The sequence below is a fragment of the Salmo trutta genome, chromosome 28, assembly GCF_901001165.1.
Source record: "Salmo trutta chromosome 28, fSalTru1.1, whole genome shotgun sequence".
Classification (NCBI taxonomy): domain Eukaryota; kingdom Metazoa; phylum Chordata; class Actinopteri; order Salmoniformes; family Salmonidae; genus Salmo; species Salmo trutta.
In genome coordinates, this window is record NC_042984.1 from 32,204,567 (window position 1) to 32,257,345 (window position 52,779).

The 52,779-nt window shown below is 43.0% G+C and overlaps 1 protein-coding gene across 4 annotated transcripts; it reads right to left on the reverse strand.

Annotated features, from left to right (window-relative positions):
- Nucleotides 1–5,477: 5,477 nt before the first annotated feature.
- LOC115166030 (perlwapin) lies at nt 5,478–42,794 on the reverse strand. Of its 4 annotated transcripts, XM_029719653.1 has the most exons (7): nt 42,713–42,794; nt 41,710–41,847; nt 40,950–41,093; nt 19,121–19,258; nt 7,602–7,748; nt 7,176–7,312; nt 5,478–5,824 (listed from the first exon to the last, which is right to left on the reverse strand). In XM_029719653.1, exons 1-7 carry the CDS (start codon nt 42,792–42,794, stop codon nt 5,822–5,824), a joined length of 789 nt encoding a protein of 262 aa, XP_029575513.1. In that variant the 3' UTR covers nt 5,478–5,821. The 4 variants fall into 4 exon arrangements, with proteins under 4 accessions (XP_029575513.1, XP_029575516.1, XP_029575515.1 ...); XM_029719656.1 differs by lacking the exons at nt 40,950–41,093; nt 41,710–41,847; nt 42,713–42,794 and adding exons at nt 19,875–20,012; nt 21,260–21,387; XM_029719655.1 differs by lacking the exons at nt 5,478–5,824; nt 7,176–7,312; nt 7,602–7,748; nt 19,121–19,258 and adding exons at nt 15,496–16,146; nt 29,089–29,225; nt 29,515–29,661.
- Between the last annotated feature and the right edge of the window lie 9,985 nt (nt 42,795–52,779).

The window sequence follows — 52,779 nt, forward strand, 5'->3', positions numbered from 1 at the left end:
AACTAATCTCAGTCTTCAACTGAGTTTATAGTTCAATGACTGAATGCATTTCTGTTAAACTGCAGGTGAAAATCCACAATGTATAATGATTCATAACGAAATGTTTCAAAGTACAGTATGTGGAGAGCTATAACACTGTTGATGGGTTGATTTTTCGACAACGGTTGGGCTCTGTTTACATGGTATATGATATTTACTTGTAATTCATCTTAAGAAATAGGCCTATACATGTCCCAAAATAACTTTTTTAATTTCTATCAAAGCTTTTCTCTCTCATCTGTCAAGTTCATGATGGGCAGACCTATACGCGTTTATCATTTTACTACGCTGATATCTTGTGGCGGACTAAATAAATGCTCAACATTGGATTTTCTTACATTGTTCTCTCACAATAACTTTGTAGGACTATACACATTACATTCTATATGACTGACTGTTAACCTGTCTCCTACCCTTCATCTACACTGATTAAAGTGGTTTTAACAGGTGAAATGAATAAGGGATCGCAGCTTTCACCTGGTCAGTCTATATCAGTCTATGTTCATAATGTTTTGTACAGTCAGTCTACAACACGTTGTGGTTGACAAAGTGATTAGCCATTTGATTCGCTGTTCAGAAGTCTTATGGCTTGGGGAAGAAGCTATTTAGGAGCCTCTTGGACCTAGACTTGGCGCTCCGGTACTGCTTGCCGTGCGGTAGCAGAGAGAACAGTCTATGACTAGGGTGGCTGGAGTCTTTGACAATTTTTAGGGCCTTCCTCTGACACCGCCTGGTATAGAGGTCCTGGATGGCAGGAAGCTTGGCCCCGGTGATGTACTGGGCTGTACGCCGTACGCACTACCCTCTGTAGTGCCTTGCGGTCAGAGGCCAAGCAGTTGCCATACCAGGCAGTGAACCAACCCGTCATGATGCTCTCGATGGTGCAGATGTAAAACCTTTGAGGATCTGAGGACCCATGCAAAATCTTTTCAGTCTACTGAGGAGGAATAGGTTTTGTTGTGCCCTCTTCACAACTGTCTTGGTGTGCTTTGACCATGTTAGTTTGTTGGTGATGTGGACGCCAAGGAACTTGAAGCTCTCATCCTGCTCCACTACAGCCCCATCAATGAGAATGGGGGCGTGCTCGGTCCTCCTTTTCCTGCAGTCCACAATCATCTCCTTTGTCTTGTTCACGTTGAGGGGGGATGTTGTCCTTGCACCACACGGTCAGGTCTCTGACCTCCTCCCTATAGGCTGTCTCATCGTTGTGTCATCAGCAAACTTAATGATGGTGTTGGAGTCGTGCCTGGCCGTGCAGTCATGAGTGAACAGGGACTACAGGAGGGGGCTGAGCAAGCACCCCTACCCTTACCGCCCATCATGAAGTCCAGGATCCAGTTACAGAGGGATGTGTTTAGTCCCAGGGTCCTTAGCTTAGTGATGAGCTTTGAGGGCACTATGGTTTTGAACACTGAGCTGTAGTCAATGAAGAGCATTCTCACATAGGTGTTCCTTTTGTCCAGGTGTGACAAGGCAGTGTGGAATGCAATAGAGATTGCATCATCTGTGGATCTTTTGGTGTGGTATGCAAATTGGAGTGGGTCTAGAGTTTCTGGGATAATTGTGTTGATGTGAGCCATGACCAGCCTTTCAAAGCTTTTCATGGCTACAGACGTGAGTGCTACGGGTCGGTAGTCATTTAGGCAGGTTATCTTAGTTTTTCTTGGGCACAATGGTGGTGGGAATATGGTGGTCTGCTTGAAACATGTTGGTATTACAGACTTGAAAATGTCAGTGAAGACACTTGCCAGTTGGTCAGCGTATGCTCGGAGTACACGTCCTGGTAATCCGTCTGTCCCTGCGGCCTTGTGAATGTTGACCTGTTCGAAGGTCTTACTCACATCGGCTGCGGAGAGCATGATCACTCAGTCGTCTGGAACAGCTGAGGGTCTCATGCATGTTTCAGTGTTACCTGCCTCGAAGCGAGCATAGAAGTTATATAGCTCATCTGGAAGAATCGTGTCACTGGGCAGCTCGTGGCTGTGCTTCCCTTTGTAGTCTGTAATAGTTTGCAGGCCCTGCCACATCTGACGAGCGTCGGAGCCGGTGTAGGACGATTTAATGTTAGTCCTGTATTGGCACTTTGCCTGTTGGATGGTTCGTCGGAGGGCATAGTGGCATTAATTATAAGATCTCTGGCGCTCTAGGTCGACAGTCTCCCGCTCCTTAGCAGAGGTGACCGGTCCGCTCCTGATCCCCGGGCTCGTCATCTTGGTTGCGGCTGGAGCCGTGCGTCAGGGAGGGGGTACTGTCACTTGTGCTCCTTCTCCGGCCTCTAGGTCACCAGGCTGCTCGTTATGGCGCACACCTGTCACCATCGTTATGGTCATCAGCGTGTTATGACACTCACCTGGACTCCATCACCTCCTTGATTACCTGCCCTATATATGTCACCCGCTTTGGTTCCTTCCTCAGGCGTCATTGTTTCTGTTTCAGTTTTGTCTGTGTGGTGTTTGTGTTTCTTGTTTTCTATTATATTTTGTTTATTGATTAAATCACTCACTCCCTGAACTTGCTTCCCAACTCTCAGGGCACATCATTACACAAATATTTATCAGACCATTACATAGTATATGTAATATAGGTCTGTATAAACTACTTTACTAATCATCAGTTAAGTCTTTTTGCGTGGCCTCATCAAAGTGTGGGCGATTTATACTTAAATACTGAATACTTTCTAAACAATAAGCACACAGTATTCCAAAAACGTTCACGCAGTTGTAATAATGTGATGTGTAACTTCAGACAACCTCTGTTGAGTAACATTATGTTTTTAGTCCACAAATGATTTTCTTAATTACATAAATGCTTCAAAATTCCCAAAAAGTGACATTAGCTGATGAAGATTATCTCATAGAACAAAATGTATAAGATCTCCTAAACCTGTCTTCACCACAAAACTTATTTTCCGTTTTTATCCAAAAACCCTACAAAACTCCATACAATTTTCCAGAAGCTTTGTTCAAAGAACCATGGCGGAGTTGGTCCCTACAAAGAGACATCATTACTATTGCTCTCTATACATGTTAGCAATTGGGAGTCTCCAACCCTTGCTAAAGTAACCTCACAGCCCAATCCCCCCACCCCCCCTTCGCTAATTTCACCACCAGCAAACCATTAAAAAATAATCTCACCCATCTACACACAATATCTCATAATGACAGTGAAAACATGATTTTAGAAATGTTTGCTAATTTATTGAAAGTGAAGTACAGAAATATCTCATTTACATACAGGACCAGTGAAACGTTTGGACACACCTACTCATTCCAGGATTTTTAATTTTTTTTTTTTACTATTTTCTACATTGTGTAATAATAGTGAAGACTATGAAATAACACATATGGAATCATGTAGTAACCAAGAAAGTGTTAAACAAATACAAATATATTTTAAATTCTTCTTAGTCGCCACACTTTGCCTTGATGACAGCTTTGCGCACTCTCGGCATTCTCTCAACCAGCTTCACCTGAAATGCTTTTCCAGCAGTCTTGAAGGAGTTCCCCACATATGCTGAGCACTTGTTGGCCCTTCCTCCCCAATTAAGGTGCCACCAACCTCCTGTGCAAGACAACCATTTTCAAAAGGGGTCTCTTTGCTGTTAAACAGATTAAAACCATCAATTTCTGGTGGATTGACAATGGAATTCTGTTTAAAGTATCATTTTTAAATGAAGCCAAACAGAGTAGGTTACTATTTAAATGTTATCCTCCAGAAGAAGGCAGAACATAGGCTATATTACAGCAAATAATATGTCTAATCTCGAAAGTACTGAGAGAGGAAAAAACATTTTCTTGTAGAGAATGTATAAGGAAGGTATAATGTTAATGAATGACAGTGTAAACAACAAAGTTAAAATTATGTCACAAAAGCAATTAATCATGGTGTAAGGATATGTATGCTCAATACAAAATTATAACCAGTTTATCACAGCTCTGCCACAAAAATGGAAGAGGCAGTTCCTTAAAAGAGAAAGGAATGAATTCATCGTAAATGGCTTAAAATGACCAATATAAATCGTAACATGTATCAGTTTCACTTATGGTCAAGAGGGTTGACAACTATACCGCATTAAATTCAACATAGTTGGGAACAGATTTTCGATATCCCAATACCATGGCATCAGATTTATGAAGTAATATACAAAGTAACAATTGAAGCATCAATCCTTAATTTTCAATTTAAGCTATTATATTAAATTCTCGCTACATAAAGAATGCTCAGTATATGGGGCATTGAACCGAATCAATAGAGTATCTATTTTGGTTCTGTCCGTCGGTGGCTTGTTTTTAGAGTCAGGTTCAGGAATGGTTGTTGCCATGGGTACCACTGGGCGCACATTTGGGGTTTTTGCCCTAGCACTACACTGCTGATTCAAATAACCAACTCATCATCAAGCTTTGATTATTTTCATCAGCTGTGTAGCGCTAGAGCAAAAACCAAAATGTGTACCCAGGAGGAGCCCCAGGACCGAGTTTGGGAAACCATGCCCTATAGTACTGCCCAGGGAAACAGTGATTTAATGCAAAGTGTTGGATTGTGGGCATGCGCCTGCCACGGAGGAGCATCCAAATCTTCCACTGTTTGATGTCAGAGTTGCTCACCATTGTCCCAGGGAGCAATCGGACTACCTCCAAATCAGCTCGCATCTGACGCACCAGGGCTGTCCCCTTTGTGTGTCCCAAGTTGTTTCCACCGAGATGGATGACTGTATTCACGGTCACAACTCGTCTCAGCGAGAGAGAATATTTCAGAACCCTTCCACTGAGAACTGCTCGGCCATATTTCTGGCTTGTGTAGTCATCTATCTAGCCAGCTACATTGTGTAATCGCATAGTAAATATTTGCTTCAGTCTTTGTTTCCTTGCTCTCGCCAATTTTCTATGAGCAATGATCAGTAGGATTATGAGCAGGGATCTTATCAATAAATAAAACGTACAACATTGTGAAGATTCACAAGGAGGGCATGTTAAACTGTATTATAAAGTGGGTGGTTCGTGCCCCGAATGCTGATAGGCTGACAGCCATGATGTATCAGAACGTATACCACTTGTATGACAAATCATTTATTTTTACTCCTTTAATTACGTTGGCAACCTATTTATAATAGCAATAAGGCTCCTCGGGGGTTTGTGGTGTATGGCCAATATACCACGGCTAAGGGCTGTATCTCCAGGCACTCCGTTTTGCATCGTGCTAAGAACAGTCCTTAGCATGGTATATTGGCCATATACCACACATCCTCGTGCCTTATTGCTTCATTATAATGTTGTATAATAAGGTTGCATGATCACCTTCCGGTGTAAAACACATGGAAATTAAAAACAAAAAACTATGTTTTAAGTGAAAATAGGCACTGGTCTGAAGCCGGAAAATGAAGGATATTCACATGACCACCACACGAGTCTCAAATAAACCCCTAAAAAACCAAGCACAGGTGTTCAAAATCTTGTTTTATTCAAATTCAGCAGTCCACGTGAGTTTGTCAATTCACATACCGTCCATGAAGTTTGTCCAGATTCCATAAAAGCTATGATTATTTTTCATTTTTATTATTGCATAAAGTCATCAGTTTTCATAGACATAATTGTACATGTAATAATTTGAATTTTCCAGTTATTTCTTATAACTAATAAGAATTTCCAATAAAGCTTCAATGGCTCACTGCAGGCGTAGAATCAACATATCCGGAAACACTGCTGTTCCTCGGGGCACTGGCCATCTTTGTAACAGTACTCGGCACACATGTAGGTCCGCTTGGGCAGGACACAGCGACCGGGCTTCACTATGGTAACAGAGAAAAAGCGGTCAGTTATACAGTAGAAACATAGGTGTTATAGGAATTTCCAGGTTAACAATCGAGAAAAGCAGTCGCAGGTAAAGTCAATCAAATCTATCCATAACAAATCTATCCATATAAAATGTATATGTAAAATGTATATATATGTATATGCAGCAGAAAAGCTGTAAAACCCCCAAAATGTTTGTGTCCTCCAAAGAGGTGGATGGGTTAATAGTAATTATTTTTTATTTAGAAAAAAATTATATCCAGTTTATTACAAGTTTCAACAGGGAAACACTTCCAGCACAGAAGCAGAGAAAATGTCTAACTGGCATCTTGGAGACATGCCCTTTCTACTCTAATCAGACAGCACCAAATGTTCTGTAAACACCAGCTCTAGAGGCTTGTAGGAAGTCAAAACAAACAGGCAGTGACTTTGTCAGCTGCTACAGAATCATACAGTGTTCACAGAATGTCATCAATACAATATGACAGTGAATAATCAGTGTGACCTCGACCCTTGTACCTCAAGTCTGGCGGCAACCTCTATCAACAGATATGAGAACAATCCATAACATTCAGCATCAAGTCCAGTGACCATCAACTCACACCTTGAGTGTCACAAGTAGAACACTGGAAATCATCTGTATACTGATTCTTTCCATTAAGGTATTACTATTACAATGAGTTGGAATTCTGTTGGTGGCCCTTGACACATTGTCAGCTTAATGTTCTGTGAATTGCTGTATCGTAAGAAACGTATGTTGCTACTCCTCTGAAGTCTCAGCCTGATATTCCCAAAATCCTGTTCCCTGAAATATGCATTTGTATCACTTTATCAACAACAGCATATTATACACTGACTGAACAAAACATTATGAACACCTGCTCATTCCATGACAGAGACTGACCACTAGGCAACCCTGCCGCCAACGGTCCACCAACCAAAGGACATCCAGCCGACATGACACAACTGTGAGAAGCACTGGAGTCAACATGGGCCAGCATCCCTATGGACTGCTTTCAACACCTTGTAGAGTACATGCCCTGATGAATTGAGGCTTTTCTGAGGGCAAACGGGGGTGCAACTCAAAAAAAGGAAAGTGTTCCTAATGTTTGGTATACTCAGAGTGTATAGATGTTGCACAACATTGGTATATACTCTAAAGGCCTGCATGGATCTTGGAAATCTTCTTAATTTAGTGTCTCAGCTCTAAAGAGAGTGTACGTGAACAATATATATCTATGTGTATGAAATGTACATTACAAGCTCCATCATTCTTGTTTCCAGAGTAATGCAGCAGTAATGAATGCAATAGATGGGTGTATCTGTCACTCTGGGACCATATCCTACCTGTGTAGGTGCAAAGCAGTCATGCCCACATCCATTGTGGCAGCATTTTTCATCATTGGGGCAGTCACTGTCATTGGAACATAACTCCGCACATATCCCTGCTCCCCATCGTCTACGAGGGCACACTCCAGGCTTTGCTTTGGGACAAAACAATTTGAGCAGATATGTCAGGGAACCCGACTTACCACAAAGAGACATGAACATAGACAAAATTGGACTGAACCATTTTCTGAAAATCTGTCATATTTGTGTGGAGATGGTTACGATAAATAGGAATTTGTATTTGTGAAAAGATTGCAGAGTATAGCCCTAATATTTGTGTGTCGAATTAGTTTTGGCGACATTTGGCCACCATCATCCTCATAACACCCATGGAAACGCATGGCAGCCTTCTGAACACTGTTAATAAACCAGTCAGGTTCTTACTGAAGTCAGGTGGGACACACAAAGCGTCAGAGTCAAAGACACAGCATTTGTCATCTTTAGGACAGTCCTCATCGCGGACACATCCCTTGTGTGACGGCACGACTTTCAGAAGCAGCGGGCACTGACCTGCCTTCGTGAGGATCGGCACTGTGAGAGAGCAGGAGGAATAGGAAACAATTGGACTGAACCACTTTCTGAAATCTGTCATATTTGTGAGGAGATGGTTATGATAAATAGGCATTTGCATTTGTAGGAAGTCAAAACAGAAAGGTGGTGACATGTTCAGCTGCTATAGAATCACACCGTGTTCCACAATGTCATCAATTCAACACAACAGTGAATAATCAGTGTGTCCTCGGTCCTTCTACTGGGGCCTCCATTCTGACGTCAATCACTATCAACAGATATGAGACCAATCCATAACATTCAACATCAAGTCTAGTGACCATCAACCCTCACCTTGAATGTCACAAGTAGAAAATGGAAATCATGTGTATTACAGAAACTCTATGCTAAACATTGTGTTGATCACTCTAAATTAAATATGAACTTTACTGGTCTTAAATGTCCCCATTACAAAATGTTTGTCAGCCTACACTGACTCTTTCCATTGAAGTCTTACTATTACAATGACATGGAATATTTCGAATTCTATGGCTGGAATGCTCAGGCTCATATATCAACAAGCTCTCAGTCTCCCTGCAGAATTAGACGGTTTTATACTTTTCTGCAAACGTCAAATTTAAAAGTGTTTTTGACACCCTGGGTTGCTCCTGCTGCTCAGCATACTGTAGTTCCATTTCTTCAAAAGTCACATTTCTGAGTTACCCCAAATGCCAAATTTCGAAATTAAGAGTTAAGTTTTAGGATAGGGTAAAAAAAAAATCATAATAATAAAATATGTATACAACAGAGATTGAACATGAGACCTTTGGGTCTGGAGTAATGGGATGATGCCTATCCACCACCACCTCCACCCTCAACTGCATAGCGAAACCAAAGCCTACTCGATGGTAATAGCACTCACAAGTGCCCCTAGTGGCTGGTTTTTGAAGGCACTTCCTGACATACTCAGGACATGTCCAATTTGGAACATAACATAACATTACAAGCTCCATCTTTCTTGTTTCCAGAGTAATGCAGCAGTAATGAATGCAATAGATGGGTGTATCTGTCACTCTGGGACCATATCCTACCTGTGTAGGTGCAAAGCAGACATGCCCACATCCATTGTGGCAGCATTTTTCATCATTGGGGCAGTCACTGTCATTGGAACATAACTCTGCACATATCCCTATGCCCCATCGCCTACGAGGGCACACTCCAGGCTTGCCTTTGGGAACACAATTTGAGCAGATGTCAGGGAACCCAACTTACCACAAAGAGACATGAACATGAACACAATTAGACTGAACCATTTTCTGAAAATCTGTCATATTTGTGTGGAGATGCTTACGACAAATAGTGCTTTTATGATGCCGAAATAAAAAATTTGAGTTAAATGAACATATGAGACAAGTTGACAAACACATCATTATATGTTGACTTAATTTTTGCATATGTTTTGTCAAGTTGGAGCTAAGTTTGGGCCAACTAAAAATGTTAAGTTCAGGTCACACCTTTATCTAGAAGTTGAATAAACTGAAAAAGGCTTTGGAACCACTTACTTCATAATAATTAGTTGAAACAACTAGAATTGTTTTTTCAGTGTATGCGTAAAATGGCCAAGGGTAGGCTGGATTGTTTCAAAGTCATAATGACTGGCTTGTATTTTTAGTAAGGTAGCAACAAATTAGTTTTCAAAGGGGCTGTACACTTAGGTAGGCTATAACACCTAAGTCAAGAGTAGCAGGCTTCTTCAAAAAACTCATCAAATTGTCACAGTTTGTTTCATGACAAATAATGACAAATAATGCAAAGTAGGCTAATTAGAAGAACTCACCTGTAGCAGAGACTATTTTCAAATCTAAAAATGCCAACAGAAAAAGAACCAAAGCACAACGCGCTGACAAATTCATGTCCATGCTGACTTCAAGACTGTTAGAGCAAATGCAGTCCAAATCAATTTCATAGAAGAGGAAGAGACCATAATATATATTAACCTTAGATGACTGACAGGGGGCGCTGCTAAGAAGCCACCGCACAGCCATTTTGGTACTCCTCCTTCATTGTAAAAAAAAGCTATAGAAATGCATTTATTAATGTCTACATTTGTTTTTTGACAAATATATTCTATTACAGACACCTTAATGTATACATGAAAATTATATTAATTGAACTGAACATGAACATTTAAATTTTGAGAGTGTTAATGTTACTGCCCCACCACAACAAAGAATTACTTAAATACATGAAATTGTGTCCTTGAAACATTTTATTGAAATATTGTAGAATTCCATTCATTCCTATGGAGTTCTGCTCATTCTGGGGTGTGCCAATGTGGCCGTTACAAAGCATCAGCAATCCAGGGTTTATACACATCATTGGGGAGAGACCATAGAAAAGATGAATGCACAAAAAACAATGCACCTGCAGGGTCCCTATGCCCATCAATTTACATTCCGAGTTCGGATCCAAACACTTCCTTAGGTCACATGTAATCAGAATAATTAAAGAGGATATATGGAACTTGTGCCTCTGGGGGTGCTCTTGATCCAAAAGTGGTCCCCCAAACGGAGAGTAATATTGTCCAGATATTAAGCCAAAATTTGATGTAAACAATTAACAACTAATCTCAGTCTTCAACTGAGTTTATAGTTCAATGACTGAATGCATTTCTGTTAAACTGCAGGTGAAAATCCACAATGTATAATGATTAATAACAAAATGTTTCAAAGTACAGTATGTGGAGAGCTATAACACTGTTGATGGGTTGATTTTTCGACAACAGTTGGGCTCTGTTTACATGGTATATGATATTTACTTGTAATTCATCTTAAGAAATAGGCCTAGACATGTCCCAAAATTACTTTTTTAATTTCTATCAAAGCTTTTCTCTCTCATCTGTCAAGTTCATGATGGGCAGACCTATACGCGTTTATCATTTAACTACGCTGATATCTTGTGGCGGACTAAATAAATGCTCAACATTGGATTTTCTTACATTATTCTCTCACAATAACTTTGTAGGACTATACACATTACATTCTATATGACTGACTGTTAACCTGTCTCCTACCCTTCATCTACACTGATTAAAGTGGTTTTAACAGGTGAAAGTAATAAGGGTTCGCAGCTTTCACCTGGTCAGTCTATATCAGTCTATGTTCATAATGTTTTGTACAGTCAGTCTACAACACGTTGTGGTTGACAAAGTGATTAGCCATTTGATTCGCTGTTCAGAAGTCTTATGGCATGGGGAAGAAGCTATTTAGGAGCCTCTTGGACCTAGACTTGGCGCTCCGGTACTGCTTGCCGTGCGGTAGCAGAGAGAACAGTCTGTGACTAGGGTGGCCGGAGTCTTTGAAATTTTTTAGGGCATTCCTCTGACACCGTCTGGTATAGAGGTCCTGGATGGCAGGAAGCTTGGCCCCGGTGATGTACTGGGCTGTACGCCGTACGCACTACCCTCTGTAGTGCCTTGCGGTCATAGGCCAAGCAGTTGCCATACCAGGCAGTGAACCAACCCGTCAGGATGCTCTCGATGGTGCAGATGTAAAACCTTTGAGGATCTGAGGACCCATGCCAAATCTTTTCAGTCTACTGAGGAGGAATAGGTTTTGTTGTGCCCTCTTCACAACTGTCTTGGTGTGCTTTGACCATGTTAGTTTGTTGGTGATGTGGACGCCAAGGAACTTGAAGCTCTCATCCTGCTCCACTACAGCCCCATCAATGAGAATGGGGGCGTGCTCGGTCCTCCTTTTCCTGCAGTCCACAATCATCTCCTTTGTCTTGTTCACGTTGAGGGGGGATGTTGTCCTTGCACCACACGGTCAGGTCTCTGACCTCCTCCCTATAGGCTGTCTCATCGTTGTGTCATCAGCAAACTTAATGATGGTGTTGGAGTCGTGCCTGGCCGTGCAGTCATGAGTGAACAGGGACTACAGGAGGGGGCTGAGCAAGCACCCCTACCCTTACCGCCCATCATGAAGTCCAGGATCCAGTTACAGAGGGATGTGTTTAGTCCCAGGGTCCTTAGCTTAGTGATGAGCTTTGAGGGCACTATGGTTTTGAACACTGAGCTGTAGTCAATGAAGAGCATTCTCACATAGGTGTTCCTTTTGTCCAGGTGTGACAAGGCAGTGTGGAATGCAATAGAGATTGCATCATCTGTGGATCTTTTGGTGTGGTATGCAAATTGGAGTGGGTCTAGAGTTTCTGGGATAATTGTGTTGATGTGAGCCATGACCAGCCTTTCAAAGCTTTTCATGGCTACAGACGTGAGTGCTACGGGTCGGTAGTCATTTAGGCAGGTTATCTTAGTTTTTCTTGGGCACAATGGTGGTGGGACTATGGTGGTCTGCTTGAAACATGTTGGTATTACAGACTTGAAAATGTCAGTGAAGACACTTGCCAGTTGGTCAGCGTATGCTCGGAGTACACGTCCTGGTAATCCGTCTGTCCCTGCGGCCTTGTGAATGTTGACCTGTTCGAAGGTCTTACTCACATCGGCTGCGGAGAGCATGATCACTCAGTCGTCTGGAACAGCTGAGGGTCTCATGCATGTTTCAGTGTTACCTGCCTCGAAGCGAGCATAGAAGTTATATAGCTCATCTGGAAGAATCGTGTCACTGGGCAGCTCGTGGCTGTGCTTCCCTTTGTAGTCTGTAATAGTTTGCAGGCCCTGCCACATCTGACGAGCGTCGGAGCCGGTGTAGGACGATTTAATGTTAGTCCTGTATTGGCACTTAACCTGTTGGATGGTTCGTCGGAGGGCATAGTGGCATTAATTATAAGATCTCTGGCGCTCTAGGTCGACAGTCTCCCGCTCCTTAGCAGAGGTGACCGGTCCGCTCCTGATCCCCGGGCTCGTCATCTTGGTTGCGGCTGGAGCCGTGCGTCAGGGAGGGGGTACTGTCACTTGTGCTCCTTCTCCGGCCTCTAGGTCACCAGGCTGCTCGTTATGGCGCACACCTGTCACCATCGTTATGGTCATCAGCGTGTTATGACACTCACCTGGACTCCATCACCTCCTTGATTACCTGCCCTATATATGTCACCCGCTTTGGTTCCTTCCTCAGGCGTCATTGTTTCTGTTTCAGTTTTGTCTGTGTGGTGTTTGTGTTTCTTGTTTTCTATTATATTTTGTTTATTGATTAAATCACTCACTCCCTGAACTTGCTTCCCAACTCTCAGGGCACATCATTACACAAATATTTATCAGACCATTACATAGTATATGTAATATAGGTCTGTATAAACTACTTTACTAATCATCAGTTAAGTCTTTTTGCGTGGCCTCATCAAAAGTGTGGGCGATTTATACTTAAATACTGAATACTTTCTAAACAATAAGCACACAGTATTCCAAAACGTTCACGCAGTTGTAATACTGTGATGTGTAACTTCAGACAACCTCTGTTGAGTAACATTATGTTTTTAGTCCACAAATGCTTTTCTTAATTACATAAATGCTTCAAAATTCCCAAAAAGTGACATTAGCTGATGAAGATTATCTCATAGAACAAAATGTATAAGATATCCTAAACCTGTCTTCACCACAAAACTTATTTTCCGTGTTTATCCAAAAACCCTACAAAACTCCATACAATTTTCCAGAAGCTTTGTTCAAAGAACCATGGCGGAGTTGGTCCCTACAAAGAGACATCATTACTATTGCTCTCTATACATGTTAGCAATTGGGAGTCTCCAACCCTTGCTAAAGTAACCTCACAGCCCAATCCCCCCACCCCCCCTTCGCTAATTTCACCACCAGCAAACCATTAAAAAAGAATCTCACCCATCTACACACAATATCTCATAATGACAGTGAAAACATGATTTTAGAAATGTTTACTAATTTATTGAAAGTGAAGTACAGAAATATCTCATTTACATACAGGACCAGTCAAACGTTTGGACACACCTACTCATTCCAGGATTATAATTTTTTTTAAACTATTTTCTACATTGTGTAATAATAGTGAAGACTATGAAATAACACATATGGAATCATGTAGTAACCAAGAAAGTGTTAAACAAATAAAAATATATTTTAAATTCTTCTTAGTCGCCACACTTTGCCTTGATGACAGCTTTGCGCACTCTCGGCATTCTCTCAACCAGCTTCACCTGAAATGCTTTTCCAGCAGTCTTGAAGGAGTTCCCCACATATGCTGAGCACTTGTTGGCCCTTCCTCCCCAATTAAGGTGCCACCAACCTCCTGTGCTAGACAACCATTTTCAAAAGGGGTCTCTTTGCTGTTAAACAGATTAAAACCATCAATTTCTGGTGGATTGACAATGGAACTCTGTTTAAAGTATCATTTTTAAATGAAGCCAAACAGAGTAGGTTACTATTTAAATGTTATCCTCCAGAAGAAGGCAGAACATAGGCTATATTACAGCAAATAATATGTCTAATCTCGAAAGTACTCATAGAGGAAAAAACATTTTCTTGTAGAGAATGTATAAGGAAGGTATAATGTTAATGAATGACAGTGTAAACAACAAAGGTAAAATGATGTCACAAAAGCAATTAATCATGGTGTAAGGAAATGTATGCTCAATACAAAATTATAACCAGTTCATCACAGCTCTGCCACAAAAATGGAAGAGGCAATTACTTAAAAGAGAAAGGAATGAATTAATCGTAAATGGCTTAAAATGACCAATATAAATCGTAACATGTATCAGTTTCACTTATGGTCAAGAGGGTTGACAACTATACCGCATTAAATTCAACATAGTTGGGAACAGATTTTCGATATCCCAATACCATGGCATCAGATTTATGAAGTAATATACAAAGTAACAATTGAAGCATCAATCCTTAATTTTCAATTTAAGCTATTATATTAAATTCTCGCTGCATAAAGAATGCTCAGTATATGGGGCATTGAACAGAATCAATAGAGTATCTATTTTGGTACTGTCCATCGGTGGCTTGTTTTTAGAGTCAGGTTCAGGAATGGTTGTTGCCATGGGTACCACTGGGCGCACATTTGGGGTTTTTGCCCTAGCACTACACTGCTGATTCAAATAACCAACTCATCATCAAGCTTTGATTATTTTCATCAGCTGTGTAGCGCTAGAGCAAAAACCAAAACGTGTACCCAGGAGGAGCCCCAGGACCGAGTTTGGGAAACCATGCCCTATAGTACTGCCCAGGTACACAGTGATTTAATGCAAAGTGTTGGATTGTGGGCATGCGCCTGCCACGGAGGAACATCCAAATCTTCCACTGTTTGATGTCACAGTAGCTCACCATTGTCCCAGGGAGCATTCGGACTACCTCCAAATCAGCTCGCATCTGTCGCACCAGGGCTGTCCCCTTTGTGTGTCCCAAGTTGTTTCCACCGAGATGAATGACTGTATTCACGGTCACAACTCGTCTCAGCGAGAGAGAATATTTCAGAACCCTTCCACTGAGAACTGCTCGGCCATATTTCTGGCTTGTGTAGTCATCTATCTAGCCAGCTACATTGTGTAATCGCATAGTAAATATTTGCTTCAGTCTTTGTTTCCTTGCTCTCGCCAATTTTCTATGAGCAATGATCAGTAGGATTATGAGCAGGGATCTTATCAATAAATAAAACGTACAACATTGTGAAGATTCACAAGGAGGAGATGTTAAACTGTATTATAAAGTGGGTGGTTCGTGCCCCGAATGCTGATAGGCTGACAGCCATGATGTATCAGAACGTATACCACTGGTATAACAAATCATTTATTTTTACTCCTTTAATTACGTTGGTAACCTATTTATAATAGCAATAAGGCTCATCGGGGGTTTGTGGTGTATGGCCAATATACCACGGCTAAGGGCTGTATCTCCAGGCACTCCATTTTGCATCGTGCTAAGAACAGTCCTTAGCATGGTATATTGGCCATATACCACACATCCTCGTGCCTTATTGCTTAATTATAATGTTGTATAATAAGGTTGCATGATCACCTTCTGGTGTAAAACATGGAAATTAAAAACAAAAAACTATGTTTTAAGTGAAAATAGGCACTGGTCTGAAGCAGGAAAATTAAGGATATTCACATGAGCACCACATGAGTCTCAAACAAACCCCTAAAAAACTAAGCACAGGTGTTCAAAATCTTCTTTTATTCAAATTCAGCAGTCCACGTGAGTTTGTCAATTCACATACGGTCCATGAAGTTTGTCCAGTTTCCATAAAAGCTATGATTATTTTTCATATTTATTATTGCATAAAGTCATCAGTTTTCATAGACATAATTGTACATGTAATAATTTGTATTTTCTACTTATTTCTTATAACTAATAAGATTTTCCAATAAAGCTTCAATGGCTCACTGCAGGCGTAGAATCAACATATCCGGAAACACTGCTGTTCCTCGGGGCACTGGCCATCTTTGTAACAGTACTCGGCACACATGTAGGTCCCCTTGGGCAGGGCACAGCGACCGGGCTTCACTATGGTAACAGAGAAAAAGCGGTCAGTTATACAGTAGAAACATAGGTGTTATAGGAATTTCCAGGATAACAATCGAGAAAAGCAGTCGCAGGTAAAGTCAATCAAATCTATCAATAACAAATCTATCCATATAAAATGTATATGTAAAATGTATATATATGTATATGCAGCAGAAAAGCTGTAAAACCCCCAAAATATGTGTGTCCTCCAAAGAGGTGGATGGGCTAATAGTAATTCTTTTTTATTTAGAAAAACATTCTATCCAGTTTATTCCAAGTTGCAACAGGGAAACACTTCCAGCACAGAAGCAGAGAACATGTCTAACTGGCATGTTGGAGTCATGCCCTTTCTACTCTAATCAGACAGCACCAAATGTTCTGTAAACACCAGCTCTAGAGGCTTGTAGGAAGTCAAAACAAACAGGCAGTGACTTTGTCAGCTGCTACAGAATCACACAGTGTTCACAGAATGTCATCAATACAATATAACAGTGAATAATCAGTGTGTCCTCGACCCTTGTAGCTCAAGTCTGGCGTCAATCTCTATCAACAGATATGAGAACAATCCATAACATTCAGCATCAAGTCCAGTGACCATCAACTCACACCTTGAGTGTCACAAGTAGAACACTGGAAATCATCTGTACACTGATTCTTTCCATTAAGGTATTACTATTACAATGAGTTGGAATTCTGTTGGTGACCCTTGACACATTGTCAGCTTAATGTTCTGTGAATTGCTGTATCGTAAGAAAAGTATGTTGCTACTCCTCTGAAGTCTCAGCCTGATATTCCCAAAATCCTGTTCCCTGAAATATGCATTTGTATCACTTTATCAACAACAGCATATTATACACTGACTGAACAAAACATTATGAACAACTGCTCATTCCATGACAGAGACTGACCAGGTGAATCCAGGTGAAAGCTATGATCCCATATTGATGTAACTTGTTAAATCCATTTCAATCAGTGTAGATGAAGGGGAGGAGACAGGTTAAAGAAGGATAAAGGATTTTTAAGTGTTTAGACAATAGACGGATTATGTATGTGTGCCATTCAGGAGGGTGAATGGGCAAGACAACAGACGTAAGTGCCTTTGAACAGGGTAGTGTAGTAGGTGCCAGGCGCACCAGTTTGACTGTGTCAAGAACTGCAACAGTGCTGGGTTTTTCAATCTCAACAATTTCCTGCGGGTATCAAAGATTTATTACATTTTTTATTTATTTTACTTTTTTTTAGCTAGGCAAGTCAGTTAAGAACAAATTCTTATTTTCAATGACTGCCTAGGAACAGTGGGTTAACTGCCTTGTTCTTAACAACAGATTTGAACCTTGTCAGCTCGGGGATTTTCTCTTGCAACCTTTCGGTTACTAGCCCAACGCTCTAACCACTAGTCTACCCTGCCACCAACAGTCCACCAACCAAAAGACATCCAGCCAACATGACACAGCTGTGAGAAGCATTGGAGTCAACATGGGCCAGCATCCCAATGGACTGCTTTCAACACCTTGTAGAGTCCATGCCCTGATGAATTGAGGCTTTTCTGAGGGCAAAAGGGGGTGCAACTCAAAAAAAGGAAAGTGTCCCTAATGTTTGGTATACTCAGAGTGTATAGATGTTGCACAACATTGGTATATACTCTAAAGGCCTGCATGGATCTTGGAAATCTTATTAATTTAGTGCCTCAGCTCGAAAGAGAGTGTATGTGAAAAATATATATCTATGTGTATGTGTGAAATGTACATTACAAGCTCCAGCATTCTTGTTTCCAGAGTAATGCAGCAGTAATGAATGCAATAGATGGGTGTATCTGTCACTCTGGGACCATATCCTACCTGTGTAGGTGCAATGCAGTCATGCCCACATCCATTGTAGCAGCATTTTTCATCCTTGTGGCAGTCACTGTCATTGGAACATAACTCTGCACAATTCCCCATGCCCCATCGTCTACGAGGGCACACTCCAGGCTTGTCTTTGGGAACACAATTTGAGCAGATGTCAGGGAACCCAATTTACCACAAAGAGACATGAACATGGACACAATTGGACTGAACCATTTTCTGAAAATATGTCATATTTGTGTGGAGATGCTTACGATAAATGTTAGCTGCTACAGAATCAAACAGTGGTCACAGAATGTCATCAGTACAATACAACAGTGAATAATCAGTGTGTCCTCGGTCCTTGTACTTGGACATCCAGTCTGGTGTCAATCACTATCAACAGATATGAGAACAATCCATAACATTCAGCATCAAGTCTAGTGACCGTCAACCCACACCTTGAGTGTCACAACTAGGATACTGGAAATATTGTGTATTACATAAACTGTATACACTAAATGTTTTGTTGATCACTCTAAACTAAATATGATCTTTAGCGATCTTACATTTCCCCATTACAAATAGGTTTATGGTAGCAACTTGTCAGCCTACTGTCACGCCTTGACCAGAGAGAGCCTTTTTATGTCTCTATTTAGGTTTGGTCAGGGTGTGATTTGGGTGGGCATTCTATGTCCGTGTTTCTATGTTTGGGATTTCTTTGTTTCGGCCGGGTGTGACTCGCAATCAGGAACAGCTGTATATCGTTGTTGCTGATTGGGAGTCATACTTAGGCAGCCTGTTTTTCCATTGGGGTTTGTGGGTAGATATTTTCTGTTTAGTGTTTTGCACCTGCATGAACTGTTCGGTTGTTCTTTTGTTTTGCTTGTTGCTTTAGTGTTCAGTTATACAGTAAAATGACGAACACTTACCATGCTGCATTTTGGTATGATTTCTCTTCCCCTTCATCCGAGGACAACGAAGACCGTTACACCTACACTGACACTTCCCATTGAAGTCGTTCTATTATGTGACTTCTTAATTGAGTGTCTTAGCTCTAAAGAGAGGTCCAGCATTCTTGTTTCCAGAGTAATGCAGCAGTAATGAATGCAATAGATGGGTGTATCTGTCACTCTGGGACCATATCCTACCTGTGTAAGGTGCAATGCAGACATGCCCACATCCATTGTAGCAGCATTTTTCATCATTGGGGCAGTCACTGTCATTGGAACATAACTCTGCACATATCCCTATGCCCCATCGTCTACGAGGGCACACTCCAGGCTTGCCTTTGGGAACACAATTTGAGCAGATGTCAAGGAACCCAACTTACCACAAAGAGACATGAACATGGACACAATTGGACTGAACCATTTTCTGAAAATCTGTCATATTTGTGTGGAGATGCTTACGATAAATGTTAGCTGCTACAGAATCAAACAGTGGTCACAGAATGTCATCAGTACAATACAACAGTGAATAATCAGTGTGTCCTTGGTCCTTGTACTTGGACATCCAGTCTGGTGTCAATCACTATCAACAGATATGAGAACAATCCATAACATTCAGCATCAAGTCTAGTGACCGTCAACCCACACCTTGAGTGTCACAACTAGGATACTGGAAATATTGTGTATTACATAAACTGTATACACTAAATGTTTTGTTGATCACTCTAAACTAAATATGATCTTTAGCGATCTTACATTTCCCCATTACAAATAGGTTTATGGTAGCAACTTGTCAGCCTACACTGACTCTTCCCATTGAAGTCTTACTATTATGTGACTTCTTAATTGAGTGTCTTAGCTCTAAAGAGAGCTCCAGCTTTCTTGTTTCCAGAGTAATGCAGCAGTAATGAATGCAATTGATGGGTGTATCTGTCACTCTGGGACCATATCCTACCTGTGTAAGGTGCAATGCAGACATGCCCACATCCATTGTGGCAGCATTTTTCATCATTGGGGCAGTCACTGTCATTGGAACATAAATCTGCACATATCCCTACGCCCCATCGTCTACGAGGGCACACTCCAGGCTTGTCTTTGGGAACACAATTTGAGCAGATGTCAACTGTTCTGCCTGCGGCTACGGAACCCTGACCTGTTTCACCGGACGTGCTTGTTGCACCCTCGACAATTACTATGATTATTATTATTTGACCATGCTGGTCATTTACGAACATTTTAACATCTTGACCATGTTCTGTTATAATATCCACCCGGCACAGCCAGAAGAGGACTGGCCACCCCTCATAGCCTGGTTCCTCTCTAGGTTTCTTCCTAGGTTTTTGGCCTTTCTCAGGAGTTTTTCCTAGGGAGTTTTTCCCAGCCACCGTGCTTCTTTCACATGCATTGCTTGCTGTTTGGGGTTTTAGGCTGGGTTTCTGTACAGCACTTTGAGATTTCAGCTGATGTACGAAGGGCTATATAAATAAATTTGATTTGATTTGATTTGATGTCAGGGAACCCAACTTACCACAAAGAGACATGAACATGGACACAATTAGACTGAACCAATTTCTGAAAATCTATCATGTTTGTGTCGAGATTGATTTGACAAATAGGAATTTGCATCTCTGGAACGTTTGTAGGCCATGCTCCAAGTAATTTAGTGTTTAATTAATAGTTTTAGAGACATTTGTCCCCAATCATCAATGTTTCCCCCATAACACCCATGAAAATGCATGACAGCCTTCTGAACACTCACAATCTATTGGTTCAAATATGTAGGTTGAAAACATTGTATGTTAACTAAAAAGGGCTGTGCAACTGGTTACACACAGACACACAAATAGTGCTTTTCTGATGCCCAAATAAACATTTCTAGATAAATTAACATATGAGACAAGTTGACAAACACATCATTATATGTTGACTGAATTGTTGCATATGTTTTGTCAAGTTGGAGCTAAGTTTGGGCCAATTAAAAATGTTAAGTTCAGGTCACACTTTTATCTAGAAGTTGAATAAACTGAAAAAGGCTTTGGAACCACTTACTTCATAATAATTAGTTGAAACAACTAGAATTGTTTTTACAGTGTATGCGTAAAATGGCCAAGGGTAGGCTGGATTGTTTCAAAGTCATAATGACTGGCTTGTATTTTTAGTAAGGTAGCAACAAAATAGTTTGCAAAGGGGCTATGCACAATTATAGGCTATTGTTTATAACCACTTAGGTAGGCTATAACACCTAAGTCAAGTGTAGCAGGCTTCTTCTAAAAACTCATCAAATTGTCACAGTTGGTTTCATGACAAATAATGCAAAGTAGGCAAATTAGAAGAACTCACCTGTAGCAGAGACTATTTTCAAATCTACAAATGCCAACAGAAAAAGAACCAAAGCACAACGCGCTGACAAATTCATGTCCATGCTGACTTCAAGACTGTTAGAGCAAATGCAGTCCAAATCAATTTCATAGAAGAGGAGGAGACCATAATATATATTAACCTTAGATGACTGACAGGGGGCGCTGCTAAGAAGCCACCGCACAGCCATTTTGGTACTCCTCCTTCATTGTTAAAAAAAGCTATAGAAATGCATTTATTAATATCTACATTTGTTTTTTGACAAATATATTCTATTACAGACACCTTAATGTATACATGAAAATGATATTAATTGAACCGAACATGAACATTTTATATTTTGAGAATGTTAATGTTACTGCCCCACCACAACAAAGAACGACTTAAATACATGACATTGTGTCCTTGAAACATTTTATTGAAATATTGGAGAATTCCATTCATTCCTTTGGAGTTCTGCTCATTCTGGGGTGTGCCAATGTGGCGGCCTGAGGCTTCAAAGCCTCTCATTGGCCATTACAAAGCATCAGCAATCCAGGGTTTATACACATCATTGGGTAGAGACCATAGAAAAGATGAATGCACAATGAACAATGCACCTGCAGGGTCCCTTTACCCATCAATTTACATTGCGAGATCCGAACACTTGCTTAGGTCACATGTAATCAGAATAATTAAAGAGGATATATGGAACTTGTGCCTCTGGGGGTGCTCTTGATCCAAAAGTGGTCCCCCAAACGGAGAGTAATATTGTCCAGAAATTAAGCCAAAATTTGATGTAAACAATTAACAACTAAACGTCCATAGTGTGTCTTCAACTGAGTTTATAGTTCAATGACTGAATGCATTTCTGTTAAACTGCAGGTGAAAATCCACAATGTTGATGGGTTGATTCCTTGACAACGGTTGGGCTCTGTTTACATGGTATATGATATTTACCTGTAATTCATCTTAAGAAATAGGCCTATGCATGTCCCAAAATAACTTTTTTAATTTCTATCAAAGCTTTTCTCTCTAATCTGTCAAGTTCATGATCGGCAGACCTATACGCGTTCATCATTTTACTACGCTGATATCTTGTGGCGGACTAAATAAATGCTCAACATTGGATTTTCTTACATTATTCTCTCACAATAACGTTGTAGGAATATACACATCACATTCTTTATGATTGACTGTTAACCTGTCTCCTACCCTTCATCTACACTGATTAAAGTGGTTTTAACAGGTGAAATGAATAAGGGATCGCAGCTTTCACCTGGTCAGTCTATATCAGTCTATGTTCATAATGTTTTGTACAGTCAGTCTACAACACGTTGTGGTTGACAAAGTGATTAGCCATTTGATTCGCTGTTCAGGAGTCTTATGACTTTTGGTAGAAGCTATTTAGGAGCCTCTTGGACCTAGACTTGGTGCTCAGGTACCGCTTGCCGTGCGGTAGCAGAGAGAACAGTCTATGACTAGGGTGGCTGGAGTCTTTGACAATTTTTAGGGCCTTCCTCTGATACCGCCTTGTATAGAGGTCCTGGTTGGCAGGAAGCTTGGCCTCGGTGATGTACTGGGCCGTCAGCACTACCATCTGTAGTGCCTTGTGGTCGGAGGCCAAGCCGTTGCCATACCAGGCAGTGAACCAACCCGTCAGGATGCTCTCGATGGTGCAGCTGTAAAACCTTTGAGGATCTGAGGACCCATGCCAAATCTTTTCAGTCTACTGAGAGGGGAATAGGTTTTGTTGTGCCCTCTTCACAACTGTCTTGGTGTGCTTTGACCATGTTAGTTTGTTGGTGATGTGGACGCCAAGGAACTTGAAGCTCTCATCCTGCTCCACTACAGCCCCGTCAATGAGAATGGGGACGTGCTCGGTCCTCCTTTTCCTGCAGTCCACAATCATCTCCTTTGTCTTGTTCACGTTGAGGGGGGGATGTTGTCCTTGCACCACATGGTCAGGTCTCTGACCTCCTCTCTATAGGCTGTCTCATCGTTGTGTCATCAGCAAACTTAATGATGGTGTTGGAGTCGTGCCTGGCCGTGCAGTCATGAGTGAACAGGGAGTACAGGAGGGGGCTGAGCAAGCACCCCTACCCTTACCGCCCATCATGAAGTCCAGGATCCAGTTACAGAGGGAGGTGTTTAGTCCCAGGATCCTTAGCTTAGTGATGAGCTTTGAGGGCACTATGGTTTTGAACACTGAGCTGTAGTCAATGAAGAGCATTCTCACATAGGTGTTCCTTTTGTCCAGGTGTGACAAGGCAGTGTGGAGTGCAATAGAGATTGCATCATCTGTGGATCTTTTGGTGTGGTATGCAAATTGGAGTGGGTCTAGAGTTTCTGGGATAATGGTGTTGATGTGAGCCATGACCAGCCTTTCAAAGCTTTTCATGGCTACAGACGTGAGTGCTACGGGTCGGTAGTCATTTAGGCAGGTTATCTTAGTTTTTCTTGGGCACAATGGTGGTGGGACTATGGTGGTCTGCTTGAAACATGTTGGTATTACAGACTCAGACAGGGAGAGGTTGAAAATGTCAGTGAAGACACTTGCCAGTTGGTCAGCGCATGCTTGGAGTACACATCCTGGTAATCCGTCTGGCCCTGCGGCCTTGTGAATGTTGACCTGTTCGAAGGTCTTACTCACATCGGCTGCGGAGAGCATGATCACTCAGTCGTCCGGAACAGCTGAGGGTCTCATGCATGTTTCAGTGTTACCTGCCTCGAAGCGAGCATAGAAGTTATTTAGCTCATCTGGAAGGCTCGTGTCACTGGGCAGCTCGCGGCTGTGCTTCCCTTTGTAGTCTGTAATAGTTTGCAGGCCCTGCCACATCTGACGAGCGTCGGAGCCGGTGTAGTACGATTTAATGTTAGTCCTGTATTGGCACTTTGCCTGTTGGATGGTTCGTCGGAGGGCATAGTGGGATTAATTATAAGATCTCTGGCGCTCTAGGTCGACAGGCTCCCGCTCCTTAGCAGAGGTGACCGGTCCGCTCCTGATCCCCGGGCTCGTCATCTTGGTTGCGGCTGGAGCCGTGCGTCAGGGAGGGGGTACTGTCACTTGTGCTCCTTCTCCGGCCTCTAGGTCACCAGGCTGCTCGTTATGGCGCACACCTGTCACCATCGTTATGGTCATCAGCGTGTTATGACACTCACCTGGACTCCATCACCTCCTTGATTACCTGCCCTATATATGTCACCCGCTTTGGTTCTTTCCTCAGGCGTCATTGTTTCTGTTTCAGTTTTGTCTGTGTGGTGTTTGTGTTTCTTGTTTTCTATTATATTTTGTTTATTGATTAAATCACTCACTCCCTGACCTTGCTTCGCAACTCTCAGGGCACATCATTACACAAATATTTATAAGACCATTACATAGTATATGTAATATAGGTCTGTATAAACTACTTTACTAATCATCAGTTAAGTCTTTTTGCGTGGCCTCATCAAAAGTGTGGGCGATTTATACTTAAATACTGAATACTTTCTAAACAATAAGCACACAGTATTCCAAAACGTTCACGCAGTTGTAATACTGTGATGTGTAACTTCAGACAACCTCTGTTGAGTAACATTATGTTTTTAGTCCACAAATGCTTTTCTTAATTACATAAATGCTTCAAAATTCCCAAAAAGTGACATTAGCTGATGAAGATTATCTCATAGAACAAAATGTATAAGATCTCCTAAACCTGTCTTCACCACAAAACTTATTTTCCGTTTTTATCCAAAAACCCTACAAAACTCCATACAATTTTCCAGAAGCTTTGTTCAAAGAACCATGGCGGAGTTGGTCCCTACAAAGAGACATCATTACTATTGCTCTCTATACATGTCAGCAATTGGGAGTCTCCAACCCTTGCTAAAGTAACCTCACAGCCCAATCCCCCCACCCCCCCTTCGCTAATTTCACCACCAGCAAACCATTAAAAAAGAATCTCACCCATCTACACACAATATCTCATAATGACAGTGAAAACATGATTTTAGAAATGTTTGCTAATTTATTGAAAGTGAAGTACAGAAATATCTCATTTACATACAGGACCAGTCAAACGTTTGGACACACCTACTCATTCCAGGATTTTTTTTTTTTTTTTTTTACTATTTTCTACATTGTGTAATAATAGTGAAGACTATGAAATAACACATATGGAATCATGTAGTAACCAAGAAAGTGTTAAACAAATACAAATATATTTTAAATTCTTCTTATTCGCCACACTTTGCCTTGATGACAGCTTTGCGCACTGTCGGCATTCTCTCAACCAGCTTCACCTGAAATGATTTTCCAGCAGTCTTGAAGGAGTTCCCCACATATGCTGAGCACTTGTTGGCCCTTCCTCCCCAATTAAGGTGCCACCAACCTCCTGTGCAAGACAACCATTTTCAAAAGGGGTCTCTTTGCTGTTAAACAGATTAAAACCATCAATTTCTGGTGGATTGACAATGGAACTCTGTTTAAAGTATCATTTTTAAATGAAGCCAAACAGAGTAGGTTACTATTTAAATGTTATCCTCCAGAAGAAGGCAGAACATAGGCTATATTACAGCAAATAATATGTTGAATCTCGAAAGTACTGAGAGAGGAAAAAACATACAAAATTATAACCAGTTTATCACAGCTCTGCCACAAAAATGGAAGAGGCAGTTCCTTAAAAGAGAAAGGAATGAATTCATCGTAAATGGCTTAAAATGACCAATATAAATCGTAACATGTATCAGTTTCACTTATGGTCAAGAGGGTTGACAACTATACCGCATTAAATTCAACATAGTTGGGAACAGATTTTCGATATCCCAATACCATGGCATCAGATTTATGAAGTAATATACAAAGTAACAATTGAAGCATCAATCCTTAATTTTCAATTTAAGCTATTATATTAAATTCTCGCTACATAAAGAATGCTCAGTATATGGGGCATTGAACCGAATCAATAGAGTATCTATTTTGGTACTGTCCATCGGTGGCTTGTTTTTAGAGTCGGGTTCAGGAATGGTTGTTGCCATGGGTACCACTGGGCGCACATTTGGGGTTTTTGCCCTAGCACTACACTGCTGATTCAAATAACCAACTCATCATCAAGCTTTGATTATTTTCATCAGCTGTGTAGCGCTAGAGCAAAAACCAAAACGTGTACCCAGGAGGAGCCCCAGGACCGAGTTTGGGAAACCATGCCCTATAGTACTGCCCAGGGAAACAGTGATTTAATGCAAAGTTTTGGATTGTGGGCATGCGCCTGCCACGGAGGAGCATCCAAATCTTCCACTGTTTGATGTCAGAGTTGCTCACCATTGTCCAAGGGAGCAATCGGACTACCTCCAAATCAGCTCGCATCTGACGCACCAGGGCTGTCCCCTTTGTGTGTCCCAAGTTGTTTCCACCGAGATGGATGACTGTATTCACGGTCACAACTCGTCTCAGCGAGAGAGAATATTTCAGAACCCTTCCACTGAGAACTGCTCGGCCATATTTCTGGCTTGTGTAGTCATCTATCTAGCCAGCTACATTGTGTAATCGCATAGTAAATATTTGCTTCAGTCTTTGTTTCCTTGCTCTCGCCAATTTTCTATGAGCAATGATCAGTAGGATTATGAGCAGGGATCTTATCAATAAATAAAACGTACAACATTGTGAAGATTCACAAGGAGGGCATGTTAAACTGTATTATAAAGTGGGTGGTTCGTGCCCCGAATGCTGATAGGCTGACAGCCATGATGTATCAGAACATATACCACTTGTATGACAAATCATTTATTTTTACTCCTTTAATTACGTTGGCAACCTATTTATAATAGCAATAAGGCTCCTCGGGGGTTTGTGGTGTATGGCCAATATACCACGGCTAAGGGCTGTATCTCCAGGCACTCCGTTTTGCATCGTGCTAAGAACAGTCCCTAGCATGGTATATTGGCCATATACCACACATCCTCGTGCCTTATTGCTTAATTATAATGTTGTATAATAAGGTTGCATGATCACCTTCCGGTGTAAAACACATGGAAATTAAAAACAAAAAACTATGTTTTAAGTGAAAATAGGCACTGGTCTGAAGCCGGAAAATGAAGGATATTCACATGACCACCACATGAGTCTCAAATAAACCCCTAAAAAACCAAGCACAGGTGTTCAAAATCTTGTTTTATTCAAATTCAGCAGTCCACGTGAGTTTGTCAATTCACATACCGTCCATGAAGTTTGTCCAGATTCCATAAAAGCTATGATTATTTTTCATTTTTATTATTGCATAAAGTCATCAGTTTTCATAGACATAATTGTACATGTAATAATTTGAATTTTCCAGTTATTTCTTATAACTAATAAGAATTTCCAATAAAGCTTCAATGGCTCACTGCAGGCGTAGAATCAACATATCCGGAAACACTGCTGTTCCTCGGGGCACTGGCCATCTTTGTAACAGTACTCGGCACACATGTAGGTCCGCTTGGGCAGGACACAGCGACCGGGCTTCACTATGGTAACAGAGAAAAAGCGGTCAGTTATACAGTAGAAACATAGGTGTTATAGGAATTTCCAGGTTAACAATCGAGAAAAGCAGTCGCAGGTAAAGTCAATCAAATCTATCCATAACAAATCTATCCATATAAAATGTATATGTAAAATGTATATATATGTATATGCAGCAGAAAAGCTGTAAAACCCCCAAAATGTTTGTGTCCTCCAAAGAGGTGGATGGGTTAATAGTAATTATTTTTTATTTAGAAAAAAATTATATCCAGTTTATTACAAGTTTCAACAGGGAAACACTTCCAGCACAGAAGCAGAGAAAATGTCTAACTGGCATCTTGGAGACATGCCCTTTCTACTCTAATCAGACAGCACCAAATGTTCTGTAAACACCAGCTCTAGAGGCTTGTAGGAAGTCAAAACAAACAGGCAGTGACTTTGTCAGCTGCTACAGAATCACACAGTGTTCACAGAATGTCATCAATACAATATGACAGTGAATAATCAGTGTGACCTCGACCCTTGTACCTCAAGTCTGGCGGCAACCTCTATCAACAGATATGAGAACAATCCATAACATTCAGCATCAAGTCCAGTGACCATCAACTCACACCTTGAGTGTCACAAGTAGAACACTGGAAATCATCTGTATACTGATTCTTTCCATTAAGGTATTACTATTACAATGAGTTGGAATTCTGTTGGTGGCCCTTGACACATTGTCAGCTTAATGTTCTATGGAATTGCTGTATCGTAAGAAACGTATGTTGCTACTCCTCTGAAGTCTCAGCCTGATATTCCCAAAATCCTGTTCCCTGAAATATGCATTTGTATCACTTTATCAACAACAGCATATTATACACTGACTGAACAAAACATTATGAACACCTGCTCATTCCATGACAGAGACTGACCACTAGGCAACCCTGCCGCCAACGGTCCACCAACCAAAGGACATCCAGCCGACATGACACAACTGTGAGAAGCATTGGAGTCAACATGGGCCAGCATCCCTATGGACTGCTTTCAACACCTTGTAGAGTCCATGCCCTGATGAATTGAGGCTTTTCTGAGGGCAAACGGGGGTGCAACTCAAAAAAAAGAAAGTGTTCCTAATGTTTGGTATACTCAGAGTGTATAGATGTTGCACAACATTGGTATATACTCTAAAGGCCTGCATGGATCTTGGAAATCTTCTTAATTTAGTGTCTCAGCTCTAAAGAGAGTGTACGTGAAAAATATATATCTATGTGTATGAAATGTACATTACAAGCTCCATCATTCTTGTTTCCAGAGTAATGCAGCAGTAATGAATGCAATAGATGGGTGTATCTGTCACTCTGGGACCATATCCTACCTGTGTAGGTGCAAAGCAGTCATGCCCACATCCATTGTGGCAGCATTTTTCATCATTGGGGCAGTCACTGTCATTGGAACATAACTCCGCACATATCCCTGCTCCCCATCGTCTACGAGGGCACACTCCAGGCTTTGCTTTGGGACAACACAATTTGAGCAGATATGTCAGGGAACCCGACTTACCACAAAGAGACATGAACATAGACAAAATTGGACTGAACCATTTTCTGAAAATCTGTCATATTTGTGTGCAGATGGTTACGATAAATAGGAATTTGTATTTGTGAAAAGATTGCAGAGTATAGCCCTAATATTTGTGTGTCGAATTAGTTTTGGCGACATTTGGCCACCATCATCCTCATAACACCCATGGAAACGCATGGCAGCCTTCTGAACACTGTTAATAAACCAGTCAGGTTCTTACTGAAGTCAGGTGGGACACACAAGGCGTCAGAGTCAAAGACGCAGCATTTGTCATCTTTAGGACAGTCCTCATCGCGGACACATCCCTTGTGGGACGGCACGACTTTCAGAAGCAGCGGGCACTGACCTGCCTTCGTGAGGATCGGCACTGTGAGAGAGCAGGAGGAATAGGAAACAATTGGACTGAACCACTTTCTGAAATCTGTCATATTTGTGAGGAGATGGTTATGATAAATAGGCATTTGCATTTGTAGGAAGTCAAAACAGAAAGGTGGTGACATGTTCAGCTGCTATAGAATCACACCGTGTTCCACAATGTCATCAATTCAACACAACAGTGAATAATCAGTGTGTCCTCGGTCCTTCTACTGGGGCCTCCATTCTGACGTCAATCACTATCAACAGATATGAGAACAATCCATAACATTCAACATCAAGTCTAGTGACCATCAACCCTCACCTTGAATGTCACAAGTAGAAAATGGAAATCATGTGTATTACAGAAACTCTATGCTAAACATTGCGTTGATCACTCTAAATTAAATATGAACTTTACTGGTCTTAAATGTCCCCATTACAAAATGTTTGTCAGCCTACACTGACTCTTTCCATTGAAGTCTTACTATTACAATGACATGGAATATTTCGAATTCTATGGCTGGAATGCTCAGGCTCATATATCAACAAGCTCTCAGTCTCCCTGCAGAATTAGACGGTTTTATACTTTTCTGCAAACGTCAAATTTAAAAGTGTTTTTGACACCCTGGGTTGCTCCTGCTGCTCAGCATACTGTAGTTCCATTTCTTCAAAATTCACATTTCTGAGTTACCCCAAATGCCAAATTTCGAAATTAAGAGTTAAGTTTTAGGATAGGGTAAAAAAAAAATCATAATAATAAAATATGTATACAACAGAGATTGAACATGAGACCTTTGGGTCTGGAGTAATGGGATGATGCCTATCCACCACCACCTCCACCCTCAACTGCATAGCGAAACCAAAGCCTACTCGATGGTAATAGCACTCACAAGTGCCCCTAGTGGCTGGTTTTTGAAGGCACTTCCTGACATACTCAGGACATGGTCAGATGTCCAATTTGGAACATAACATAACATTACAAGCTCCATCTTTCTTGTTTCCAGAGTAATGCAGCAGTAATGAATGCAATAGATGGGTGTATTTTTCACTCTGGGACCATATCCTACCTGTGTAGGTGCAATGCAGACATGCCCACATCCATTGTGGCAGCATTTTTCATCATTGGGGCAGTCACTGTCATTGGAACATAACTCTGCACATATCCCCATGCCCCATCGTCTACGAGGGCACACTCCAGGCTTGTCTTTGGGAACACAATTTGAGCAGATGTCAGGGAACCCAATTTACCACAAAAAGACATGAACATGGACACAATTAGACTGAACCATTTTCTGAAAATCTGTCATATTTGTGTGGAGATGCTTACGATAAATGTTAGCTGCTACAGAATCAAACAGTGGTCACAGAATGTCATCAGTACAATACAACAGTGAATAATCAGTGTCCTCGGTCCTTGTACTTGGACATCCAGTCTGGCGTCAATCACTTTCAACAGATATGAGAACAATCCATAACATTCAGCATCAAGTCTAGTGACCGTCAACCCACACCTTGAGTGTCACAACTACGATACTGGAAATAGTGTGTATTACATAAACTGCATACACTAAATGTTTTGTTGATCACTCTAAACTAAATATGATCTTTAGCGATCTTACATTTCCCCATTACAAATAGGTTCATGGTAGCAACTTGTCAGCCTACACTGACGCTTCCCATTGAAGTCTTACTATTATGTGACTTCTTAATTGAGTGTCTTAGCTCTAAAGAGAGCTCAAGCATTCTTGTTTCCAGAGTAATGCAGCAGTAATGAATGCAATAGATGGGTGTATCTGTCACTCTGGGACCATATCCTACCTGTGTAAGGTGCAATGCAGACATGCCCACATCCATTGTGGCAGCATTTTTAGGGTTTCTGGGATAATGCTGTTGATGTGAGCCATGACCAGCCTTTCAAAGCGTTTCATGGCTACAGACGTGAGTGCTACGGGTCGGTAGTCATTTAGGCAGGTTATCTTAGTTTTTCTTGGGCACAGGGACTATGGTGGTCTGTTTGAAACATGTTGGTGTTACAGACTCAGACAGGGAGAGGTTGAAAATGTCAGTGAAGACACTTGCCAGTTGGTCAGCGCATGCTCGGAGTACACGTCCTGGTAATCCGTCTGGCCCTGCGGCCTTGTGAATGTTGACCTGTTTGAAGGTCTTACTCACATCGACTGCGGACAGCGTGATCACACAGTCGTCCGGAACAGCTGAGGGTCTCATGCATGTTTCAGTGTTACCTGCTTCGAAGCGAGCATAGAAGTTATTTAACTCGTCTGGAAGGCTCGTGTCACTGGGCAGCTCGCTGCTGTGCTTCCCTTTGTAGTCTGTAATAGTTTGCAGGCCCTGCCACATCTGACGAGCGTCGGAGCCGGTGTAGTACGATTTAATGTTAGTCCTGTATTGGCACTTTACCTGTTTAATGGTTCGTCGGAGGGCACAGCGGGATTTCTTATAAGATCTCTGGCGCTCTATGTCGACAGGTTCCCGCTCCTTAGCAGAGGTGACCGGTCCGCTCCTGATCCCTGGGATCGTCATCTTGGTTGCGGCTGGAGCCGTGCGTCAGGGAGGGGGTACTGTCACTTGTGCTCCCTCTCCGGCATCTAGGTCACCAGGCTGCTCGTTATGGCGCACACCTGTCACCATCGTTCTTTCCATCGGTCTTTCCAACATGGTGTAGCAGTTCAGACGTCCTTTGTTCTCCTCTTGTCGTGTCCCGTGTATATATATATTTACATATTTTCTTCGCATAACTTTTTACATATCTTTTTTTAAAAACTCAACCTCAAAACACTCTCCTGCAACCCGCCTCACCAATTTAAAAAAAAGTATTATTTACCTCAAATCTGAAATCCACAACAGAAGCTAGCCAGAGGTTAGCCATTTCACTGGCTAACGTTGGAGTTCAGCTAGCCACGGTTAGCGGTCCTCAGCTATCCATTAGCTCGAAAAGCTATCGCCAGTTTTTGTACAGCGCGACTCAGACCAGAGCATACCGGACCTGTTCTCTCTCCATATCCCTATATTTCTACCGCAGGCTCTGGACTTTTACACCTGGATCTTGCAGCGAGCTAGCTGCTACCTGAGTGACTATTGGCAAATGTCGGTCCTGGAGCTAACATAAATTATTCCGGAGCTAGCCAGCTGAAGCGTTCCATCAGCCACTCCTGGGCTATTCCGGAGCTAGCCAGCAGAAAACTTCCTTCAGCCACTCCTGGGCTACAATCAACCCTCCGGACCTGTTTTCTAATGCCGATGCGGTGCGCCATCGGGCCTTCACGACTGGACCACCAACGTTATCTGCCCGAGGGAGTTATCCAACTGGCCCCTCCATTGCGACGTAACCTGAACGCCGATTTGCGGCCCGCTAATCGTTAGCTATCTTATCGGCTGCTATCTGAATAGGTCTATCGGACAACTTTTTTGGGCCACTATAACTATTTTGCCAATTGGACTGGTCCCCCCTACCACACGGAACCCCACTAATCTACAGACGGAAACGCAAGAGGTGGCTAAAAACAGACCTCCCTCCATCTTCTACCAGCTTGCTACCTATGGCTCGGCTAGCTATCTAATTCTCACTGGACCCTTTGATCACTCGGCTAAGCATGCCTCTCCTTAATGCCAATATGCCTTGTCCAATGCTGTTCTAGTTAGTGTTAATTGGCTTATTTCACTGTAGAGCCTCTAGCCCTGCTCATTATACCTTATCCAACCTCTCAGTTCCTCCACCCACACATGCTATGACATCTGGTTTCAATGATGTTTCTAGGGACAATATCTCTCTCATCATCAAAAAATGCCTAGGTTTACCTCTGTATTCACATCCTACCATACCTTTGTCTGTACATTATACCTTGAAGCTATTTTATGGCCCCCAGAAACCTCCTCCATTTTCTCTCTATTCCGGATGTCACAGACGACCAATTCTTATAGCTTTTAGCCGTACCCTTATCCTCATCATTCTCTGTTCCTCTGGTGATGTTGACGTGAACCCAGGCCCTGCAGTGCCTAGCTCCACTCCTACTCCCCAGGTGCTCTCTTTTGATGACTTCTGTAACCGTAAGCACAGAAAAAAAAAAAAAAAATGTATGAAATTGTATGGAATGTATGCATTCACTGCTGTAAGTCGCTCTGGATAAGAGCGTCTGCTAAATGACGTAAATGTAAATGTAAAAATGTAATAGCCTTGGTTTCATGCATGTTAACATTAGAAGCCTCCTCCCTAAGTTTGTTTTATTCACTGCTTTAGCACACTCTGCCAACCCGGATGTCCTAGCCATGTCTGAATCCTGGCTTAGGAAGTCCACCAAAAACTCTGAAATCTTCATCCCTAACTACAACGTTTTCAGACAAGATAGAACGGCCAAAGGGGGCAGTGTTGCAATCTACTGCAGAGATAGCCTGCAGAGTTCTGTCCTACTATCCAGGTCTGTACCCAAACAATTTGAACTTCTACTTCTAAAAATCCATCTCTCTAAAAACAAGTCTCTTACCGTTGCCGCCAGCTATAGACCACCCTCGGCCCCCAGCTGTGCTCTGGACACCATATGTGAACTGATTGCCCCCATCTATCTTCAGAGCTCGTGCTACTTGGTGACCTAAACTGTGACATGCTTAACACCCCAGCCATCCTACAATCCAAGCTTGATGCCCTCAATCTCACACAAATTATTAATGAACCCACCAGGTACCACCCCAAAGCCGTAAACACTGGCACCCTCATAGATATCATCATAACAAACTTGCCCTCTAAATACACCTCTGCTGTTTTCAACCAAGATCTCAGTGATCACTGTCTCATTGCCTGCATCCGTAATGTATCAGCGGTCAAACGACCTACACTCATCACTGTCAAACACTCCCTGAAACATTTCAGCGAGCAAGCCTTTCTAATCAACCTGGCCCTGGTATCCTGGAAGGATATTGACCTCATCCCGTCAGTAGAGGATGCCTGGTTATTTTTTTTAAATGCCTTCCTCACCATCTTAAATATGCATGCCCCATTCAAGAAATTTAGAACCAGGTACAGATATAGCCCTTGGTTCTCCCCAGACCTGACTGCCCTTAAACAATACAAAAACATCTGGTGGCGTTCTGCATTAGCATCGAACAGCCCCCGTGATATGCAACTTTTCAGGGAAGTTAGAAACCAATATACACAGACAGTTAGAAAAGCCAAGGTTAGCTTTTTCAAACAGAAATGTGCTTCCTGCAACACAAATTCAAAAAAGTTCTGGGACATTGTAAAGTCCATGGAGTATAAGAACACCTCCTCCCAACTGCCCACTGCACTGAGGATAGGAAACACTGTCACCACCGATAAACCCACTATAATTGAGAATTTCAATAAGCATTTTTCTACGGCTGGCCATGCTTTCCACCTGGCTACCCCTACTGCATTCAACAGCACTGCACCCCCCACAGCTACTCGCCCAAGCCTTCCCCATTTCTCCTTCTCCCAAATTCATTCAGCTGATGTTCTGAAAGAGCTGCAAAATCTGGACCCCTACAAATCAGCCGGGCTAGACAATCTGGACCCTTTCTTTCTAAAATGATCTGCCGAAATTATTGCAACCCCTATTACTAGCCTGTTCAACCTCTCTTTTGTGTCGTCTGAGATTCCCATAGATTGGAAAGCAGCTGCTGTCATCCCCCTCTTCAAAGGAGGGGACACTCTTGACCCAAATTGCTACAGACCTATATCAATCCTACCCTGCCTTTCTAAGGTCTTCGAAAGCCAAGTCAACAAACAGATGACCTACCATTTCGAATCCCACCGCACCTTCTCCGCTATGCAGTCTGGTTTCAGAGCTGGTCATGGGTGCACCTCAGCCACGCTCAAGGTCCTAAACGATATCGTAACCGCCATCGATAAGAAACAATACTGTGCTGCCGTTTTCATTGACCCGGCCAAAGCTTTCGACTCTGTCAATCACCACATCCTCATCGGCAGACTCAATAGCCTTGGTTTCTCAAAGGATTGCATCGCCTGGTTCACCAACTACTTCTCTGATAGAGTTCAGTGTGTCAAATCGGAGGGCCTGTTGTCCAGACCTCTGGCAGTCTCTATGGGGGTGCCACAGGGTTCAATTCTCGGGCCATCTCTTTTCTCTGTATACATCAATGATGTCGCTCTTGCTGCTGGTGAGTCTCTGATCCACCTCAACGCAGACGACACCATTCTGTATACTTCTGGCCCTTCTTTGGACACTGTGTTAATTAACAACCCTCCAGACGAGCTTCAATGCCATACAACTCTCCTTCCGTGGCCTCCAACTGCTCCTAAATACAAGTAAAGCCAAATGCGTGCTCTTCAACCGATCGCTGCCAGCACCTGCCCGCCTGTCCAGCATCACTACTCTGGACGGTTCTGACTTAGAATATGTGGACAACTACAAATACCTAGGTGTCTGGTTAGACTGTAAACTCTCCTTCCAGACTCACATCAAACATCTCCAAACCAAAGTTAAATCTAGAATTGGCTTCCAATTTCGTAACAAAGCATCCTTCACTCATGCTGCCAAACACACCCTCGTAAAACTGACCATCCTACCGATCCTCGACTTCGGCGATGTCATTTACAAAATAGCCTCCAATACCCTACTCAACAAACTGCAGTCTATCACAGTGCCATCCGTTTTGTCACCAAAGCCCCATATACTACCCACCACTGCGATCTGTATGCTCTCGTTGGCTGGCCTTCGCTTCATAATCGTCGCCAAACCCACTGGCTTCAGGTCATCTACAAGAACCTGCTAGGTAAAGTCCCCCCGTATCTCCGCTCACTGGTCACCATAGCAGCACCCACCTGTAGCACGCGCTCCAGCAGGTATATCTCTCTGGTCACCCCCAAAGCCAATTCCTCCTTTGGCCGTCTCTCATTCCAGTTCTGTGCTGCCAATGACTGGAGCGAACTACAAAAATCTCTGAAACTACAAACACTTATCTCCCTCACTAGCTTTAAGCACCAGCTGTCAGCGCAGCTCACAGATCACTGCACCTGTACATAGCCCATCTATAATTTAGCCCAAACAACTACCTCTTCCCCTACTGTATTTATTTATTTTATTTTATTTTGCTCCTTTGCACCCCATTATTTATTTCTACTTTGCACTTTCTTCTACTACAAATCTACCATTCCAGTGTTTTACTTGCTATATTGTATGTCCTTTTCTTGCCTTTACCTCCCTTATCTCACCTCATTTGCTCACATTGTATGTAGACTTATTTTTCTACTGTATTATTGACTGTATGTTTGTTTTACTCCATGTGTAACTCTGTGTTGTTGTATGTTGTCGAACTGCTTTGCTTTATCTTGGCCAGGTGACCGGTCCGCTCCTGATCCCTGGGATCGTCATCTTGGTTGCGGCTGGAGCCGTGCGTCAGGGAGGGGGTACTGTCACTTGTGCTCCCTCTCCGGCCTCTAGGTCACCAGGCTGCTCGTTATGGCGCACACCTGTCACCATCGTTACGGTCATCAGCACGTTATGACACTCACCTGGACTCCATCCCCTCCTTGATTACCTGCCCTTAATATGCCACTCGCTTTGGTTCCTTCCTCAGGCATCATTGTTTTTGTTTCAGATTTGTCTGTGCGGTGTTTGTGTTTCTTGTTTTCTATTATGTTTCCTTTATTGATTAAATCACTCACTCCCTGAACTTGCTTCCCAACTCTCAGTGCACATCGTTACACAAATATTTATAAGACCGTTACATAGTATATGTAATATAGGTCTGTATAAACTACTTTACTAATCACCAGTTAAGTCTTTTTGCGTGGCCTCATCTAAAGTGTGGGCTACTTATACGTAAATACTAAATACTTTCTAAACAATATGTGTAAAACACATGGAAATTAAAAACAACAAAAAAATGTTTTAAGTGAAAATAGGCACTGGTCTGAAGCCGGAATGTTAAGGATATTCACATGAGCACCACATGAGTCTCAAATAAACCCCTAAAAAACCAAGCACCAGTGTTCAAAATCTGGTTTTATTCAAATTCAGCAATCCACATGAGTTTGTCAATTCACAGAGCATCCATGAAGTTTGTCCAGTTTCCATAAAAGCTATGATTATTTTTCATATTTATTATTGCATAAAGTCATCAGTTTTCATAGACATAATTGTACATGTCATAATTTGTATTTTCTACTTATTTCTTATAACTAATAAGATTTTCCAAAAAAGCTTCAATGGCTCACTGCAGGCGTAGAATCAACATATCCGGAAACACTTCTGTTCCTCGGGGCACTGGCCATCTTTGTAACAGTACTCGGCACACATGTAGGTCCCCTTGGGCAGGACACAGCGACCGGGCTTCACTATGGTAACAGAGAAAAAGCGGTCAGTTATACAGTAGAAACATAGGTGTTATAGGAATTTCCAGGTTAACAATCGAGAAAAGCAGTCGCAGGTAAAGTCAATCAAATCTATCAATAACAAATCTATCCATATAAAATGTATATGTAAAATGTACACATATGTATATGCAGCAGAAAAGCTGTAAAACCCCCAACATTTTGTGTCCTCCAAAGAGGTGGATGGGTTAATAGTAATTATTTTTTATTTAGAAAAAAATTCTATCCAGTTTATTACAAGTTGCAACAGGGAAAGACTTCCAGCACAGAAGCAGAGAAAATGTCTAACTGGCATCTTGGAGACATGCCCTTTCTACTCTAATCAGACAGCACCAAATGTTCTGTAAGCACCAGCTCTAGAGGCTTGTAGGAAGTCAAAACAAACAGGCAGTGACTTTGTCAGCTGCTACAGAATCACACAGTGTTCACAGAATGTCATCAATACAATATAACAGTGAAAATTCAGTGTGTCCTCGACCCTTGTACCTCAAGTCTGGCGTCAATCTCTATCAACAGATATGAGAACAATCCATAACATTCAGCATCAAGTCCAGTGACCATCAACTCACACCTTGAGTGTCACAAGAAAAACACTGGAAATCATCTGTACACTGATTCTTTCTATTAAGGTATTACTATTACAATGAGTTGGAATTCTGTTGCTGACCCTTGACAAATTGTCAGCTTAATGTTCTGTGAATTGCTGTATCGTAAGAAACGTATGTTGCTCCTCCTCTGAAGTCTCAGCCTGATATTCCCAAAATCATTTTCCCTGAAATATACATTTGTATCACTTTATCAACAACAGCATATTATACACTGACTGAACAAAACATTATGAACACCTGCTCATTCCATGACAGAGACTGACCAGGTGAATCCAGGTGAAAGCTATGATCCCATATTGATGTAACTTGTTAAATCCACTTCAATCAGTGTAGATGAAGGGGAGGAGACAGGTTAAAGAAGGATAAAGGATTTTTAAGCGTTGAGACAATAGACGGATTATGTATGTGTGCCATTCAGGAGGGTGAATGGGCAAGACAACAGATGTAAGTGCCTTTGAACAGGGTAGTGTAGTAGGTGCCAGGCGCACCAGTTTGACTGTGTCAAGAACTGCAACAGTGCTGGGTTTTTCAATCTCAACAATTTCCTGCGTGTATCAAAGATTTATTACATTTTTTATTTATTTTACTTTTTTTTAGCTAGGCAAGTCAGTTAAGTACAAATTCTTATTTTCAATGACTGCCTAGGAACAGTGGGTTAACTGCCTTGTTCTTAACAACAGATTTGAACCTTGTCAGCTCGGGGATTTTCTCTTGCAACCTTTCGGTTACTAGCCCAACGCTCTAACCACTAGGCTACCCTGCCACCAACAGTCCACCAACCAAAAGACATCCAGCCAACATGACACAGCTGTGAGAAGCATTGGAGTCAACATGGGCCAGCATCCCAATGGACTGCTTTCAACACCTTGTAGAGTCCATGCCCTGATGAATTGAGGCTTTTCTGAGGGCAAAAGGGGGTGCAACTCAAAAAAAGGAAAGTGTTCCTAATGTTTGGTATACTCAGAGTGTATAGATGTTGCACAACATTGGTATATACTCTAAAGGCCTGCATGGATCTTGGAAATCTTATTAATTTAGTGCCTCAGCTCTAAAGAGAGTGTATGTGAAAAATATATATCTATGTGTATGAAATGTACATTACAAGCTCCAGCATTCTTGTTTCCAGAGTAATGCAGCAGTAATGAATGCAATAGATGGGTGTATCTGTCACTCTGGGACCATATCCTACCTGTGTAGGTGCAATGCAGTCATGCCCACATCCATTGTAGCAGCATTTTTCATCCTTGTGGCAGTCACTGTCATTGGAACATAACTCTGCACATATCCCCATGCCCCATCGTCTACGAGGGCACACTCCAGGCTTGTCTTTGGGAACACAATTTGAGCAGATGTCAGGGAACCCAATTTACCACAAAAAGACATGAACATGGACACAATTAGACTGAATCATTTTCTGAAAATCAGTCATATTTGTGTGGAGATGCTTACTATAAATGTTAGCTGATACAGAATCAAACAGTGGTCACAGAATGTCATCAGTACAATACAACAGTGAATAATCAGTGTGTCCTCGCTCCTTGTACTTGGACATCCAGTCTGGCGTCAATCACTTTCAACAGATATGAGAACAATCCATAACATTCAGCATCAAGTCTAGTGACCGTCAACCCACACCTTGAGTGTCACAACTAGGATACTGGAAATATTGTGTATTACATAAACTGTATACACTAAATGTTTTGTTGATCACTCTAAACTAAATATGATCTTTAGCGATCTTATATTTCCCCATTACAAATAGGTTTATGGTAGCAACTTGTCAGCCTACTGTCACGCCTTGACCTGAGAGAGCCTTTTTATGTCTCTATTTAGGTTTGGTCAGGGTGTGATTTGGGTGGGCATTCTATGTCCGAGTTTCTATGTTTGGGATTTCTTTATTTCGGCCGGGTGTGACTCTCAATCAGGAACAGCTGTATATCGTTGTTGCTGATTGGGAGTCATACTTAGGCAGCCTGTTTTTCCTTTGGGGTTTGTGTGTAGATATTTTCTGTTTAGTGTTTTGCACCTGCCGGAACTGTTCGGTTGATCTTTTGTTTTGCTTGTTGCTTTAGTGTTCAGTTGTACATTAAAATGACAAACACTTACCACGCTGCATTTTGGTCTGATTTCTCTTCCCCTTCATCCGAGGACGACGACGACCGTTACACCTACACTGACACTTCCCATTGAAGTCTTTCTATTATGTGACTTCTTAATTGAGTGTCTTAGCTCTAAAGAGAGCTCCAGCATTCTTGTTTCCAGAGTAATGCAGCAGTAATGAATGCAATAGATGGGTGTATCTGTCACTCTGGGACCATATCCTACCTGTGTAAGGTGCAATGCAGACATGCCCACATCCATTGTAGCAGCATTTTTCATCATTGGGGCAGTCACTGTCATTGGAACATAACTCTGCACATATCCCTATCCCTATGCCCCATCGTCTACGAGGGCACACTCCAGGCTTGCCTTTGGGAACACAATTTGAGCAGATGTCAGGGAACCCAACCTACCACAAAGAGACATGAACATCGACACAATTGGACTGAACCATTTTCTGAAAATCTAACATATTTGTGTGGAGATGCTTACGATAAATGTTAGCTGCTACAGAATCAAACAGTGGTCACAGAATGTCATCAGTACAATACAACAGTGAATAATCAGTGTGTCCTCGGTCCTTGTACTTGGACATCCAGTCTGGCGTCAATCACTATCAACAGATATGAGAACAATCCATAACATTCAGCATCAAGTCTAGTGACCGTCAACCCACACCTTGAGTGTCACAACTAGGATACTGGAAATATTGTGTATTACATAAACTGTATACACTAAATGTTTTGTTGATCACTCTAAACTAAATATGATCTTTAGCGATCTTACATTTCCCCATTACAAATAGGTTCATGGTAGCAACTTTTCAGCCTACACTGACTCTTCCCATTGAAGTCTTACTATTATGTGACTTCTTAATTGAGTGTCTTAGCTCTAAAGAGAGCTCCAGCTTTCTTGTTTCCAGAGTAATGCAGCAGTAATGAATGCAATAGATGGGTGTATCTGTCACTCTGGGACCATATCCTACCTGTGTAAGGTGCAATGCAGACATGCCCACATCCATTGTGGCAGCATTTTTCATCATTGGGGCAGTCACTGTCATTGGAACATAACTCTGCACATATCCCTATGCCCCATCGTCTACGAGGGCACACTCCAGGCTTGTCTTTGGGAACACAATTTGAGCAGATGTCAGGGAACCCAACTTACCACAAAGAGACATGAACATGGACACAATTAGACTGAACCAATTTATGAAAATCTATCATGTTTGTGTCGAGATGGATTTGACAAATAGGAATTTGCATCTCTGGAAAGTTTGTAGGCCATGCTCCAAGTAATTTAGTGTCTAAATAATAGTTTTGGAGACATTTGTCCCCAATCATCATTGTTTCCCCCATAACACCCATGAATATGCATGACAGCCTTCTGAACACTCACAATCTATTGGTTCAAATATGTAGGTTGAAAACATTGTATGTTAACTAAAAACGCTGTGCAACTGGTTACACACAGACACACAAATAGTGCTTTTCTGATGCCCAAATAAACATTTCTAGTTAAATTAACATTTGAGACAAGTTGACAAACACAGCATTATATGTTGACTGAATTTTTGCATATGATTTGTCAAGTTGGAGCTACGTTTGGGCCAACAAAAAATGTTAAGTTCAGGTCACACTTTTATCTAGAAGTTGAATTAACTGAAAAAGGCTTTGGAACCACTTACTTCATAATAATTAGTTGAAACAATTAGAATTGTTTTTACAGTGTATGCGTAAAATGGCCAAGGGTAGGCTGGATTGTTTCAAAGTCATAATGACTGGCTTGTATTTTAAGTAAGGTAGCAACAAATTAGTTTTCAAATGGGCTGTGCACAATTATAGGCTATTGTTTATAACCACTTACGTAGGCTATAACACCTAAGTCAAGTGTAGCAGGCTTCTTCAAAAAACTCATCAAATTGTCACAGTTTGTTTCATGACAAATAATGACAAATAATGCAAAGTAGGCAAATTAGAAGAACTCACCTGTAGCAGAGACTATTTTCAAATGTACAAATGCCAACAGAAAAAGAACCAAAGCACAACGTGCTGACAAATTCATGTCCATGCTGACTTCAAGACTGTTAGAGCAAATGCAGTCCAAATCAATTTCATAGAAGAGGAGGAGACCATGATATGTATTAACCTTAGATGACTGACAGGGGGCGCTGCTAAGAAGCCACCGCACAGCCATTTTGGTACTCCTCGTTCATTGTAAAAAAAAGCTATAGAAATGCATTTATTAATATCTACATTTGTTTTTTGACATTACAGACACCTTAATGTATAAATGAAAATTATATTAATTGAACTGAACATGAATTTTTTATATTTTGAGAGTGTTAATGTTACTGCCCCGCCACAACAAAGAATGACTTAAATACAGTTGATCAGCGCATGCTCGGAGTACACGTCCTGGTAATCCGTCTGGCCCTGCGGCCTTGTGAATGTTGACCTGTTCGAAGGTCTTACTCACATCGGCTGCGGAGAGCGTGATCACACAGTCGTCCGGAACAGCTGAGGCTCTCATGCATGTTTCAGTGTTATCTGCCTCGAAGCGAGCATAGAAGTTATTTAGCTCATCTGGAAGGCTCGTGTCACTGGGCAGCTCGCGGCTGTGCTTCCCTTTGTAGTCTGTAATAGTTTGCAGGCCCTGCCACATCTGACGAGCGTCGGAGCCGGTGTAGTACGATTTAATGTTAGTCCTGTATTGGCACTTTGCCTGTTGGATGGGTCGTCGGAGGGCATAGCGGGATTTCTTATAAGATCTCTGGCACTCTAGGTCGACAGGCTCCCGCTCCTTAGCAGAGGTGACCGGTCCGCTCCTGATCCCCGGGCTCGTCATCTTGGTTGCGGCTGGAGCCGTGCGTCAGGGAGGGGGTACTGTCACTTGTGCTCCCTCTCCGGCCTCTAGGTAACCAGGCTGCTCGTTATGGCGCACACCTGTCACCATCGTTACGGTCATCAGCAAGTTATTACACTCACCTGGACTCCATCACCTCCTTGATTACCTGCCCTATATATGTCACTCGCTTTGGTTCCTTCCCCAGGCGTCATTGTTTCTGTTTCAGTTTTGTCTGTGCGGCGTTTGTGTTTGTATTTCTTGTTTTCTATTATGTTTTGTTTGTTGATTAAATCACTCACTCCCTGAACTTGATTCCCAACTCTCAGCGCACATCGTTACACAAATATTTATAAGACCATTACATAAGATATGTAATATAGATCTTTATAAACTCCTTTACTAATCATCAGTTAAGTCTTTTGCATGGCCTCATCTAAAGTGTGGGCTACTTACACTTAAATACTAAATACTTTCTAAACAATAAGCACATAGTATTCCAAAACGTTCACGCAGTTGTAATACTGTGATGTTTAACTTCAGACAACCTCTGTTGAGTAACATAATGTTTTTAGTCCACAAATGCTTTTCTTAATTACATAAATGCTTCAAAATTCCCCAAAAGTGACATTAGCTGATGAAGATTATCTCATAGAACAAAACGTATAAGATCTCCAAACCTTGACTTCACCACAAAACTTATTTTCTGCGTTTATCCAAAAACCCGACAAAACTCCATACATTTTCCCATAGGCTTTGTTCAAAAAACCATGGCGGAGTTAGTCCCTACAAAGATACATCATTTCTATTGCTCTCTATACATGTTAGCAATTGGGAGTGTCCAACCCTTGCAAAAGTAACCTCACAGCCCAATCCCCCCACCCCCCCTTCGCTAATTTCACCACCAGCAAACCATTAAAAAAGAATCTCACCCATTTACACACAATATCTCATAATGACAGTGAAAACATGATTTTAGAAATGTTTGCTAATTTATTGAAAGTGAAATACAGAAATATCTAATGTAATTTTTGTACTTTTTTTATTTCACCTTTATTTAACTAGGTAGGCCAGTTGAGAACAAGTTCTCATTTACAACTGCGACCTGGTCAAGATAAAGCAAAGCAGTGCGACAAAAACAACAACACAGAGTTACACATAAACAAACATACAGTCAATAACACAATAGAAAAAAATCTATGTACAGTGTGTGCAAATGTAGAAGAGTAGGGAGGTAGGCAATAAATAGGCCATAGAGGCGAAATAATTCCAATTTAGCATTAACACTGGAGTGATAGATGTGCAGATTATGATGTGCAAGTAAGGATTCTGCGGTGCAAAAGAGCAAGTGGGTAAGTAATAATATGGGGATGAGGTAGTTGGGTGTGCTATTTACAGATTGGGTGTGTACAGGTACAGAGATCGGTAAGCTGCTCTGACAGCTGATGCTTAAAGTTAGAGAGGGAGATATAAGACTCCAGCTTCAGTGATTTTTTCAATTCGTTCCAGTCATTGGCAGCAGAGAACTGGAAGGAACGGCGGCCAAAGAAAGCGTTGGCTTTGGGGATGACCAGTGAAATATACCTGCTTAAGCGTGTGCTACGGATGGGTGTTGCTATGGTGACCAGTGAGCTGATATAAGGCGGGGCTTTACCTAGCAAAGACTTATAGATGACCTGGAGCCAGTGGGTTTGGCGACGAATATGTAGTGAGGGCCAGGCAACGAGAGCATACAGGTCGCAGTGGTGGGTAGTATATGGGGGTTTGGTGACAAAATGCATGGCACTGTGATAGACTACATCCAGTTTGCTGAGTAGAGTGTTGGAGGCTATTTTGTAAATTACATCGCCGAAGTCAGGGATGGGTAGTATAGTCAGTTTTACGAGGGTATGTTTGGCAGCAGGAGTGAAGGAGGCTTTGTTGAGAAATAGTAAGCCGATTCTAGATTTAATTTGGGATTGGAGATGCTTGATGTGAGTCTGGAAGGAGAGTCTACAGTCTAACCAGACACCTAGTTATTTGTAGTTGTCCATATATTCTAGGTCAGAAGCATCCAGAGTAGTGATGCTAGTTGGGCGGGAGGGTGCGGGCAGCAATCGGTTGAAGAGCATGCAGTTAGTTTTACTAGCATTTAAAAGCAGTTGGAGGCCAGGGAAGGAGTGTTGTATGGCGTTGAAGCTCGTTTGGAGGTTAGTTAGCACAGTATCAAAAGAAAGGCCAGATGTATACAGAATGGTGTCGTCTGCGTAGAGGTGGATGCCAGAGGTCTGGACAACAGGCCCTCCGATTTGACACACTGAACTCTATCTGAGAAGTAGTTGGTAAACCAGGCGAGGCAGTCATTTGAGAATCCAAGGCTATTGAGCCTGCCGATAAGAATGTGGTGATGGACAGAGTCGAAAGCCTTGGCCAGGATAATGAAGACAGCTACAGAGTACTGTCTTTTATCAATAGCGGATCCATACTACATTGGGTGAGAAAAGTATATTGAAATTGACATAAAAAATATATGCAAAGTATATATGAAGAAAATGATATATACACTGGACGGGACAAGACAAGACAAAGACGTCTGACTGCTACGCCATCTTGGATCATATATGCTCATTCAATGTCATGAAATTAGCAGGTGTTCATAATGTTTTGTACAGTCAGTGTATAACACTTTGTTGTTGATAAAGTGATACAAATGCATATCTAAGGGAAAGGGAATTTGGGAATATCAGGCTGAGACTTCAGAGGAGTAGCAACATACTTTATTACTGTACAGCAATTCACAGAACATTAAGCTGACAATTTGTCAAGGGCCACCAGCAAAATTCCAACTCATTGTAATAGTAAGAGCTCAATGGAAAGAATCAGTGTAGGGATGATCTCCAGTGTTCTACTTGTGACACTCAAGGTGTGGGTGGATGGTCACTAGACTTGATGCTGAATGTTATGGATTGTCCTCACATCTGTTGACAGAGATTAACACCGGACTTGAGGTACAAGGGTCGAGGACACACTGATTATTCACTGTTATATTGTACTGATGACATTCTGTGAACACTGTGTGATTCTGTAGCAGCTGACAGCCTGTTTGTTTTGACTTCCTACAAGCCTCTAGAGCTGGTGTTTACAGAACATTTGGTGCTGTCTGATTAGAGTAGAAAGGGCATGTCTCCAAGATGCCAGTTGGACATTTTCTCTGCTTCTGTGCTGGAAGTGTTTCCCTGTTGCAACTTGAAATAAACTGTGTCCTCCACTTCTTTGGAGGTCAAATATCTTTTTTTTATTTTTTTTTACAGCTTTTCTGCCTCATATACATGCACATACATTGTACATATACTGTCACGTCCTGACCAGCAGATGGAGCTGTTGTAGTAGTTTGGAGGTCAGGACGTGGCAGTCTTGTGTGTGTGTGTTTGAATGTTCTCTGTGTCTTGTGACTCCTGATCAGGAACAGCTGGGGATCGTTGTTCCTGATTGGGAGTCATATATGTAGGAGTATGTTTGTCACTGGGGGTTGTGGGGAATTGTGGTGAGCACTGCTTTTTTTGAGTTTAGCCTGCTACACTGTCGTATCGTGAGTACTGTTCATTGTTTTGTTTATTGTTTTTCCCAGTGGATACTTTACTTGTTTTGTTAATTAAAGAAACATGAGTGTCCACACTTCTGCTGCGCCTTGGTCCTCCTTTCAAATCCACGATGGATACTGTGACAGAATTCCCCACCAACACAGGACCAAGCAGCGGAAGAAGGCTGGCGAGGACTGGGAGACACGACGGGTAAGGGAGACCGAGAGGCACCCCCAATAATTTTTTAGGGGGGGGCACAAGGGCTGTTTGACGGGGCAGGAGCTGCCCGCCAGTCAACAGTCGCCAGAGCTGCCCGCCAGTCAACAGTCGTCAGAGCTGCCCGCCAGTCAACAGTCGTCAGATTTGCACGCCAGTCAACAGTCGTCAGTGCTGCCCGCCAGTCAACAGTCACCAGAGCTACCCGCCAGTCAACAGTCGTCAGAGCTGCCCGCCAGTCAACAGTCGTCAGAGCTGCCCGCCAGTCAACAGTCGTCAGAGCTGCCCGCCAGTCAACAGTCGTCAGAGCTGCCCTTCCAGTCAACAGTCGTCAGAGCTGCCCGCCAGTCAATAGTCGTCAGAGCTGCCTGCCAGTCAACAGTCGTCAGAGCTGCCCGCCAGTCAGCAGTCGTCAGAGCTGCCCGCCAGTCAGCAGTCGTCAGAGCTGCCCGCCAGTCATCAGTCGTCAGAGCTGCCCGCCAGTCAACAGTCGCCAGACTGCCCCGAACTGCCGGAGTGGCCAGACTGCCCCGAACTGCCGGAGTGGCCAGACTGCCCCGAACTGCCGGAGTGGCCAGACTGCCCCGAACTGCCGGAGTGGCCAGACTGCCCCGAGCTGCCGGACTGCCCAGACTGTCCCGAGCTGCCGGACTGCCCAGACTGTCCCGAGCTGCCGGACTGCCCAGACTGTCCCGAGCTGCCGGACTGCCCAGACTGTCCCGAGCTGCCAGACTGCCTAGACTGTCCCGAGCTGCCAGACTGTCCCGAGCTGCCAGACTGCCCAGACTGTCCCGAGCTACCAGACTGCCCCGAGAGGCCAGACCGCCCCGACAGCCTGGAACGGCCAGCACCTGAGCCACCTCCAGGATAGGTGGGTTGGGAAGGGAGGGTGTAGCACAGTGCCGTCGGTGACGGCAGCCACCCTCCCTTCCCTCCCTTATTGTTTAAGGGTTAGTGTTTATGGGTTTTGTTGGGGATTTTGTTTGTTGGTGTTTTGTTTTGTGGTTAGGTGCATTCCGGGGTCTGCACCTTGAGGGGGGGGGGTACTGTCACGTCCTGACCAGCAGATGGAGCTGTTGTAGTAGTTTGGGGGTCAGGACGTGGCAGTCTTGTGTGTGTGTGTTTGAAAGTTCTCTGTGTCTTGTGACTCCTGATCAGGAACAGCTGGGGATCGTTGTTCCTGATTGGGAGTCATATATGTAGGAGTATGTTTGTCACTGGGGGTTGTGGGGAATTGTGGTGAGCACTGCTTTTTTTGGTTTAGCCTGCTACACTGTCGTATCGTGAGTCCTGTTCATTGTTTTGTTTATTGTTTTCCCCAGTGGATACTTTACTTGTTTTGTTAATTAAAGAAACATGAGAGTCCACACTTCTGCTGCGCCTTGGTCCTCCTTTCAAATCCACGATGGATACTGTGACATATACATTCTACATGTATCGATATACGTATATTATGGATAGATTTGATTGACTTTACCTGCGACTGCTTTGTTTCTACTGTTTAACTGACTGCTTTTTCTCTGTTACCATAGTGAAGCCCGGTCGCTGTGTCCTGCCCAAGGGGACCTACATGTGTGCCAAGTGCTGTTACAAACATGGCCAGTGCCCCGAGGAACAGAAGTGTTTCCGGATATGTTGATTCTACGCCTGCAGTGAGCCATTGAAGCTTTATTGGAAATTCCTTTATAATTATTCATGTACAATTATGTCTTTGAAAACTGATAATTTTATGCAATAATAAATATGAAAAAGGATCATAGCTTCTATGGGAACTGGACACATTTCATGGACGCTATGTGAATTGACAAACTCATGTGGACTGCTGAATTTGAATAAAACAAGATTTTGAACACCTGTGCTTGGTTTTTTAGGGGTTTATTTGAGACTCATGTGGTGCTCATGTGAATATCCTTAATTTTCTTGCTTCAGACCAATGCCTTTTCTCACTTAAAACAGTTTTTTGTTTTTAATTACCAAGTTCTTTACACCGGAATGTGATTATGAAACTTTATAAAAGAACATTATAATTAAGCAATAAGGCACGAGGATGTGTGGTAAACGGCCAATATACCATGCTAAGGACTGTTAGAGCGTGCCTGGTGTATTGGCCACAAACCCCTGAGGTTCCTTATTCCTATTCTAAACTGATTACCAATGTAATTGAAGCTGTAAAAATAAATGTTTTGTCATACCCGTGGTATACGGCCTGATATACCACGGCTGTCAGCCTATCAGCATTCGGGGAACGAACCACCCACTTTATAACACAGTTTAACACGCCCTCCTTGTGAATATTCACAATTTTGTACGTTTTGATAAGATCCCTGCTCATAATCCTACTGATCATTGCTCATATTAAAATGGCGAGAGCAAGGAAACAAAGACTGAAGCAAATATTTACTATGCGATAACACAATGTTGCTGGCTAGATAGATGACTACACAAGCCAGAAATATGGCCGAGCAGTTCTCAGTGGAAGGGTTCTGAAATATTCTCTCTCGCTGAGACGAGTTGTGACCGTGAATAGTCATCCATCTCGGTGGAAACAACTTGGGACACACAAAGGGGACAGCCCTGGTGCGTCAGATGCGAGCTGATTTGGAGGTAGTCCGAATGCTCCCAGGGACAATGGTGAGCTACTCTGACATCAAACAGTGGAAGATTTGGATGTTCCTCCGTGGCAGGCTGTCACGGTTGTCGTCGGTAATGGAGGACCAAAACGCAGCAGGTATGTGTATGCTCATCTTGATGTTTATTTACTTTCAAAATGAATATCAAAATAACAAAACCCCGAGAACGAACGAACGAAATGAACGAATAACAACAACAAACAGTCTGGCAAAGCATAAGGCTCAACACAGAAAAATCTCCCACAAATACAAGACAAACACACCCAACTAATATAGGACTTCCAATCAAAGGCAACACCAAACAACTGCCTTCAATTGGAAGTCCAACCCCAATTAACTCAACATAGAAACACACACACTAGACTAACCATAGAATACATGAAAACCAAACAGTGCCCAAAAACCCCGGAATACTTAAATCAAATGCCCCTTCAACAAACACACCACCCCGAACCACATAAAATGAATACCCTCTGCCACGTCCTGACCAAACTACAATACCAATTAACCTTATACTGGCCAGGACGTGACAGTACCCCCCCCTTAAAGGTGCTAACCCCGGAAGCACCTTACAAAAACAAAAAACAAACCACAACCCCAAACAACAAAACAAAATTTCCCCTATACTAAAAGGGAGGGAAGGGAGGGTGGCTGCCGTCAAAGACGGCACTGTGCTACACCCCCCCTCCCCAAAGCACCTATATCAGGAGGTTGCTCCGGTTCTGGCCGTTCCAGGCAGTCGGGCCACTCTGGCAGCTCGGGGCAGTCTGGCCAGTCTGGCCGCTCGGGGCAGTCTGGGCAGTCTGGCGGCTCGGGACAGTCTGGGCAGTCTGGCGGCTCGGGACAGTCTGGGCAGTCTGGCGGCTCGGGACAGTCTGGGCAGTCTGGCGGCTCGGGACAGTCTGGGCAGTCTGGCGGCTCGGGACAGTCTGGCGGCTCGGGACAGTCTGGGAAGTCCGGCGGCTCGGGACAGTCTGGCCACTCCGGCAGTTCGGGGCAGTCTGGCCACTCCGGCAGTTCGGGGCAGTCTGGCCACTCCGGCAGTTCAGGGCAGTCTGGCCACTCCGGCAGTTCAGGGCAGTCTGGCCACTCCGGCAGTTCAGCGCAGTCTGGCCACTCCGGCAGTTCAGCGCAGTCTGGCCACTCCGGCAGTTCAGCACAGTCTGGCCACTCCGGCAGTTCAGCGCAGTCTGGCCACTCCGGCAGTTCAGCGCAGTCTGGCCACAGCTCCGACGACTGTTGATAGGCGGGCAGCTCCGACGACTGTTGACTGGCGGGAAGCTCTGACGACTGTTGACTGGCGGGCAGCTCCGACGACTGTTGATTGGCGGGCAGCTCCGGCGACTGTTGACTGGCGGGCAGCTCTGACGACTGTTGACTGGCGGGCAGCTCTGACGACTGTTGACTGGCGGGCAGCTCTGACGACTGTTGACTGGCGGGCAGCTCTGGTGACTGTTGACTGGCGGGCAGCTCTGGTGACTGTTGACTGGCGGGCAGCTCTGGTGACTGTTGACTGGCGAGGCTGGGTTTACGCACTTGAAGCCTGGTGCGTGGTGCTGGTACTGGGCTTACCAGATTGTGAACACGCACCTCCAGGCTAGTGCGGGGAGCGGGAACAGGACGAGTCGGACTGGGTTGACGCACTTCCGGGTTCGCACGAGAGACAGGAGCTGGAAACCCAGGGCTATGGAGGCGCACAGTCGGTCTTGATCTTACCTCCTGCACAACCCGCCTTGGCTGGATGGAACTAGTAGCCCTGTACGAGCGGGGTGCTCGTACAGGCCAGACTGGGCTGTGCAGGGGCCTGATGGTAGCCGTGCGTAGAGCGGGAGTTGGGTAGCCTGGTCCTCGGAGGCGTACCGGCGACCAGATGCGCTGCGCAGGCATCCTCCTACCAGGCTGGATGCCCGCTCTAGCACGGCACCTGCGAGGGGCTGGAATAACGCGCACCGGACTGTGCGTGCGTATGGGTGAGATAGTGCGCTCCTCAGCGAAACATGGCGCTCTCCACCCCATACGCTCCTCCATATAACCACGGGTAGCTGGCTTCTTCCTAGGCCTAGCCAAACTACCCGTGTGCCCCCCCCAAAAAATTATTGGGGGTGCCTCTCGTGCTTCTCCCTCAGCGCGTCCATGGCCTCGTACCTCCGCCTCTCTGCCTTGGCTGCCTCAATTTCCCACTGCGGGCGGCGATAATCCCCAGCCTGGTGCCAAGGTCCGGCCCCGTCCAGAACTTCCTCCCAGGTCCATTTCTCCCGCCAGTCCAACTCGAAGTCCCTCTGCTCCTTCCTCTGCTGCTTGGTCCATAGTTGGTGGGAGATTCTGTCACGGTTGTCGTCGGTAATGGAGGACCAAAACGCAGCAGGTATGTGTATGCTCATCTTGATGTTTATTTACTTTCAAAATGAATATCAAAATAACAATACCCCGAGAACGAACGAACGAACGAAATGAACGAATAACAACAACAACAACAACAACAACAAACAGTCTGGCAAAGCATAAGGCTCAACACAGAACAATCTCCCACAAAATACAAGACAAACACACCCAACTAATATAGGACTTCCAATCAAAGGCAACACCAAACAGCTGCTTTCAATTGGAAGTCCAACCCCAATTAACTCAACATAGAAACACACACACTAGACTAACCATAGAATACATGAAAACCAAACAGTGCCCAAAAACCCCGGAATACTTAAATCAAATGCCCCTTCAACAAACACACCACCCCGAACCACATAAAACGAATACCCTCTGCCACGTCCTGACCAAACTACAATACCAATTAACCTTATACTG

Bases quoted from the DNA above. Each gene is read 5' to 3' on its own strand.
- LOC115166030 (XM_029719653.1), bottom strand. From the start codon at position 42,794: ATGGACATGAATTTGTCAGCACGTTGTGCTTTGGTTCTTTTTCTGTTG. The intron at 41,848-42,712 runs GTGAGTTCTTCT...GTGTTCCCAAAG, and splicing joins GAAAATAGTCTCTGCTACAG to ACAAGCCTGGAGTGTGCCCT. The intron at 7,749-19,120 runs GTAGGATATGGT...GCTCTCTCACAG, and splicing joins CTGCATTGCACCTTACACAG to TGCCGATCCTCACGAAGGCA.